The sequence below is a fragment of the Megascapheus bottae genome, chromosome 16 (genome assembly GCF_031878675.1).
Source record: "Megascapheus bottae isolate mThoBot1 chromosome 16, mThoBot2.hap1, whole genome shotgun sequence".
Lineage (NCBI taxonomy): Eukaryota > Metazoa > Chordata > Mammalia > Rodentia > Geomyidae > Megascapheus > Megascapheus bottae.
In genome coordinates, this window is record NC_143524.1 from 55,664,524 (window position 1) to 55,736,612 (window position 72,089).

Below are 72,089 nucleotides of genomic sequence, written 5' to 3' on the forward strand. Positions count from 1 at the left end.
TGACCTCTTAAAGACTAAAACCAAGGCAGCTTTAGAAATAATTTTAAGTGGCTTTGGATTTTATAAAAACATATTCAGATCATACAGTAATATTTAACAATAATAATATTAGCTCTTAATCCTGTTAGTGAAATTAAGATTAAGAATAATCATGTGCCAGAAAGAATAATCATATTCTAAAACAAAGAATAATCATGTGCCAACTAATTGAAATATATGGCACAAAGTAACCCAGATCAACATACAATAAGTATTTGATATTAGATAATATTAGAGAACTTCCATACCCCAACCCTTCAGAAAGCATAGCTCTCCCACTTTTTGCTAACAAAGCCTCTCTTCCCTGCCAAGTTATTGTTCAAATGGTTTTGGATCCTTCATCTTCTTAAGCAAAACATTTGTAAGTAAGGTCCTTCAAAAGACTTCACCCATCAAGAAGTGTTGAAAAAAAGTTGTAAGCCTTATTATCCATCACAAAGAAGCCTAAAAGACGCCAGAATTTCATTCTTGCCTGGATATTGGCAGTCATATTTAGAACAAATCACCACAGAATATCTCTGATCTACCAGGAAGCCGTGATTAGTATTCATTAAACACTCAGTGCCAAGGTGTTTTTATGTGGTTTTGGGGAGTTGTCTTCTATGCTTAAGAGCAAGACAACATAGGTGCTTTCTTTATCCTCATTTTCCAGGTAAAGAAACTAAGATACAAATGCAAAGCCTACTTCTGTAATTTTATTTTCTGTTTCTCAGCACAATAGAACAATTCCCTTTCATTTTCTTCCATAAGTCTAAGTACATGATGTGACAGAATGACTTTGTAGGACTATATTTTATTTACTTCTCTATAAAGTAATATCTGGATTTAAGCATAGATGAATTTTAGCAATACTAATGCAAATGTAATTATATGTCATCTTTTTTCTGCTATAATAAATATTGTTTTAACTTTTTTATTAAAGAATTTATTAACATTGATTTTTACATCATATTTTAAATGACAAGTTTGACAATCAAGTGTTCAAGGGGGGAATCTCTATTTACAATCACTGGGACTTAGTATTTAGAACTTAATCAAAATTAGGCTAAGGGTTTGTATGTCATAGAAACATATTAATTTATGAAATAAAACATTATGTCTATAGAGTCATTTGTTTTTATGTCTATATAGTTATGTTTATATTTCCATTACCATGTTCATAGCTTTGGGTATGCAGTTATTGAGTCCTAGCTCTTGTAGTCTTTGGATTTAATAGCCACATATTAAGGATACCATGCGCCTGTTGTTCCTTAGGTCTTGACTTGTCTCACTCAACATGATTCGCTCTAGATTCATCCACTTCCCTGCGAATGCCATTATATTATCTTGTCTGTTGGCTCTGTAATAATAAATATTTTTAAGTACTGAGATCAGCTTCCAAGTTTGATGGTGACGGAAGATAGCTAAGGACGGTGTCTCTGGGTACTGCATTCTAGAAGATGTCATGAAGGAAAACCCCTCCCATTCAAGTCATAGGTGTGCAGCACCTCCCTCCAAAAGTCTGCAGAACTCAGGAAACTGCCCAGCACCCAACGCTTCAATTCAGAGACTGAAAAATAACCTCGGTAAGGGTGGGGATGAGATGTTTTGGGTAGAATGTTTGCCTGACATGCATGAGGATGGTGGTTCAATCCCCAGAGACAAATGCACACATCCATATCCACATATTAGATATATGATTCAAGAAGGGACTCCTTACACTGCCGTGTCTAACCCACCTACCGTGGTATTTCCTGCCTTGTTCTCTCTGCTCATTCTATGTTTTGCTCACTTCCACTTTCTAGTTCTCACTGAGAAGAATTAAGTATTTTCTGCCTGTTGGTTATGAATTTAATGCTAGGAAACAAACATTTTGAAGCTCATCATCAAAGTTCACCAGCTCATTAGAAACAGATAATAAGTGTGAAATGATTTGAAATTTGGAACAAAAAGTCTGACAAGTATGAAAGTCAGATTTATACAGCAAATTGAAGATACATCAGCCTCCTTGTTACACCAATCTGCTTCCAGTTAAGCTTTCCTTAACAACAGAAATTTGTACTATTCCTCTGTGTCACATACACAGAAAAAGCGAGAAGTGAAATTGTGGCTCAAGTGTTAGAGTGCTAGCCTTGAGAAAGCTCAAAGACAGTGCCCAGGCCTTCAGTTCAAGCTCCAGGACTGGCAAAAAGCAAGGGGGGGCGGGGGGAGACAACAAAAAACACACAAATTAAAAAAAGAACTACTTTGTGATAAGGATTTTTGAAATATAAGGTTTTGTATTGTTTTCCCCCAAAATGCGATTAAGACATACCTCAGATTGTTCAACAAATGAACAAGAAAGTGACTCTTGAGAGTATTTATATGCTTTTAATCTCATTTCAAAGTCCTTTAATAGCACCCTATGTAAATACCTCTTTTACCCCATTCAAACTAGCCAATCATGAGCAGATTGTAAATCTGAGCTCAACCAATCTTAGTGGGGGGGGGGGCTGTTGGTTAAGTAATCAATGGGAGAAAAGCCTGCCTGCTCTGCCTGCTTACTTGTTAGATTTCTGGCTGATGTTGTACCTTTCTGCAGAAGTAAATTTTGCTTTAGTTTTGGAGACAATTCTTTCTTTTCATCATTATTTCAGTGTTTATTGGAGAGCATAAGTATTTTTTAACAGATCCTGACTGTGTACCTACCTACATCACAGGCACTAACTGGAAATCTTTTCCCAAAATTGAAAAGCATGTTTATTAAGGAAGCTTCAGGATTCCTGTTCCATCCACTGTTGAAAAATGTCTCCCTGAAATATCTGGGAGACAGAAATTTCTGGGTTGTGTGCCATGTTTCACTGAATTCTTTATATTGGATTGCTACTTCCTTTCCTTCCGTACTAAATTATCCACACTCCCAGACTGCTTCTTGGGTCAAGGACTATGACACTGCTTTCCAGGGATTTTTTCTTTTATCAGCTTCTAATCTCCCTTTCCCAATACTGAGAGGTGACAGCAAACATCATACACGAGATTGAACTGAGCCAGAATTATTATCAAACCCAAAGATAATATGTTAATATTTTTGGCTTTTAACCCAGATAAGTCACTATGTTGCTTTTCTTTTTGTCTAACAACAACAACAAAAAGGTATTTGGTATAGAGATTCTCTTCTTGAATACTCATTTGTTAAACATGTCACTTGAAATATGATGTAAAAATCAATGTTAATAAATTAATAAAAAAAGAACATGAGGGCTGGGATTTTGGCCTAGTGGTTAAAGTGCTTGCCTAGCATGCATGAAGACCCAGGTTCGATTCCTTGGTACCACATACATAGAAAAAAGCCAGAAGTGGTGCTGAGGCTCAAGTGGTAGAGCTCTAGCCTTGAGAAAGTCCAAGGACAGAGCTCAGGCCCTGAGCTCAAGCCCAGGATTGGCAAAAAAAAAAAAAAAAAAAAGTAAAAAAAAAAAAAAAAAGAACATGAACATTCCTATCTTATGGAAGCAGAAAATGATTAATTATGGGACCCTTTGTAGATAAACATGATCACATTTGTTTTCCTGGGGTTTGTGATGTTGTTGTTGTTTGCTGTATGTTGTGACTTTTCAAAGGTGCGAATGCAGGACCCCACACTTGAGCCACACATCCAGTTAGGGATTTTGCTGGTTAATTGGAGATGTAGTCTTGTGAACCAGCCTCAAACTGTAATTGCCCGTTTCAGCCTTCTAAAGCAGGTGTTATCCAGGGTGCTCAGCCCATACCTGTTTGATCGCAATAGATCAGTCATGGAAATTATATTTTCAAGAATAGTAAAGCAGTGCTTATCTTTAAAAAGACCTAAGTAATTCTCCGAAGTTATAATTAACTAAAAATTGTAATTGTATAATTAACTAAAAATGTGCTATCAGGTACTGCTAAGGAAAGAGTTACTGACTCAAAACAGCTAATATATATAATATATATGTATATATTATATGTGTATATATATGTAAATATATGTATGTATGTATGTATGTATATATATATATATATATATATACATTAAAGCCAGGTGCCAGTGACTCAAACCTCTAATACTGAGTACACTGGAGACTGATATATGAGAGTTAAGATTTGAAGTTAATCCTGACAGAAAAATTTGCCAGACTTTCTCTCCAATTAACTAGCAAAAGAGCTAGACTGGAGGTATGGTCCAAGTGGTAGAGAGTTAGCCATGAGCATAAATGCCCAACAAGAGTGCAAGACCCTGCGTTCAGATGGACTCTTGGTTTTATGAAAACTCAGTTTTTTATGTGTAATGTGAGATTTAAAAACTCAACGATCTCAAAAGTCATCTTAAAGAACAATGCAACTATGACACTACCAATTCAAAGGTAATTTTTTTTCATATAAAAAGGTGAATTTATTGGGGAAGTAGATGGTGAACTGACTGGCCAGGGGAAATAGATGGTGAACTGACCAGTCAGGGACACAGTGCAGACTCAGGAGCTGACACTGTGACCCTGAGCAGCTCTCAGGCTGGGTTTTTAAGGGCAAAACCCATGTGGTCCAACCTGGTCACACAGGTGGCCAATGGGATAGTTACATACACAGAGGGGCCATAGTCAGCTCCGGCCACACGCAGGTAGCCAATAGGGTTACAGCCCAGTGTTTGAATTTACCTATCACCTTATTTGGAGTTGGCGCGCAAATTGGGAAAGTCTCCACATAAAGCAGGCCCCCCTCCCCCAAATGGATATTCCTCCTCCTGGGGGGTGGGGAGAAGGTCAAGGTTGCCCCTCCCTGGAAGGGTAAAGGTGGCTGGGCTGTACCATTGTCGACCTCCCACAATGGGGAGGGGAACTCTTAGGCATTCCGGGTGGCGCCAGTCCCTGCTCCCTTTCACACCCCCTGCTCCCCTTAACACTCCCCGCTTTTCTTTTAGCCTAGTCAAATCCTTGACTAGTTTACCTTAGTACAAACAGGGTTATACGGGGTGTGTGGGATCATCAGTTTTATAACTCTGATTCTTTCTTTACTAAAGACATCATTTCATTAATTACACATGGGCCAATCAACAGTAACATTGAAATAATCACCCGTGGGCCAATCATGGCTGAGATTAGGGAAGTTGCCCAGGGGGACCAGTTGGACAATCTCTCATACCATCCTTGGGACCCCTGTCTCTTCCTTTCTCTCTCATCTAGTCGCCTCTTTACAGCTGCCAGCCTATCCAGTGTGGTTCACCCAAAAGCAACATTCTCCTCCCAGGGCGACACTCAAACCTCTAAGAACAATATATCTAGTCCTCTTCTGTTCTAGAGGACAACTTCAGCTAGGGACCTCAGTGAATTCTCGGGGAGTCTGAAAGTCCAGGATCTTCACAAGCTGTCTTCACCTAGGAGTGATGAACCAATAGTTTGTTCCTGCTACCTTCACAGTGGTTGGAGTGCTGGGAATCACATCATAGGTTCACTTGAGTGCCAGGGTACTGGAAACCAGATGATGAACATGTCCCCAGATCAACTCGTAAGGCCTGTAAGGACTGGATTGAATCATGGTTAACAATGCCAGCTGAGATAACACATGGCTTGGGCGGGGGGCAACAATTGTTATCAGAGTCGGGCAGACAGCATTCTTTGGTTTGGAGGGGAATATAGCGTGTCCTCCCAGTTCTGCATCCAAGAAAAAGCTCTCACAACTAAGAAGCATGCATAACAATCCCTCACAAAGAATAGTTCCACATCAGGTTACCAATCCTGACCCAGCTTGTATCAGTTACATACCTACCAATTCTACTTGTAATCTCCATTCTTAAGATAATGCTCATACCATCTACTACATACAGGAACTCTCTAGGATTTGTCTTTCTCCCTTTTTGTAGAACAAACATAAGACAATTCCTTTCAGATCCTCCCTTATTCATAAACTATCTTTGTTTCCTCAATTCCTTTCCAAAGGTTTTCTTTACTAAATTTTTTCTCTCGTCTTTACCTGACTATAGCCCTCATTTACATTTGCACCTCTCACCTCTAGGCTGTTCAGCACTGGATGGAAAATTCCCTTTACCCATCCAGAGTCACCATAATGGCTGCAAAAACCTAGGGGACTTTGAACTTAGCACAGATACAATGTCCCACCACCAAGGGTTTAGTTCCAGTCCTCTCAGGAAACAGCTGTGGGGTGATGGAATCAGGCAGGACAGGATATGTGGCAGCAGCCTCATCTCTCAGCAGCTCCAATGGAATGTCACACCTTCTGCTGGGTCACCTGCAAGACTGATTAGAGAAGCTTACCCTAAGGACTGACTTTGGTGAAGTCTCCCAATGATTTCCTGGTTGCTTTTACTGAGCACACATTTTTGCAGGCTGGCACCCCATTGGTTTTTAGGACAGTATAGGGTTGAGATTCCAACGTAATACCAGGGTGTCAATTTTTAGTAACCAGATTTTCTTTAAACGAGGCTAGGATTCTCTAGACAGGTATACAAGACTTGAACCTGTAACCATTTTCCACAAGTGCAATTTCTACTCTTGCATATCTATTACTACTGTTTATCCTGTCTCACTTTCCAAAAATGACTCTGGTCCCTTCATCTAAAGGGGGTTGATGGGCGGAGATTCAGCTTCTGTAACTTCTTCATGCTGACTCAGGGGCGTTGTCTCTATCCTTAGCTAAGGACCCTAAAAAGTTTAGATTATTTTATCAAAGGGTTGCCAGGATTACATTTCAGGAGCAATATTTTACTCCAAACTGGAGATCATATAAAACAACTGCACAAACCTTTGGCTACAATAGTGTAGCTTACTTAGCACCCAGTTGCAAAGGCATTTTCTTGATTGGGGAACTTAATCCCTGCGACCCCAACAATGACTCAGTTACCTATGTAGGCCTATATACAGATCAATGGGGACACAAGCCTCAGATCCACAAACTTTCCTGAATCTGTGGCTGGTATCAAATCAAAATTCGCTCAGTTAGATGATTGACAATTTCCTGCCCAGTTATGAAAGGCACGGGCATTAGTAAGGCATGCTTACAAACTATTCTATGACCTCTTGGCTCTGATTAATTTTGAATGGCCAAGTACAAGTGACTATACGATCTGACACCATCTCTGCCATCCAAGCAGAGGCTTTCTGAATCTGGATGCTTTGTTTCTTTTGTCCCAGTAGTGTCTCTCCACACAGGGATAAATATCCCGTTGGCATTTCACTTGGTTGGTTGCTGAACTTTAAGTCAGGGCCTGAGCCCTGTCCCTCAGCTCTCCAGCTCAAGGCTAGCACTCTGCCACTTTGAGCTCCAAAGCAACTCTGCCATCAGATTAGATACCACAGTCTCACAGGGACTATGCTTTGCCTGGGCTGGCTCAGAACTGCAGCTTTCAGATCAATGAGTCCTACAAAAGGCCACTTTACTCCAAATAAAGCAACAAGGTGGTTAACTCAGAAATAGTCTCTAAGCATGATCTTACCTGGAACTTGGTTATGGCCAAAGTTACATCTGAATAAGGATTGCTATCCTTCTCCATGGGCCTGTGGGAAATTGCTATAAAGTAACTTACAAGAGCAAGCTGAAGTAGCAATTAAGCAATTATTTTGGTAGTCCTAATTTTCCTTTTTTCTCTTTCTTGAAACAAACATCTAGGACAACTTTACTTTCAAATTTTGTTCAGAAACCCATTTCTAATGTTCTTTAAAACTTTTACAGATATTTGCTTAAACACTTAACACTTTAGTCTTTATTTGCATTTGAAAAACCTTTAAGGGCTCAAGGAACTTCCTTTGCCTACAGGCCTCCTAGGGCTCAAGGCACTCCCTTTAGAAGGCATCTCCTTTTAGAAGAGGCATTTTTTTTCTTCTTTCTGCGGTTAAGATTACTGCCTAGAACTCCAACACAGTTTAAACTCAAATAAGTTTTTCCTTAATGCAAGAACTATAAACATCGTCAGTACATCAAAAGTCTAAGTCTGGATTTAGTTTCCTTCTTTTTCTAAAATATATCCAATTGCAATCCAGTAGCATGAAACCAAATAATACGGAGATAAACTTTTAAACATTCCTTTAAAATACTAATCACATTACCCACATTTTACCATCAGATTTTCAGTGTCAGTCTGCAAGGAAAAAGGACGAAGATGATCCACTTAGTCCATCTGACCAGGTTTAGTGAACAGCCTTCATGCCAGCTTATTTTCTTTCAACAGCGTGGACCCTCCCTTAGGGTCTTTTCCACCATGGGAACCCAGAGGTACACTTTTGCCAGTTCACTTCTCACCCCCAAAGATGGTCACACAGGACTATCCTAAGTTTTCCCCGTCCTTTCTCTTGGCATTTGATTATCTAAACAGTTTTAATAGACAGGCAAAGTTTCTGACATTGATAAACAAATTTACATTTAAATCTCTAATACATATCTCCAAACTTTAACTTAAGGAAATACATTCCAAATTCCCTAATGTCTCTGGGCTAAACAGGATGCAATGTTTACAATGTAAACAGCTCTATGCATTACAGTACCAGATTTTTAAAATGCAGATTTCAGGATCTTTAGAAAAATTCTTTTTACCAGTTCCTCTCTAAAACAATGCAGTAATCCTTTGAGACATTGGAAACATTAAACCTAATACTTTTCTTGAAGTTTAAACTTAGATTCACCCAATTGCCTTTGTGTTTCAAGTATACAAGGCAACTTAGCTGGAATTTTTCCAGGGCTTGTTACAACTGCAGCCAGGCGGGAGCAGCCGTACCAGGCCCAAGGCCCAGAAACTTCAAATAAATAACAAAGACATACATACACAAAAATCACAAGGATCCATATTTAGGACTGGTACCAATTTCAAAAACAAAACCACACAACACAAAAAAAACACCTCACAAAACAAGACAGAAGAAGAGACCTTTAAGTACCCCCAAATTTTGATGGCATGCCTGGCAGCAGTCAGAGTGAGGAAGATACTTGGAGCCCTAAAAACTCTCAGGAGATGACTCCCCGTGGAGACTTCCATTCTCTGGCAGCCAGCTAGCCAAGGCCATCCTACCTGCAAAAACTGCTATCAGGGAGGGCAAGAGTTTTTCCTTTCTGACAAGACACAGTATCATCTCAGTCCTGGGGAGGGGATCCACATCCCTCCCGCCAAGGATCCGATGGTCCCAGGGAGAGCATTTCACATCCCTCTTGCTAGGGACCTGGTTCCAGGGAGAGGATTCCACGTCCCTCCTGATAGGGGATCAAGGTGTCCCTTGATCACTCTGGCCTTAGAGAGCTTGCTGTGTCCAGCTTTTTCCTCTCTGTTTTAGGTCACAGTTCACTTTCCAGATATACGTACAGAAATACAGAGTGGTCAACCAACTTCTATTTACCTCCGGAGGCCTTTACTTTTCACCCGGGCGACTTCCCCCAAAACGATGGTTAAGAATTCCTCGAGGATAATCAAGAGACTCTCTTGGGTCTGACGTTATCGATGGGTTCCACATCCACCGGTGGGACTTGAACCCACACGTCACTCTGTGGTTAAGGACTCTTCCCGGCCAATGCACCAAAAATGTTATAGGGTCAAGAGGAGGGGATTCCACATCCCTCCGGGTGGGGATTCCACGTCCCACCAGAGTCCACCACGCAGAGACAGTCTCATATAAAAAGGTGAATTTAGGGACTGGGAGTTTGGTCTAGTGGTAGAGTGCTTGCCTAGTATGCATGATGGGTTCGATGCCTTGGTACTACATACAGAGAAAAAAGCTGGAAGTGGTGCTGAGGCTCAAGTGGTAGAGTGCTAAGCCTTGAAAAAGTCCAAGGACAGTGCTCAGGCCCTGAGTTCAAGGCCCAGGACTGGCAAAAAAAAAAAAAAAGGTGAATTTATTGGGGAAGTAGATGGTAAACTGACCAGACAGGGGAAATAGATGGTGAACTGACCGGCCAGGGACACAGTGCAGACTTGGAAGCTGACACTGTGACCAAAGGTAATTATTTTAGCTATAATTGTGCCATTTGAGCAGGCTAAAATGATATATTATAATGAATCCATTTCAGGTAAATATATCATATTTTAGATATGTAAATAGTTGCTAAGTGCTTTCAATACTTATTTAATTAACTGGAAGTTTTGAAGATCAGCTTTGGAGGCCATTTTGGCAGTAGGCCAGGGTAACTCAGCCAAGTACCACAGCCAAGTGCCAGAACACTCCTCAATGTGAACAGATTATCTCTGCCAAACCAAGTCTTGAGGATTTATCATTTTCCCCCATATGTCCCTAGGAAAAGATTATTTTTCATATCTCATTTTTAATGGGACTGCCAGAATAACAACTATCCACTGTTTTCCAGTCTGGGAAAATAATCCAGTTAGAATAAATTTGAAGATAGAAAGTATTGTCAGGGAATCCAGAAAATTATGCTTTTAAATCTTGGAGAGCCCAAATTTGAAATGAATATGGGTGGCTGACTTCCAGTTTATAGTTCGTCCTATGGTCTGTTTGCATATAGCAGTACCCAGACAACTAGCCAGAACTGGCAAAGCCACCTTCTAGTCACAAGAGTTGAGCAATGATGGAAATAGTTGATAATCAGTCCCTGTCCTGGTTGATGAAGGATGTCATTTTCACTCTGAGCCATGACCAGATCAGAAAAAGGAAAGGGATATTTATTAACAGCAGACTACAATGTCTCTGAATTCCAACATTCTCAGCGGATCTGGATGGGAATTAGAGCTCTGCAGTGGGGTGTGTGTATTTCTACTGCTACCAGGAGGAAAAGACATTGCTATTCTTCTTACACTGCCCCTCTGTGAGCTGCAGAGATTGAAACAATATAGCAAGTAAGGCTGAGTTTCTCAGGACTGGCAGGAAATACTTCATAAATGAAACTGCCAAAAAAGTTATACAATTAGACAAAAATACCTCAAACAATTCAACTCTTTTCCAAAAAGATATTTTTTTAAAATGATAACAGTTATCACAAACAAATACACAACAATCTAGTTTACTTTTTCCATATTTTCAATGCCACATGGAAACATGTTCTATTACATTTTTATGAATCTGGATACTGTTTAAATAGAAACCGTACCCATCATGCTATTTGTCATTCAGCACCATGTCTTGCTACCAGTCAATATCTTGCTAAGATAAATCTAGGTAGCCTGAAAAATGCTAGTGATTCACACCCATAATCCTAGTTATTCAGGAGGTTGAGACCTACAGGATGTTTCCAGGATAGCCCATGCAGAAAAGTACCTAACACTCCATCTCCAAAATGATTGGCGAAAAACAAGGCTGAAGGTGGAGAGTGATAGGCAAGGGAGCAATAGGGCTGAGACTTTACACTAGAGTATCACTAAAGTAATAATAATAATAATAATAATAATAATAATAATTTGATGGACTATAAGAGGTAGTAGAAATTTAAAAGATGGCAACTAATTAAGAGGAGTAATTCCTTGGGCGGTAGGGGTGCCTTTGGAAATTATAATTTAAGCCTAAATCTCTTCCTCTGTCTCTCTCTCTGTCTCTCTGTCTCTGTCTCTGTCTCTCTCTGTCTCTCTCTCTCTCTCTCTATCTCTCTCACACACACACGTGCGCATGTGCTCAGCTTCCTGTCCACATAATGTGAGCAGCTTTTCTCATCATGTGATCTCAAACCACAAACAACAAAGCCTTGCTCGCCCACCATAGCTCAGAAAAAACCAAGCCAAGTTGCTTGACTGAAACCAGAGCCCAAATAATTTTTTCCTCCTTCTTAGAAAAAAATTATCACGTCAGTATTAGGGATTGAATTCAATGGGTCTTCACACAAGTCTAGTGCTCTACCATTTGTTCCACAGCTCCACTTCTGATTCGTTGCTATTTAATTGAAGATAAGAGTCTCATTGACTTTCCTGACTAGTCTGGCTTTGAACCTCAGTCCTTAGTTCCCAGCCTCCTGGGTAGCTAGGAGTGTAAGTGTGAACCACCAGTGTGCGGATCTTTCTTCCTTTAAGATAATATTCTCTTGTACATTGGGCCAGTGATGGAAACCTACTCATCAGCTAGCAAGGAGCCTGTGCATCCAAGGCCTCACCAGGAGCTTAACTGATGGAACCACCTCTGACTGTTTCTGACCTGGACATTCAGGTGTCTCTGTAGCTCAGGGGTTCACATCTTAATCAAAGTGTTGTAAACTACAGAAGTAAAACAATCCAAGAAAAGCTGTAGTGCACCACAATAGATCATAAGAGTATAGAGTTAGAGACCATATTAGGAGCTGAGCAGGATACAGGTGGCATAGACTGAGAATGGATGAGCTCCCTGAGAGACACAGTGTAGAGAGGGGGAAGAGGAAATTGGTATAGAAGCTGGGAAAAACATACAATTGTAGGGGTGGATGAAGGACCAGAAATATGTAAAGAAATAGAGAGCCGAATGTCAGGAAATGCAGTCATAAAGGTATAAACAAGTATCAAAGGGAAGGAAGACAGGATGTGCTCGGCATTTGTGTGTCTTGCCAGTAATTCTAGCTACAAAGGGAACTGAAGTCTGAAGGATCCAGGTTCGAAGCCAGCCAAGGCAGAAAAGACTGAGAGACTTCATCAGCAACTAATCAGCAAAACATCAGGCTGGAGATGTGGCTCAAGTGGTAGAACACCAAGAATGAGCAAGAAAGCCCAGTGAATGCATAAAACTCTGAAGTTAAGCCCTGGTGTGGGTATAAGAGAAAAAAAACTGAACATTTTTCAGCAATCAGGAGGAATTCAATAAATTTTATGTGAACAGTTACAAAGAAATGACTTGGAAAAAGACAGACTTTAGAGGTAGAGGAGAAGATAGGAAGCAAAACAATATGGGCCGGGAGTATTGCCTAGCAGTAGGGTGCTTGCCAAGCATGCACAAAGACCTGGGTTCCATTCCTCAGTACCACATATATAGAAAAAGCCAGAGGAGTGCTGTAGCTCAAGTGGCAGAGCTCTAGCCTTGAGAAAGCCTAAGGACAGTGCTCAGGCCCTGAGTTCAGTCCCCAGGACTGGCAAAAAATAAAATAAAATACATGTCTGAAACCTCCTGGGTTGAAGGAAGGAAAGAATGTCATCTGAGATGCTCAGAGCTGAAGACTGCAGTTCAAAGTCAGCCAGATGGAAAAGTTTGCAAGACAATTGCCCAGGAAAACTCAGAAGTAGAAGTATGGCTCAAATAGTAGAGAACCAGCCTTGACTGACAAAAAACAAGCAAGAATGAGGAGGCCCTAAGTTCAAACCTTAGTACCAGAAAAAAAGAATGCGTTGCTATGTGCAAAAGGCAAAAAGTGAATGACTTTGGGTGTGTGAAGGGAAAAAAATTAGAGCATATTTATGTGATAAAGCCTGCCATCTCTATAATTTAACAATAAAAATATTACTTATAAAAAAGAAAAATATGAAAAAAATTATAAAATGTTACTGAAAGCCATTAAAGACCTAAGTCGAGAGCAAAAAAAAAAAAAAACCCAAAACATTACTTGTTCAGCCATTTATAATCTTCTTGCCCTTTTGGAAGAATTTCCATATCTATTTGCATCTTACATAACAAAACCCTGCATCATTTCCCCCACATATTTCATCGTAAATATTTCGTATATTGTTATGCCTGGTGGGGCAGTTACTTTGAATATTGTACAATAATTGTCAAACTTCTGTGCTAGAAATGATGTATTTCCTATTTGTTGGACCTCTAGGTTGTTTCCCACTTTTTATAACTGTAAATAATACTACGATGAGTTCACAAAGTTTTTCCAAATATAATAAAGAAGTTTTTCCCCTAAGAGATGCTTTCTGGATGCTCTCTGATGTCAAAACTCTTCGTGGCAAATGCCTCTTAGCTGAATGTAATAAAAATTCATTCCAAAACGTCTGCGATCCCTATTTTTTGTTCTTACATTATCCCAAATGTCAAAATCCCAGCAGATAGGTTGTGTAAACAAATAGAAAGCAATCGTGAAGTACTTGGATTGACATTAAGTTTTCTGTGAACTCCAATGTGCTTCATGAACTCATTTCAATTTGATATGCTTGAGGTTCATAAAGTTCTGGAAAGAGGGCTCAATCATCTTTCTTTGTTTATTTGATTAGAAGAAATGCTACTGTCCTTAACACCTCCTTTTCCATTGAACACCAGATAAAATAATCTTCTTGTAGGTAGGGCTGAGTGAGGGCCTTTCTAGAAAATCCCTTCCATTTGCATTTTGGCAGTGGTTGCCAGTCTGCTGAACATTAGGTTTGCTGCCTTAGTAGTTACGAAGTTTAAGTGTCCTCCTCCTTTTTTTCTCTTTTCCACAGGCACCTGCTTCCTTTCAAGTTTCTGCCTTGAAGCAGGGTAGGTCCAACTTTAGGAGCTGCTAGTGCTGTGACTGTGTTCTTCTCACACAAACAGTGAAACAAAATAATTCTCTCTTTATACACTAACCAGTGTCTGGTATCCTGTTACTTCGAGAGGAAACAGACCCAGACCTGGATATCACTCTGCTGTTAAGTCTTTTCTTTTTTTTCAGTCCTGGGCTTGAGTTCAGGGCTTGAGCACTGTCTTTGGACTTTCTCAAGCTTAGCACTTGAGGCTCAGCACCACTTCCGGCTTTTTGCTATGTATGTGGGGTACCGAGGAATCGAACCCGGGTCTTCGTGCATGCTAGGCAAGCTGTTAAGTCTTTTTATACTAGTTTAGTATACATAAAGCACCCCTCCAGGTCTCTTAGGGCTTGTGCAAACACAATAATTACCTATAAAAAAAAAAAGACAAAGTAGAACAAAAGAGCCCAAAGTCTGGAAAATCAACACACACACCTGGGAAGGTAGGGGAAAGATACCCAAGAAAAGCAGACACAGTAGTTCAGAGCTATTATTATAAGGGAATTCAATTGTGAAATACCCAGAAGCCACATTTTGAGAGGTCGAGTCGGGAATCTTTATTGCAGGCAGACACAGGTTCCCCAAAGAACTTGCAGCCTCAAATACACTTACCACTGTTAGAAAACTGAGCCATGACCGTAGTAGAGAAAGGGCACAAAACCAATATCGACAACTCAGATCAATTCTAAGGGAGAGTTGAAGCGGGATGCCAGGGTGACCAGATGAGTGTCACGAGAGATGAGGTATGGATGCCCCAAATGGCAGCTGAGGCCTAAATAGCCATGGTCAGGGGGCAGGATCGTAGGAAACTCGAGAGTTCATGGCACAGGATTGGCAGGTCAAGTAATCTATTGTTCAATCCCCTGCCCCTGCCTCTATGAACTCAGATATGCCCAATCACCTGGGGGTGGGACTTCCCCTTCATTCTCCAAGAAGACAAGATGGCAGCAGTTAGGCCCAATTCCTTATCGTCCACCACGTTGCCAAGATGGTGCCACGGTTAGACCCATGTTCTTACTGCACTATGCCTATCATAAAGCTAGTTATAAATCCCAGGAAAATGTAGGAGCTCTGTGCTGATTTAAGACAAGTCAGTTATCTGGCCATATTACTTTCCTGGAAAGTGGCACCTTTACAAGGAACTAAATAAGACATAATGCACATAGGGCTTCCCTTGTCACCAAGTGGGTCTTTGCCGAAGGTGGCTATCACAGTTACCTGTGGACAGGTGTCACTGGGCTGCATGCAGTTTACTGACTCCTACCTGCCCTGCATCTTCAATGGTCCCTCCTGTTAGAAGTAACTCACTTACTGTTAGTTTATTTTATATTCCATCTTTACCCTGGTACAGGGCATTGACACTTTTCATCTATAATTCTAGCTAATCAGGTGGCTAAAAATGGGAAGATTGCAGCTTGAGGCCACACCAGGCAGAGAAGTTTGTGAGACTCTCTTTCCAAAATACCCAGTAAAAGGCAAGGGTGGAAGCAAAGCCCAAACTGGTAGAGTGCTAGCCCAGTAAGTACAACCCTGAGTTCACGCTCTAGTATTAGCAAAGGAGTATCAATGTTCAAGAAGTAATATACTGACTACCTGAGCAATGTAACCCCTCTATACCTTGCCCTGATAATAAAATACATTTTTTTACAAAGTTAAATATAACAAACAAACATTCTTTTAGACTTTGGAATAACTCTTGAACACAGATATGCAAATACATTGAACAACTAGACTTCTCTTTAATAACATATCAGAGGAGCCAGGACTCAGATTCAGGGTTGTCTGAAATGCAAATTCATGGTCATTTTTCAGCATTGTGCTGTTTTGTTCACCTCTATAGATTCTTCCCTTGACTCAACTGAATCTCAGCTGCTGAACCAAATGTGTGGGGCTCTTTTCTGGGAACAGAATGAATTTCTTATGATGGCAAAGAAATAGTCTAAAGGAAACATGAGGTTTTTACTTTAGCTCTCCAGAAACCCCACAAGAGGGTAGGAGTTTATAAAATCTGATAGTAAAATCATTCATATTCTGTCATTTATCTCAAACTACCTTGAAACTATTCAATACTTTTGGAAGTTCAGAAAACACATTACCAAAAGAAATAATAAATCATCTCAATGATTACTTTAATGCATGACTACAGTCTGTGGGAAAGCTATTGCTCCAACTTATGTCTTTCCAATTGATTGCTGGGATTTCAATCTCTTCAGACCTTTTGCATTAGAGGAGGAAACGAATCTGCTATTTTGTCTCAATTTAGGGAGCTGGAAGTTTATCACGCTTTTTTTTCTTAGCTTCCTAGAGATTTACATTTTTAAAAGTAATTTTTCTTTCAGATATGAAGTTCAAAGTTAAAGTACTATATCAACATCATCACAGCCTCTAACTTGGTAAAAGAGAGGTTAAACTTGTTCCTTCTATTTAATTATTTGTGTGCTTACACCCTGAAGCATGAATAGCCTTGTATAATCCCTTTTTTTTTTTTGCATGGCTGGTACTCTAACATTTGAGTCATGCCTCCAGCCTGGCTGTTTTGTAGTTTCATTGGAGATGGACCCTGAGACTTTGTTGTTTGGCTCACTCTGTACCCCTGTCTTAAGATCTCAGCGTCCTGATTAGCTAAGATTACAGGCAGGCATGTACCACCAGCAACTTCTACCTCTAAATAGCTCAGGAGAACATGGATCTTGATGAGCAAACTTTTGAAAGATTGTTCTTAAAACACTCCAAGGAACACACACATTGCATTTTCTGCCCAAGAACAGTTCATCTTTCATGACTTGTTTTCTGTCACCATGCGGACCAGAAGGTCTGCTGACGTTTCAATTATTTTACAGCTCAGAAAATTTCAGACATTTTAAATATACACTTTACACCAGCAACAGAGTTCAATGAGGTCAATATATTACAGTTAATACTTTACTATGTCCAGTGGCCAAGTGATCCTCCATGCTGCCAGCACACAATTTGAAGTACTTCCTATTGGAAGAGATTTTGATTTCACTAAAAGTCTGCGATTTTGTTCAGGAAATCCCTACTTTACAACAAAATTGTACCTTTATTAGAGGTCAGCTATAAGTGTTGAAATCGCCACACTGGAAAAATTAGTTTCCAAACTGTTACACATTGGTTAGATGATCCCAGGACATACTCAGTCCCCACCCCTTCCCCCACCCTTCTCTCCCTTTCTCCTTCCCTCCCTCCTTTCCTTCCTTCCTGTATATATTTCAGTTGCTTAGTCTGTGCAATTGTCAAATTCTGATTTGATTTGATTTCTGCAGATACTAGGGCATTGACCTCTCAGTCAGCTTTTTCTTTAAGGCTGATGATTTATCATGTGACCACAACCCACTTCTGGCTTTTTGATGGTTAATTGGAAATAGGAATATCCTGTACTTCCCTAGCTGGCATGATCCTCAGATCTCAGCCTCCTGAGAAGCTAGGATGACAGGGTGAGCCACTGGTACTCAAGTGATTATATGTTTAATGAGCACAAATGCGAAGAAATTTTAGATAATGAAACTTGCTCCATTAATGGCTAATCATATGACGTAGGCTACTCCTTTGACAGACTCCATTTGTCATAGTTGGTGGAAATCAGCAGTAAATTTTATAGAAAAGCTGTAGCCCACTAAAGACTATGCCAGGCTGAAGTGCAGTACAACCTGAGTTCTGGTCCTGGAAATTTCTCTTGCAACCTGCAAAATTCATATCTTTTCAAACCCCTGTTGTGGAAGTACCAAGCATGTAAAAACTAGTACTCAAAACTGGGAGAGAGTATAGGAAGATTTGACATTGTTCAAAAGGAAATGTACACATTACCTAAATTACATAACTATAGCCTCTCTGTATAGCACCCTTATAATAACAAAAGAATTTTTTACTGTATTTAATTGTCAGGGTTACAGATAAAGGGGTTACAGTTACATTTGTCAGGTAGTAGGTACATTATTTCTTGACCATTCATATCCCTTCTCATGTTTTTCTCCCACTTCCCCTCTCCCCAACCCCTCTCAATCATCTTGCTTTTCCCCTAGCAAAAGAATGTTTTCAAAGAAGTGGTACTCAGACTATTAGATGCACGCCTTTATTTAGCCTTCCAATAGTATGTCAAGTGCTGAATGCATACCAATGATGAGCCATCCTAAAACCATGTGGCCTTCCTGAGGTGCTGTAATACTTGTTAGCCCATTGCTGTCTATAAAGCTGACATAATATACCTGTACATGTTAGTGAAAAGTGAATTCTTGATTGATTTAATCTGTTTACATGTTCATAGAACCATCAGAGTAGGTGTAATATAGGACTGAAATTACATCCTACTGCTAACAGGAACATCAATGTTTTGTTAGAGACCCACAGATGATAAAGGCCTTGGTTATCTGCCAATCAGAGACTCTGCTTCCTTGATACTACATGGTAAAAGGTTAAAGGTACATAGAAGATGCCAGGAAACACAAGAAACCACACTTTAAATACAGCACTTCTGGGTATGGTAGTACATACCTGTAATTCCACATTAAGTTCAAGGTCAGCTTGACTTTCATAGTGAGATTCTGTCTCAAACAAAAAAAGGTGCCAGGTGACTGGTTTTTGCCTATCATCTTATATACTCAGGAGGCTGTGATCTCAAAATTGTGATTCAAAGCTGACCCAGGCAGGGAAGTCTGTGAGACTCTTATCTCAAACCTGCCACCAAAAGCCAGAAGTGGACCCGTGGCCAGCCTTGAGTGAAAATACTTGAGTGTTGAGACTAGACCCTGAGTTCAGGGTCCCCCGTGGCCCCCACAATCCCACCCAAGCACAGAAAAAAATAAACACAAAAACTCCTCCAAACAAAAACTACAGTGTGCTGTCTACTTCTGGAGTATCTTCTATTCAAGAGTAGTAATTTGTTTTGGTGACCTACAATGCAAAAAGGATGTGAGGTTCCAGACAAACATTCAAACTTAACATGTCAAGCTGAAATTTCCAAATACTCATGCTCAAGCTTTGCTTGCCTAACTTTTCAGTCACCTTATTTCTAATGGATGACAACCATTTACTGAGCCAAGGTCTTCTACCATTGTGAAATACCCTTGAGAGATCCCAAGACCCACTCAAACCTGTGTTGGTACTGTCTCTCATTAAGTTGTTACAGCTCATCAGCAAAGGTCAGAGGGTCAGCTAGTATTCTCAAATGCAGGGCATACACCCTAAAGTATTTACAAATATGGAGGTCTTTTTCTTCGCGTGCCTTTGGCTCATGCCTATAATCCTAGAAGGCTAAGATATGAGGCACAAATTTTGAACCTAGCCTAAACAGGGAAGTCTCAGGGCCTCTAACCATCCAAAAGTCAGAAGTCAAGAGCGCCAGCCTTGGGCACTCTTAACTTAAAAATTCTATGCCCGTGGCTTATTGAGTTATCTACCTAGGACTATGGGGTTCAATAAGTATTATCTGAATGTATTCCCTGTCATAAAAGTGAACCTTTTTTTTTTGTTGTTTTCTAATTGAGATGTTCTCAAACGTTTTCTTCCTTAAAGAAGCAAATTTATAGGTTAACATATGTTTAAAATAGTTTCTACCAGTGGATCTCACACACAGAAATTATACCAATATGAACATCGCTAAAAAAAAAAAAGTTTAATGATCATTGGCTTACTTTGCGACTTACACAATTTTAGCATGAGCTCTGTGCTTCCACATAATTTTTTTTTTTTAACGAAAGCATGACATCAGTTTGAATTACAAATAACCAGTAAACATGTCTGATTCAGTAGGCAGAGAAACAAAAGCCAGTGGCTGATGGGAAAGGCCATAAAAAAAAATGAGGGTTATTTGAATTTCAAAGACAAAACCCTTCCCAGAAATGTTTTTGGCGGCTGCTGACCTGGAGGTTGCAGAGGCGTCGGGTGTGCGCACGCGCACGCTGGGTGGGTGTGGGATGCGCGCTGTGCGTACTGGGCCCGGGCGCTGCCTGGGCATCCGGGAGCGCAGCGTGCGCCAAGCGCGCACTGGGCAGTCAGAGTTACAGCTTGGGAATGGGCGTGGCGGCCAACGCAATGCTCTCAATGGCACACTCGTCCGTTCCCCTGCGGATCCGGAAGTAGCCTTCTTCCCCCCACTGCTTGCCCCAGCTGTTCTTCACGATCCAGTAATCCAACCCCGTTTCTGGATCCCTGCCATAGCCCACCAGCAGCACAGCATGATTGGTGAGCTCGAAGGGGTTGAAGGGGTCGCTCAGGCCGGTGTGGTGGTAGATGCCGCCGCGGTAATGCAGGAAGTCATTGTACACTTCGAAAGCCACTGCCATGGGCCCGTGGTGGACCAGCTCGAGCTTCATCAGGGCCTCGTTGCAGCCCCCATAGAAGCCTCCCACGTAGTGGTACTCGGAGGTGAAGTAGCGGAAGCAGTCCTCCTTCAGCTTGCACGGGGAGTCACTGCCCGTGTAGGGGAAGCAGGCCTCTTCCACTACCCCGAAATCCTGGGCATACTTCCCCGCAATGAGGTAGGGAAAGCCACCTTCACATCCTGGGGAGGAACAGCACAATGTGCAAGGTTCGTTATTGCCCAGCTATCCGAGAAGGGCACAGCTGAAACTGTGCTGTGCCTTATTTTTGCTTCTATACTCCACCATTCATTCGTTCACTAGTTGAATTTTCTATGCCACCCCTGGGGCTTCAGCTCAGGGCTTTTGCTCTCTTCCTTAGCTTTCTCAACTCAAGGCTGGTGCTCTACTACTTGAGACATGCCTCTCCCCTGGCTTTTTGCTGGTTATTTGGAAAAAAGAGTCTCAGAGGATCCTCAGCTCTCAGCCTCCTGAGGAGCGAGGATTACAGGGGTGAGCTGCCAGCACCTAGGAATCTACTCCATTATTCTTTGCCAGTCCTAGAATTGTTCTTACTTTAAATGTCACTTGGCAGCCAGAACAGAACTATCCTGACTGTTTCTCCCCTGGAAAATTATCGTTTTACGTTATCTTGTCTGACATATTCACTTAGCAGATAGCAAGGAAAAAAAGCTATGGCCCAGTCAGAAGCCTGGAAGCCTCAGGCTTAAATCTAAAGTTGTGTGAAGGTCTGGGTGCTGGTGGCTCCTGCCTGAAATCCTAGCTAGTTGAGAGACTTACAATGCAAGAATCACAGTTTGAAGACAGCCCAGGAAGAATATGGCTGGGCACAGTTATGCTGTCATCCTTAGCTCCAGCCCAGATGGAAGTCTATGAGATTCCATTTCTATGAAGGGAGGCTGTACACTTGTCATTCCAGGGATAGAACACCTAACCTAGGCTAGTTGTGGCTCTGATGAACACACTCATAGGAAGTGAGTCCCAACTCAAAAATAACCAGAAAAAGTACAGAGCTGAGGGAACGGCTCAAGTGACTGAGCACTGCCCTAGCAAATGAAATACCTTGAGTTCAAACCACAAAAAAAATTTTTTTTAAAACAGACAAACAAAATAGTGTTAAGAATTTAAGTTCTGGGTGGGGCATTTGGCCTAGTGGTAGAGTACTTGCTTAGCATACACGAAGACCAGGTTTCAGTTCCTCAGTATCACATACATAGAAAAAGCTGGAAGTGGTACTGTGGCTCAAGTGGTAGAGCTCTAGCCTGGAGAAGGTCCAAGGACAGTGCTCAGGCCTGGAGTTCAAGCCCCGGGATTGGCAAAAGCAACAAGAAAAAGCTTCTCTGTACCTGTTTTCTTATCTGTTAAGTATGTGTGGTCAACAGCATTCCTCGGGGATTAAATTGATAATGTACTACAAAAGCATAGACATGATACTGTCACTGTCAAACAGCCAGAGGAAGCCCTGGCTGATCCTCAAGCAAGTTTTCCATGTCAATCTCATACCAAAATGTACTCCCTTCTTTTCCTGCAGTCCTCAGGTTCTGGGACATTGTTGTAACCTTATATCTATTCATCACTCTGCTTCTGGTTAAAATCATTTTTACTTTCCAGTAACAAAAGTTGTAGTTCTGTCTGAATTCTGTGATTCATCTGAATCCATTGTAGCTGGGCTTCCTTCATATATAACACAGGGCCTGTTTGGAGTGCCAAATGCTAAAACTCTCTCAGAAAGAAACCAGAATTAGTACCACTTAATAAGAAGCACGTTTTGGAATGAGACCATATAGTTGGAACTGAAATCTCAAAGAATAGGAAAGCCAGATGATCCTTATAATGTTATACAATGTCTTTGTGCCCATTTCTGACCTGTGAGTAGAGATGACAACTGTTTCTCACAATTCGATGCAAGTGGGTTAGGCAAGTGTGTATGTGTTAGTGCTCAGTGCATGGGGAACTATCAATTCTGGTGGTGGAAAGAGAAAACGCCAGAAGAGTCACCCATTAACAAGCAGTGGGGCCACATGTCATGAGGTTTGCTGACTATGGATGTTCATCTTCTACTATGCCATCTTTGTGCAGTTGCCAACAATGGCTGATTATTCACAATAAATAAAGCCTGAAATTACACTTACCCTGAGCATACTGGCTGCAAGATACAACCTCTTGGGGACTCAAGATTGGAGTCTGAGAATTATTGGTTAATATACGAATTCTTGCTTCGAGCATACCCATGGAGGCAAAAGAGTAGCAGCTTCCACAAGATCCTATGGGTGAAAAAGAACATGTGTGTTTATATCTGTATATTATACAACCCAACAGACACTTGATATGTCATGAATAATGCAAAACCAGGTTGAATGTAATGCATTAATGTATTTATCTCGAGTTGCTGTTTCTCAGTATCAGTATCTCAACTGTTGTGTCTAAAGCATCTGAAATTCTGTTGAAATAGTCGTATCTATAGTATTCTAAGCCATCAAACCAACAGATAACTATAAACTGGGTTTTAATGACCTCTAATGCAGTACAATATTGAGTCATCCCTCTTAGCCCCCAAATCCATGTTGAAAGCCCAACACTCAAAGTGATAGCTATCCTATCTAGTCTACTGTGTGGGGTGATAGCCAAAAGAACCAGTCTGAGAACTAAGAGGGGCATTACCATAAAACTGAACTTGAAGCCATCTTGATCTTAGACTTCCTAACCAATGTATGTGGAACACTGCCCAATGTATTTCTGTCACTTAAGGGTTCCTCAGCCTAATCAGAATAAGACAGGCACAGAAGGTGTATTTACCCCTAAGAATAACCCAGCTATGCATTTGTTGTAGAGTTGAATTTAGCCTGAGCAGAGGAGACAGAACATAACAATGGCCCAGGAAAGATGAAGAATTGAGTATAAAGATAAATATGGTATTTAAGGTAGGTAACAGGGAAGATGTGGGTGAGAGAAGTATGATAACTAAATGAGAAAGAGGGAGAAGAGAAAAGAGAACCACCTTAATTCCTGAATGTTCTTTCAAGGACCAAAGATATTTCCTTAAGATGCATCTTTTAGGAATGCAGTTGCATTTGAAGAAAAGAAAAAAATGCTATATTATAATTTATATAAACAATTTTATTCCATGTTTTTCTCCAAATGGTGTGGGTAAAAGAAATTTTAAAAATAAGGAAATAGATATGCAACAAAACTGGAATTTCCTTGTAACAGTTTTGGAAGAAAACACACATTATCATTCTTTTCAGATATCCTCTTTCACCACACTGAGATACACATTTTCCAAAGAAAAATAAATTCACAATTACAATGTCAATTTATTAATATCTTATTTTATCCTAACTATATAATGGGAAGCACAACCTTATTATGAGTGTAAAAGAAGATTCACGAACAGTCAGATTATATCATTTAAGTAACTCAAGTGCATAAAAAACAGTCTTTTCAGTAAATCTGAAGAGGAGACCTTAGTAACTGCCTTCTCTTTTGTCCGTTCTTTTTTTGGTACGGGGATGGGGGGGGGGAACCCAATCCAGGACATGCACTTGCTAGGCAAGTTTTTGCCATGGAGCTACATCCCAGCCCAGTAACTGCCTTCTTGATGGAGAAAGTACTTTAAAGTTTTGTAATTTCCAAATATTACTAGGGACCCTGTGTTGTTCCTTTTTCCATAGACAAAGAAAAGCTAGGACACTGCTCAATCTCTAATACCATAAATCCTATTCCCAATACTATCTTCACTATCCTGCCAGTCAGCCAGACATTTTCTTTATCCTGATGCCTGGACAGTACAGGGACTCAATGCCCATTGGTAGGAAGAATAAGTGGATGAACAAGCAGATGCGTATTTATACTCAGAATATAAGGCAACTTCAAAGGAAACACTCAATCTTTACTTCTTTCTTAGCAGGAGAATGGAGATCCTGAGTTATGAACCTACTTTAAAACAAAACCAAACCGAAAAAAAGAAGTGAATCTTTTTTTATCTAGGGCACTAATAATAACCACATTTCCACAATCTCCAAGAGTATCATTTTGTTTTGTAAGACGGATTGGGTGGAGACAACATTTTAAGGACCCTTCCTTTCTGTCCTAATAAACACTATTTAACAACTAGATTTAAATAGAATAGATTTGAAGCATCAGGAAAGACTGTATATCCTAGTTAATGCCACTCTTGATGGCTATCTGTCCTTTCTCTTGCAGATACAATAAGTAAAAGACTCATGGGAGAATAAGAAAAGTCCATCTCAGATTCATAGTAAATCTATGAGGAAATCTAGCAGGAAGGCTTATTCAAAAAAGCTGGTTGTTTGCTTGTTTCTTTTCTTAGTTTTGTTTTTCTGTCCAAGTCCTGGAGCTTGAACAACTCAGAGCTTGGGTGCTGAGCCCAAACTTTTGTGATCAAAGCAAATACTCATAACATTTGAACCATAGCTCCACGTCAGCTTTTTGGTGATTAGTTAGAATTTCCTATACCTTCTGGATTCAAACCATGATTCTCAGATCTCAGAAACTTAAGTAGCTAAGATTACAGGCTTGAGCTACCACTGCCCAGCATAAAAGCTATTCGTACCTGTAAACGTACATCATTTAATCTACATTTACTGTCTGAACATAGAAAAGTTGTAAAAAAATCACATAAAATTTTAATTCTGGAGATCCTGGTTATACAAAACACTGGTGCTATTAAAAGTTAGGTAGAAATTTCCAAGTTTCTTTCCTAATTTATAGTACACTGTCAGACAGACAGACACAGACATAGACACAGACAGACAGACAGACACACACACACACAACATGATAGTAAGATAAGGAATTTATTTGTAAACACATAATCAGAGCCTTCTGTTTTGAAATTGGCATATATCATGCAAATTGAGTTTATAGCTTTCAAAGAATAGAGCGCATTGGAGACAAAAATAGCTTGTACCATGCTATAAGAAACTCAGTGTCCAGGAACTGAGCTTTTGAACTAATTTCTGTCCCCTGAATTACCACCACATGTCAACTATCAGTCATTTGGGTGGGGGTGGAGGTAGAAATAAACCTTTTACTCCTTGCCCCCAGGAATGCCAAAGTACTTCATGAAAGCTGATTTCGTACCTGTCATCAGATATATCTTATGTAAAGTAGATTAAAAGGTCTTATACTGCTTTAGGAATTTACTAGAATAAAAAGCTAATGATCTGTCTGTTGGCTCACGGGGCGTGTTGGCTCACACCTGTAATCCTAGCTACTCAGGAGGCTTAGTTCTGAGGATCAAGGTTCAAAGCCAGCCCAGGCACAAAAAGACCAGAGACTCTTATCTCCAATTAACCTCTAAAAAACAGGAAGTGGGGCTTGGCTCAAGGGTAGGGCAGTAGCCTTGAGCAGAATTGCTCAGGGAGAATGCCCAGGCACAGGGGTAGGGTGGTAGGTAGTCTTGAGCTGAAGAGCTCAGGGACAGCACGTAGGCCTAGTTCAAGCTCCATGACCCCCCCAAAAAAAATATATGTATATGTATATATATGTATATGTGTGTGTGTATATATGTGTGTGTGTGTGTGTGTGTGTGTGTGTGTGTGTGTGTGTGTGTGGATCTGAATTCCAGAATAAAATGGCAGATTAAAAGCTTCTTCAGTATGACTTTGGGAATAGAAAATCCAGAAGATAGAATTTAGTCTTTGTCCCCCAAATAACCAACAAGCCAAGGAAGTTCAAGGCCCTTAGTTCAAACCCTAGTACTATAGATAGACAGATAGATATCACGACAGATCAAATGAATTTAACAGTCATCTACAGAAAATTCCATCCAATAGATACAGAATAAATATTTTCAGTGGACTGTAGCAATTTCTCCAAAATAAAACATACTAAAGCAAGTTGCAAAAAAAAAGAAAAGAAAAATAATGGTTTTAGAATAAAGTTCAACTTTGATAGAAAAAGAAATTACAGAAACTATACAATTGAATAATAATAGAAATTAGAACTGAAATTTAAAATTTCTTAGACTCAAAGGCAAACATACATTATCAGAATCTCTGGGATATAACAAAGGCAGATTTAATGAGAAAGGGTATCAATGTTTGTGAAGAAATGCACCTTCTATCTGGTGAATAATGTAACCCTTCTATTAATTACAATGAGAAATATTTGGAAAAAAACAGAGAATGTTCTAGAAGGTGATGAGCAAACCAAAAAAGAAAAAAGTAGATAACATAAATTTGACTTCCACAACATATGGCTGTTTCTAGCTACTTGGAGCTCATATTGAGAACAATGCTTTATACTAGAAAATCCATCCTGAATACAAACATGTGTAGGAACCCGGAAAGCACATACTTTTCATTTCTTATCTGAAATAGATTCTGAACATCTGTCCTAAAGTAGATCCATCTGATAGCTGTAGCCCTTAAACCATTCCTGAGTCTAGTATCTAACAAATGTGTCAATAGTTCTGAATAAGTTCATAAAAATTTGTGGCTTCCTTTTCTTTTTCTTTTTTGCCTGTCCTGGGGCTGGAACTCAGGGCCTGAGCACTGTCCTTGGGCATTCTCAAGGCTAGTGTTCTACATTTGAGCTATAGCACCACTTCCAGCTTTGTCTATGTATGTGGTACCGAGGAATTGAACCTGGGCCTTCGTGCATGCTAGGCGAGTACTCCACCATTCCTGGCTCTTATTATTATTTTTTTTTATTACCTTGGTTTCGAACAGGGCTAACAAAATTGACACCATGAACATTTCTCCAGTCCCACGATTCAGGCAACTGTAAAACCTTCTCCTGTATTTCAGCAGTCAATGGTGCAGGTTTGGGCCTAGGATGGAAACATATACGCAACATCAACATGTAACCTGTCCTTTCAAGATGGTTTGCTAACCTCTCCTTTCATGAATTAAATGACAAATCGAACTAGGATGTAGGCTCATACGCAAAGGGCACTCATATTCGAGGTGTCGTTATACTATGTGTCAAATTTTATTGTATGAATTCTTCATATCATTAAATCATATACATAGTTCTTTAATAACCTAAAAACTAGTAAACACACTACGATTATTTATATAGCGATCTCTTGTTTTAGAAAGGTTGTCAATATTCTATCATCAGCATAAAAGTGTTCCAAGGAGTATCATTAGACATAGGAATTAAATGTAATTCAAAGCCTGTACCTCAGTCAGAAAACAACTTGCTAGAAATGACTTCTTACTTTTTAGCTGGGTGCCATTCAGCAAAAAACTTGATATCACAAGCTACTTGTTACTTCTATTAAAACAAACAGGATCATAGCTACTTCGAAGGGAAGTTATAAAAATTCAGTGTGATGATGATGTTGATACTGATGATGCAATAGTGCCTAACAAGTTCCTGTCTCCAAGTCTTGAATAAATGGCAGGAATAATAAAAGAACACAGCACACAAACACACACACACACACACACACACACACACACACACACACACACACACACAAAGAAGCAAAGCTTAGTTAGGTTCAAGTGAAATAGAAACAGGATTTTGGTGGACACTGAAGTTGAAATTACAAACATTTTACAGAAATTATATATTAATGTTTTGGATATGTGTGTGTGTGTGTGTGCATACGCGCACACGCACACACATGTGGACTACCCATTGAGTGCAGTAGCTTCAGCATTTCCTCTTTCACCTGACTCTCTCCCTTTATCTTAAACTACCTAGTACTTTAGTAGGAAAAGCACCTAAACTTAGTTATCCCTGGAAGCAAAGGTGGATGGATGGACACAGGAATCTAAGCACTATAAGTTCCTCAGAAACCTTGCATAGCAAAGACTCTGTGTCTGAGGCTCATGTCTTTTGGACAGAAGTCAGTCTTCAAGGGGGAGGGTAATGGGACCAAGATGGGACCAAGACATGTGGAAGGGTATCAATGTATGTGAATTAATGCACCTTCTATCCGGCAAATATCATGTTACCCTTTTATTAAATACAATAAAAAAAAACAAATTATTAATCTGAAAAAAAAAAAAAAAGAAGTCAGTCTTCAAGTCCTTCTCCCCTCACAAACACACAGCTCCTCTCCAGGATCCTTTACATTTTTATTAAGCCATTCTCAACTCCTGCCTCATGCACACACACACTAGATATTCACTTAAGTGAATCTATGTTAAACTTACTTATCCAAATTTGATTTCAAAAAACAAACAAAAAAAGCCCTCTTAGAATACACTTTGAGCACTACTCTGGAAGATTCTTTTGAAAAATAGGGAAAAGTTATGAGAGGCTGTTGCTGAGCAACAGGTACTTAGAAACAGATTTTGCTATTAAAAAAAACCCCAAAAAACAAACAAAAACTACTCACTCGGGCCCTCACGCGAATGAAAATTAGAATAAAATCTTAGCATCTCTGCTTTCATTTTGCATCTGCCTTCTCTGTCTTTAAGCTTTGGGTAAGACTCCTGTTTATCTCTGTTCATAAATCCTTTATAAAAGCCAAATATCTAAGCTATCTCAACACTACTCAAGCCTAAAGGCTCAAAGATAAGAATATCCAAGGTGTGTATTACTGTCTGCCTGTCCAAGATCTTGCTACAGACCTCTTCATAGGTGCCAGAAAGTCTCCAGTATTGGATAAACCTATAGTCACTTTGGAATCCAAAATTTCAGAGCCCCACAGACAGATCACCTCAAGATTAGATCACCCTCATATAGGAGATCCTCTCAAGGGAACAAGATTGTCTTTTCAAATAATAAGGACCTCTTCAGACCAAACTTGAAGAATCAGAACTGGAATAATCATTGCCTATACCATACTTGAACCAATAATTAAGGACACATACCTCTTGTACCTGCCTCATTCTTCTCTGTTATAACAGAGAAGCTCTTGTCACTGAACCTTTTTATCTGTACTTCCCAATATGGTCAACAATTAAAGCTCATTTTTTTGCCCTCTACCACTACATGTCACATTGACTATTCAGAAAGTGTGACTAAGGCAGAAATTTTCCCCCCTAAAATCCACGGATGATACAGTTACATAACTGAAAAATGCATTCGCTTAAGAATTTCAGTCTTCAAATGACAAGGTTAGGGATGCATTGTAGTTACTTAAGTCATCAATCTATTAGTGGCCTTTTCCAGGAATAAAAAATTTGAACCATCGACTTTGTAGATAATTAATCATTATATGCTGTGAGAACTGAAAATGCTTTAAATATACTAAAAGAAAATAATCTACCTACATAATTTAGTAACTCCCATAAACTCCCTGTCTGTTTCTAGTTCCTTTTCCTTTAATCACATTATCAATTTCTCCTGAAGAAGCTTCAGCCATATGCTCGGCCACATGTTCAATGATAAGGGACCCCAAATCTTTGGCTAAATCTAGATGCAGTTTTGAAATCCCTGATTGGATAAATTCAAAGTGTGATAATTTAATTTTCCAAAAGGTGGAAAATGCTACCTCTTAGTGACAGGAATGGTATACTGATGAATAAGGATTTAAAAAAACATTTAACAGATCTTCTGATTAATACAGGTGGTTAATTTGAGAGTTATTACTGACAAGCTGGAGGTGATTGAGGAGTGGCATAAATGGAAGTTAAATGAAATGAAACTTTTTCAAGAATTGTGTGACTTTCCCTCAATAGGCCAAGAAAATGTGATATATATATATATATATATATGTGATGTATATCTATATCTATATATCACATTTTACCGTCCACTAAAAAGAATGACATAGTACCATTTGTAAGGAAATGGAAAGACATGGAAATAATTACATTAAGTAAAGTACGCCAGACCCAGAAAAACAAAGATTGTATGGTTTTTCTCATTAGGGCTGGATAGAATATGCCTATAAATCTGTAAGTAAATGTGCTGGGTGATGTACAAGCAGATACCGATGAATTCATTGATTATAAGAGATGCCATGGAGAGCTTAATAGTATAATTTGTTTTTCAGAAAGACTAATTCAAAGCCCGACAAATTTAGCATGAAGAAATGGGCATGTGCAAGGAGAGTGGCTCTGGCCAAGGGAAAGGGGTAGATAATGAAGAGGGGAGAATGCAGCCAAGAATTCATTGTAGGGTGGGTGTGGTTGCTCTTGCCTGTAATCCTAGCTACTCAGGAGGCTGAGATCTGAGGATCATCGTTCAAAGCCAACCCATGCACTGAAGTCTGTGAGACTCTTATCTCCAATTAACCTCTAGATAAATGGAAGTGATGGTGTGGCTCAAGGGGTAGGGTGATAGCCTTGAGCTGAAGAGCTCAGGGATAGTGCCCAGGCCCAGAATCCAAGCCCCACTACTGACAGAAAAAACAATTCATTGTATATACCACAGCATTGAGAAATGGAGGGGAAGAGGTGAGTCAAAGGGGGATGGGATACTTGGTACCTTTTCAATTTATGCCATTGTGAAATTATAGTTACAGTATTTTTAAAATTGTACTGAGTATACACATAAAGCAGGTCCAAAGAGTAGGATGTATTGTTTGATTTGCAGTGATGTAAAATTTTAGGTAAATAAGCATATGTGATGTATCTTGTTTATTATTAAGTATTCCTTGGAAAATTTAAAAAAAAAGCAGATGAAATTGCTGAAAGGGACGACACAGATCAAGATGGATTGTACTCATATACTGTTTCGTTAAATGACACCTCTTAAACACCTAAAGATAACAAGAAAAGAATAAAAGGAACAATACAGAAAATTAAAAATTTTAAGAGGGATTTATACATGAAAAGAAAAGGACTGTGTGTCATTATTTGAAAGGTCAAGGTTGTAAGTACAATTGTGGCCTTATTTATATTGCTTGAGGTACCAGGATGAATGTATTCCTTAGACAACTGGTATAGGAAAAGAAATGGCAAGTATTTCAGAAAGGGTCAAAAAGGATGACAAGAAGCAGAAGACAGGGAAAGAAAGAGCTAGGAAGCAGGGTGCTTATCATTCATGGTAAAGAAGGATGATGAACTGCTAATCCAGAGGGCAGAAAATGGAAGGGGAACAAAATAAACACAAGACAGACAAATGAATGTGTCGATACAAACAGATGATAAAAAATAGATGACATAAGAATTGGACATTGGAAATGGGGCATGGGACTATACATTTACATCCATGAACTGAAGAGGCCATGGCAGGAAGATTGGAGTTCGAAGGTAGCATGGGCTCATGTGGTAAACATTGCTGAAAACAAAACTAAACCAACTCTAAATTGGGCAATAATGATGGGTGACACAGGGGTTAGCTGGAAGAAAGATTGGCATTCAACATTATTTTTTTACAGTAATAAAAAGAAATATTACCTTGGAATTCTGTGATTGTAGCCGCCACTTCTCCTAATCAGATCTCTCAGGCTGAGAGTCTCATACTCCTTGTATGCTGCTGCAGTCCAGGACTTCTGAACGGCATTGATAGTTTCCACGAAGTCGTGGTTGTATTTGTAGAGACTATTAAAATAACTGCCAGCAATGTAAGATAATATTAGATACAGTATTGCCTGATAAGAATAGATTCTATTAAAATTAAGTATCATGGACAATAGTGCCCAGGCTGGCACTCAGACTTCAGCCTCCTCAGTAGCTAGGATTACAGGTGTGAGTCAATGCACCCGGTTTTGATAGTGCATTTCTTTTGTGTGTTAGTAATAGGACTTGAATTCAGGGCCTGCCACTCTTGCTTGACACTCTTTGCTGGCACTCTACTGTTTGAGCCACAGCTCTACTTCTAGCATTTTGCCGGCTAACTGGAGACGAGAATTTCCTGAATTTTTTTGACCAAGCTAAGCTTCTAGACATCATCTTCATATCTCAGCCTCCCAAAAAGCTAAGGTTGCAGGCATGAGCCACCAGTGTCCAGCTCCTGTAATGGATTTTTTTTTAAAGCTATCATTAATCCTTACTTTTCAAATATTTGGGGCTTTGGGGGGGGGTGGAGGTGGGGAATTGCTTTCTCTGTCAACTACATCAGTTGAATTTTTAATTCAGCGAAGTTTATATATCATGGCTATGTTTCTAAGCCAAATGAACTTTATAGAATCAAAATGCAATTTCTAGGAAGAATTATACATATATACCCACCCATCCCATAAAACAAAAACAAAAACCCAAAATATGGATTTCACTTGAAACTCACTTTTCCTGAAGCCTTGAAATGTGGGCCATTTTCATGTTCACATTTTCAGAAGCACTTTCTAATTTCTTCCCAGTGAAACAAGCCCAGTTGCGGCCCAGCACATCATGTACCCATCCAGTCATTGTCTCATGGCAATAACTGGTCACCTTTTTGCCCTTGACTTCATACTGTCATCAAATAAGAAACACAAATTTAAACATAAATTTAGTCTGTGTTCAGCTCCGGGTCTGGTTCTCTGGTTCTCATTTATTAAAAAGATACTCTTTATTATCCTTTGGCAACCAAACAAAACCTTCACCCAGGGAGGTTACATCCTGAGAATGATTCCTGAAAATAGAAAGAATCCAACTTTTCTATGGTTACCAACGTAAGCCACTGCAGACAATGTACAGAACCAACCAAACAGTTGTGGAAAGGAACAAGCGCAGATTTTTAGAGCTGGAGCCATATGCAAGGCATTTTACCAAAGTTACTTCATTTAATTATCATAATATGATGAAATCAACAATAGCACACTTAATTTACCAAATAGATGTTAGGCTCAGAGAGAGTAAATGACTCCCAAAGCCACAGAGCTGCTAGGTAAGAAAAAGAGGTAACATGTTTCTACTTAGGAAAAGCTCACATCAGGAAACCTGAAGAAAACTGGCAAATATTTTCTGCATAACTAGACAAAATCCTCTTTCTGGGTCAAGTCTTCTGATTAACTAGGGTATACCAATTAGGAAGGGTCTAAGATTAACACTGTCTCTATTTCACTGATACAGCCTTTTGCCTATTTAAATTGCAACACTGAAAATGTTTTTTTCTTCTTTTTTTAATGTTGGTCCTGGGCCTTGAACTCTGGGCCTGGGCACTGTCCCTGAGCTCTTTAGCAACAGCGCCACTTCCAGTTTTCTGGTAGTTAATTGGACATAAGAGACTCATGGACTTTCATGCCCAGGCTGGCTTTGAACCACAATCCTCAGATCACAAGACTCCTGCGTAGCTAGGATCATAGGCGTGAGCCACCAGTGCCTGGTTAACATTAAAAATTTTGCATGAAAGCACAGATCCAGGATTAGAAACTCAGACACTTTCTGGTTCTTGTGAAACCATTTCTCCTCTTTAAGGAGTGGCACATAACCAGGAATGACAGCAGAGATTATGACAGGTAGAAAAAAAAAAGAAATGACATATACAGGTTAGTAAAGATTTTTAGAATGGCTGGAGAGAGAATTTGTTTTAGGATCTTCAAGCCATTAACAAAATATCAATTTAGCAAAAAGAGTCAGGAGGTGGCTTTGGCTCTGGTAGTTATACATTGGGGACTCATCTGATCTAGTAGATGCTAATTTTCCTGTTTTCAGACCTTGGCTAGCTTATTATTACTTCTTTTTAAATTTGTATTTATTTATTTATTTATTTATTGTTTTTTTGTTGTTGTTGTTTGTTTTGGTTTGGTTTTTTTTTGCCAGTCCTGGGGTTTGAACTCAGGGCCTGGGCCCTGTCCTTGGACATTTTTTGCTCAATGCTAGCACTCTGCCACTTGAACTACAGCACCACTTCCAGCTTTTTCTGTGTATGTGGTTCTGTGGAATCAAACCCAAGGCTTAGTGCATACTAGGCAAGCACACTACCACTAGGCCACACTTCCAGCCTTACATCTGTTTCTTAATGAGCTACATAGTAAACATTTAAGTCTTAGAGACCTGAGTGTATGTCTCAACTACTCAGCTATTTCATTTCAATATAAAAGGTACCCAGGGGGCCAGGAGCATGATCTAGAGGTAGACTGCTTACATAGTGTACAGGAAGTCCTGGGTTCAATTCCTTGGTACCACATACACAGAAAAAGCTGGAAGTGGTGCTACAGTTCAAGTGGTAGAGTGCTAGCCTTGAGAAAGTCCAAGGACAGTGCTTAGGCCCTTAGTTCAAACCCTAGGACTGGCAAAAAAAAAAAAAAGGTACAGAGGGAATATGAGGTAGGTCATATACCAGTAATACTTCATTGCAAAACATATTGCAAAACAGCCCCATCCTTTGCCAACTTCTAGTTTAGAAAATGTGTCAGCAACAATGACCTGCAGATTCTCATCAGACATGTTTCACCACTGTACGCTGATACTCTACAGTATGCCACACTGCTAGGCAATGGTGTTAGGTTAGAGGTATTAAATGCACTTCGGTGTAATTATTCTCAATTTACAAATGTGCTTGCCAGGATGAATCTTAGGTCTAGGGATGTCTAAAACAACCTATGCAAAACTTCTATGTCTCACATCAGAAACAGGTAGGCAGTGGTAATACAGGCTAAAATCCCTAAATTTCAATGATGTCTTTGTCTTTAGCACTGGGTTTTGTTCCTACACTATCCTTTCCTACATTGGTAAGATCAGCTAGGTAAAGGCAGGTCAAAGCTTTCTCACCTCTACTGTTCTGGAAAGTAGTCTTGACAATGTGTTACAAGTTCTTGAGATTTACTTTATGAAAATCATCTCTCTCATACACACACACACACACACACACACACACACACATAATATAAACAGAAAGATACAACACAATTATTACTACATATAAGTAAACTTTATTAACACAAAAGGTGATTTCATCACATTTGCATGCTTATTACATTCTAGAGGAAAAAAATGAGAAAACTAGTCTGGAGAGCGCTGATTGTTTCAGTACCTACAGTTTTACTATAGTAGTTTAACGGTTTCGGGTCTTGAATTGGGATAAGCCAAGGGACTGGGATCTAGTTTTTGTCTTCTACATAGGGACAAATATCCAGTAGCCAGCACTATTTGCTGAAGAGACTCTCTTTTTCTCCAACATATATCTTGTCACCTTTGTTAAATACCAGCTGTTTATAGACTTTTGTGGATTCATTTCTGGATCTACAGTTTTTTTATTAAAAGATTTTATTAACACTGTTTTTTTTACATCATATTTCAAATGTCAAGTTTATCAAGTAAGAATTCAAGAATGGAATTCTATATGCAATCACTGGCACATAAATTTAAGAAAAAAAATTAAGCTGAATCTTTGTCATAATTAAGCATTTGTCTGATGTATTATTGGTAAATATCTTTTCCCAGTTGGTTGGCTGTCTTTGTGTAGAAACATTGATTTTTAAGTAGTCCCATTTATCAAATCTCCTTCCAATCTGTTGTGAGCCTGGGACTCTGTTCAGGTAGTTTTTGCCTGTGCCTATGAGTTCCAGTGTCTCTCCTACTATGTCATGTAGCAGTTTCAGAATTTCAGATCTGATATTGAGGTCTTTGATCCATTTTGAGTTAATGCTTGTGCATGGAGATAGGCTGTCATCAATTTTTAGTTTTCTGCTGTATCTTCAGTTCTTTCTGTTAGCTATTGCTCTTTTTATCCAGGATTGCTTTAGTTTTTCAGGGTCTTTCATGTCCATATAAACCTTAGGATTGATTTTTCTACCTTTGCGGAGAATGTCATTGGAATTTTTGATATGATTACATATTGAACATATAGAATTTTTTTGGTAGTATGATATTCTCACAAAATTGATTCAGCCAATCTATGACTATTTGTGATCTTTCCATCTTCTGGTATCTTCAGTGATTTCATGGGTTTGCTATAGATCTTTCATTTCCTTAGTGAAATTAATTCCTTAGTCAAATTACTTTCTTAAGCTTAGTCCTTAAATTAAATTATGCTTATTGAGGCTATTGTAAAGGGGATTATTTTCTTTGATTCTTTTTCCAGTTTACATATTGCCATGTGGAAAACCTACTGACTTTCTGTATTGATTTTCTTTGCTATTCTGTTTTGCTGCCAGAAATACTGTTTTTTTGATGAGCTTTATAGTGTTCTTTAAGTATAAAGTCGTAGCATCTAGATAGAAATAGGGATAATTTTTAATTCCTTCTCTATTTTAATTCCTTTCATTAATTTCTCTTAACTTATTCCTTCTGGTAGGACTTATAGTACTACAACAAATAGGAAGGGAGGAGAGTGGACATTCTCTTTTCTGATTTAAGAAAAAATAAACTTCACTTTTTCTCCATTTAGTAGAATTCTGACTATGGGTTCAAAATATATAGCTTTTATTAGTTTGAGGTATGTTGTTTCTAAGGCTAGTTTCTTAAGTACCATGAATCTGGCCCTTGAATGGGTTGGATGGCTTTGAATTGATATTCTCAAATCTCAGGCTGGTAAGTAAATAGGATTACAGGGTATGATTTTGAGCCCTGGGCACCTGGCCAGTTTGAAGAGTTTTTAAAGTTGTAAAATACTAAACAAGTAACAATACAACCTTCCCCTCTGTTGCCATGTTAGATGCAAAGCTGTTTTTTTTTTTTGCCAGTCCTGGGCTTGAGCTCAGGGCCTGAGCACTGTCCTTGGACTTTCTCAAGGCTAGCACGCTACCACTTGAGCCTCAGCACCACTTCCGGCTTTTTTGTATGTATGTGGTACCAAGGAATCGAACCCGGGTCTTCCTGCGTGCTAGGCAAGCACTTTAATCACTAGGCCAAACTCCCGGCCGCAAAGCTGCTTTTGATTCCATCCACACCAACTGTCAACTGAGCAGCAACACTATGTCCTACCCTGTCACCCAGTGTTTCCAAATGTGATGAAAAGATCACCAGCAGCATGTTGTAAAAGTATTCTATTCATAATTTAAAAATAAAGTTCAAGCCGGTTGCTGGCGGCTTCCAGCAATCCTAGCTACTCAGGAGGCTGAGACCTAAGGATCTTGGTACAAAACTAGCCTGGGCACTTAAGACTGTGAGACTCTTATCTCCACTTAACCACCAAAAAACCGGAAGTGATATTGTGGCTCAAAGTGATAAAGTGCTAGCCTAGAGCTGAAGAACTCAGGGGCAGCAATGGAGCCTAGAGTTCAAGACCCATGACCAAAAGAAAGTTGAAAAGCAAGTTTCACCAATATTGAATATACAGGGTAATGTTAGAGACCCCTCCCCCCACTTAGTGACTGGCCCAGGTGTTCACCTGTTAGGAATCCTGTGGCAGCAACTACCTACCAATGTAACGACTTTCACCTGCACCTGCTTTAACAGCACTCATGTGATTTTGTCATGCTAACCCTAATAAAATAAACAAGTGGTAGCTAAGTTCCAGTGGCTCAAGCGAGTAATCCTAGCTACTCAGGAAGCTGACATCCAAGAATAATGGTTCAAAGCCAGCTTAAGCAGGAAAGCCTGTGAGACTCACCTCCAATAAATCACAGAAAAAGCCAGAAATGGAGCTATGGCTCAAATAGTAGAATGTTAACCTTGAGCAAAAGGAGCTCAGAGATAGCTCCCAGGCCCAGAGTTCAATTCTCAGGACTGTCAGAATGCATACATGCATGCATACAAACATACATACAAACAAATAAGTGGTTTAATATATATTTCGAAAGTATAATGATGCAACCATGAGAAAATGGCAAAGCTTTAGTTTGCTATATGGTAAGTGTAAGTTTTGCCACCCATGTTAAAGAGTTTTTGTTTGCTTGTTTGTTAATGTGCAGTACTGGAGTTTGAATTCGGGACCCTGAACTTGCTGGGCTTGTTTGCTCATGGTTGGTGCTCTACTACTTGAGCTTGCCTCTAGCCCAGTTTTTTTTTTGCGGGTTATTTTAGACAAGGAGTCTTGAGAACTTTTTCTAACCACACTGGTTTCTACCTGAGATCCTCTGAATCTTAGATACCAGAGTAGCAGAAATAGATTTACTCTTATGAGATATCTATGCCTGGCAAAGGTAAGGGATTTTGTTGCTGTTGTTGGTTTTCGCCAGTCCTGGGCTTGAGCTCAGGGCCTGAGCACTGCCCTTGGACTTTCTCAAGGCTAGAGCTCTACCACTTGGGCCTCAGCACCACTTCCAGCTTTTTCTATGTATGTGGTACCAAGGAATCGAACCTGGGTTTTCACGCATGCTAGGCAAGCACTCTACCTCTAGGCCAAACTCCCGGCCCAGGGTTTTCTTTTAAACCAACATTTTGAATTATTCCTTCGATATAATATTTATTTTTAATCTTTTTCAGTCAGTCATGGGGCATGAATTCTCGACCTGGACATTGTCCTTGAGCTCTTTAGCTCAAAGCTAGCACTCTACCAAGGAGCCACAGCACAACTTCCAGTTTCCTGGTGGTTAATTGGACATAAGAGTCTCACTGAACTGAACCAGGAGTGGTGGCTCACGCCTGTAATCCGAGCTACTTAGGAGGCTAAGATCTGAGGATCAAGGTTCAAAGCCAGCCCGGGCACAAAAGGACCCAAGACTATCTCTAATTAACCTCTAGAAAACAGGAAATGGGGCTTGGCTCAAGGGTAGGGCAATAGCCTTGAGCTGAAGAGCTCAGGCTTAGATTAAGCCCAATGACCCACAAAGAGTCTAACCGATTTTCCAGGATGACTTTGAACTGTGATCCTGAGATCTAAGCCTCTTGAGGAGCTAGGATTGGATTACAGGTGTTAGCCACGGCTACCCAACATATTTTTAATCTCATCTATTAAAAAATTTAGCTAAAATTCAACTATGTATTTTGGGTATTTGTATGTCAACAGCCAAGAAAATGGTGGAACAAAGTTCTCCTTTTTATTCCTATGAGCTATAAAGACATATAGAGTAAGATGTTAGTTTGTAGATATAAAAAAGTTCTGTATTCCTCAGCACTGTGGTTGGAACTTTGCACTTGCTAAGCAGATGTTCTAACACTTGAGCCATAGCCATAAGCCCATTTTTGTTTTGTTTTATTCCCCACCTCCCCCCCAGGTAGATTCTCCCATCTGTTCCTAAGGTCAACCTCAGACAGTGATCGATCACATTATCTATACCTTCAGCATGGCTGGGTTCAGAGCCATCTACCACTTCTTGGTTGAGATATGTGGTCTTGCTAACTGGGAAGGAAGTAATGTTATTACAATATTTTGTGCCCAAATGTTGAAAATTTAGTGATAAGAACTACTGGTATAGAGATTGCAACATTGCATTTTTAGCAACAGGGTCATAATAATAAAGTATATTGTGCATTGTTTCCTAATAATAAAAGACATTTTGTCAGGGCAATGTGTGACATTCATTTTGTTTAGTATTCTATGTATCACATTCTTAAATGTGTCTATACATACTAGGAATTATATAAAATATATAAAATCTGAACACTCAAGTTTAATTCTTCAAAGTGATTTACCACTTGAAAGAAGAGTATTTCACATGATTTTCACGATTTCATAATAAAACATATTTATTCAATACATGATCATTTTAAAAAGCTACACAAGTAAACATTTCATTTGTTTCCAACTTTATATGGGGAAGAAAAACTGTTCGCATAAAAGAAAACAAGGCAAACTTTACCAAGCTGGTATGTGGCTAAATTTCAAGAATACCATTATCTTTCTTCAGAATGAAGCCAGATTCCCTTAGTTCTAAAAATTAGTTTTAGCTTTCTGCCTATTAACAAGCCTGAAGTACATTTAAAAAGCTGAATCTTAGCTAGCCATGGCACTACCAGCTAGAATCCCAGGACTTGAGAGGCTAAACCAGTGGATACATGAGCTCCAAACCAGCCTATGTTACATACTGTGTCAAACAACAACAGCAACAACAAAAAAAAAACACAAAAAAGTCAAAATTTAATGAACCGCAAAACTGCTCAGAAGTTGTTGCAGTGACTGCATCTAAATAATGTCTAGCATTTAACAGAAACACAAATTTAGATTTACAAGTGAGATCCACCCATCTTAAACAGGATTATTTCCAGTGTTGAATACACTGAATTTAAAGCAACGTACATATTCCAGAATTAGCTAAGACAATAAGCACTCAGCATTCAGCCATGTAATCAAAGTTCCCCTATTCACTGGTCATCATTCTGTTCATAAACAAACTGAGGTTGGGAGAAGTCATAAGATGACACTCCAGTAAACAGAAGTAAGGCATAAATTTCTAGGTCAGTTCACATCATTACAAACTTCACCACTGTTATTAAACTCTCAGTAGTTCCAAAAGTTAGAATAGAACCTTGCTGCTTTTAACTTAAGAGACCCATCTTGATCTCAGTGGGCTGAGAAGGCATAAGTAAGCAGATAAAATGTAAGATTCTACTGTAAAAGTCTGCCATAGAAGGAATGATGATTCATAGTCAGAAAAGTTACTGCAGCGTCAATAGTAACTTGTTGACTGTCTTAGCCACAGTGTGCAAAAAAAGCAGCTACTGCTTAAGGCAATGTAGTGTCAATTAGATATACATTCCTGAGGTCTTTTATCTGTGGTAGCTTTGTTTTTTTCTTTTGCTTTTCACGACATCAGGTATATTGCCCTGTAAATTGTGATAGTGGTACCAAGAATAAAAAATTTAGGAATTTTTAACTTTCCAGTATTTGTGTAGTTCAGTTTTTCTATTTTTTTAGTACAGAAACTTTAACAAAATGCTGTTTTGAAGGCGTTTCCTTGTGAGTTAAAAAGGAAACAAGTTAATTACTATTTTGTATGAATTTTGCTAAAGTTAACTATAAAGAAACACCTACTGACTCACAAGGTAAGGAGAATCTATTCTCACTTCCAAACCATGATATGAATGAGCGCTGATATGTGGAGAGAACAGATATTTGTATGTATGCATTGTGTGTTTTATATACATAGGATTGGGTATTAAATTCCCATAGTTGTGAGTTTAATAGCATTAAGATTACTTTCAAGAGGAAAAATCCTCAAAATAAAAAAAAAAACAATTTTAAGATTCGAATCATTTTTCCACTAAGTCATTCTACAATCATGGCCTGAAAGCTCACTACAACCTCTAACGACACAAAGGTTAAAACCACTTTCCAAAACATCCATATCAACAACACCACATGATGGATGATTTAAGCTTTTGTGCTATACAAATATTTATTGAAGATTATTTTCCTCATGATTTGTTACATGTTGCACCATACACAGAGAATAAAGTGAAATTACCACACAGAATGGATCCTTGCTTTCATGAAGTTAAAATGTCAAATGAGAAAAACACAATAATTAGCAGAGATTTCTAAGCACTCGTGTGCTGTACGATCCTCTAATTTGTATCTACTCATTCTCTTTAGTAATCCAAACACTCAGATAAAATATCACTCAGAGAAACAAAAATGTTTAATAATTTTTACAAATTCCATATTAAATGTTTATATATATTTATTTATTTGTATTGATCACCTACTTCTATCTATTTATCTATCTATCTATCATCTATCTACTTATCCATCCATCCATCCATCCATCCATCCATCCAACCATCCAACTAAGTGGCTTCAACATTATTTACTTCCTAAAACTCAGTCTGAAAATATACAACTCTTTTAAGACTCTGGAGGCAAGTAATTTATAGCAAAGAAATATACCATTTTCTAGCTAAAAAAGGTATAAATTCAGCACCATTCCTAATCCATGTTTCTACAACACAACAAAAGGGCTTCTTTGTGAGCTAATATTACTTGGGAAAAGTGTGAGAGAGAGAAAAGTGCAGTTTGTTCTTGCCAAACTTCAAACGTTCTCTATGCATTAAGGGCTGAAGAGGGAGAAATAGACTTTCAATTTGGAAAAAGACATGAGATCAAGTCTTCTCAAGGCAGAGACATCCACAGAGCACAATAGGAGCTACAGTAATGGAGTTTCTCCCATCAACAGAGTGAGCTGAGAGGAGGGGCGCAAGTCCTAACTGATAAACAGCCATGCAGAGAGAGGATATGAAGAATCTCTGTGATGCTAGTCCAATTTTAGGAGTTATCTCTCTCCACAAAAGCAGATCAGTACTAGCCACGTGGGACAAAACGAGGTCCTCCTAGCAAACTACTCTACTCAACACAAGAGTCAGGGAAAAGCCTCCAAGACGACAATATTAGAAGTGGGCCCACATTTTTGGGCTTATCAAGTCAGCCTGAACCCACTGGAGGAGGAAGTGAGCTCAACTGCTCAAGAGGAAGAGAGGAAGCCTGACACAGCAGCTTCCACCTGTAATCCTAGCTACCTGAGAGGCTGAGATCTGAGGATCGAGGTTCAAAGCCAGCCAGGGCACTAAAGATCCTGAGACTTTTTAAAAATTATATTTTATTGTCGGGATAATATATAGAGAGATTACAGTTACATTCATCAGGTGAAGGGAACATTATTTCTCGAAATTTGATACCCCTTCTCATGTTTTTGTCCCCCTTATCTCCAATTAATCACAAGAAAAACAGGAAGTGGGACTGTAGCTCTAAGAGTAGGGCAGTAGCCTTGAGCTGAAGAGCTCAGGGACAACACCCAGGCCCAGGGATAGGGCAGTGGGTAGCCTTCAGCTTGAAAAGCTAAGGAACAGAGCCCAGGCCCAGAGTTCAATCCTCATGACCCACCAAAAAGAAAAAAGGAAAAAAAAAAAAAGAGGAAAAGAGGAAAGAGCTAGAACATAGCCAACAGTGTGAACAATAGTGAAATTAAGAGAAGTCAGATGGTCAAGGAACTGGTCTGTACTTAATTTGAAGTTTAAAATTAAACAGTTGTTGGACATTGCTGGCTTATGTCTGCAATCCTAGTAATCCTAGCTATTGAAGGTGCTGAGATCTGAGGATCAAAGTTCAACACCAACCCAGACAGCTCCAATATTGACCTTCAAAAAGCTGATGGTGGAGCTGTGGTTCAAGTAGTACAGCACCAATCTTGAGTCAACCAAGTCCAGAAACAGCAAAAGATCCTGAGTTCAAGTCCCAGTATAGGACAACAACAACAACAAAAAGTAATAGTCCCTCCTCCCAATTTTTAAGATCACAAAGGGAAAGACAAGCTATTATTTTTTTTCTTGTCAGCAGAAAGTGGGGAGTTTCTTTCATAAGGAAACTTAAATTTCAAAGGACAATTCCTCCCCAAACTTAAATGCCAAAAGCAGTATATATTCTAATATTCTAAACCAACATTCACAAGGCTACAGGCTGAAATCCACCAGCAAAGTGACCCAAATGTGACTCTACATACCAATGCCTTCTTTTTGAAATGGGTTGTCATTTGCTCCAGAGAAGTTCCTAAACCTAAAAGACTAGATCTAGCATTTTATATAAATTAAAGATGTGGGTACAGAAGCATTTACAAGAGACAGAATAATATTGCTTCAGCAGGATGACTTATCTAAGGTCTTTTTCTTCTTCTATAGGACTAAATTTATACCTGTGAATCTCAAGAACTTTCCCTCTTCCCCCAAACTTAAATTTCTCTTTATGATAGGTTCTGGCTCAATGTCAGAGAAAACAAAGCCCCTCACCAAGAGGTTAGACATTTTTTTCAGTGAATAAAACAATACAAAAATCCAAATCTTGTCCAATTTGAGACCAACAAAAGTAAAAACTATTTCCTTCAACACAAGAGTATTGAAATAGGAGAATAAACAAATGTAATATATCACATATTTTTCCTTGTATTAAGAAGCTGAACAATGAAGCCTCCTGAGACTTGCTCTTCTTTCTCCCATGCAGTTTCTGATGGACACATTCCATAATGGTGATTAGTGTTTTCCAAGGGAATGTTCAGGAAGGCAGCTGCCTTGGAGGTAGGTCCCCAGGACTCTGCATTTTACATGCAAATAATTTCCAGAAGGGGCTGGAGCTGTCACAAGCCTTTGGCTAGGTGTTAGTGGGTAGGTCCACTGTTGCCTGTGGCTCTGTCTCTTAGAGTCCAAGTCTGTTCTTGGCTGGCTGTGGTTTTATAAGAGCCCCTCAAAAGATGCGTTATTTAATAACTACAAGATAATAAAAACTAGGGTTACAAGCCAACTAGGATCAATCTGTTTCTTAATAATTAATTTCTGTTAAGTCCAAAAAAATACCAGCATTCAGATCTTAGATCCTGGTATTTTCTTAAATGTTATTTAAGACAATTGTACATAAAAAGCCGTTACTCTCAAGCTCCATGCTTAAGCAACATGCATCAGGCATGCAATCAACATGCTTTTAAAAGCCCACATGTACCCAAAATGAATTGCCACTGTAGAATGCTGCTACAAATGGGAAGTGTACTTAAAAACCAGGCTAAGCTCCAGCCAGTCCAAGTTCTCCAGGGAGGCTTAGTGTGGTCTGGTTCAAGGTCTGATACCATGGTATTTATACCATTTCTGGACAACACTACCAGAGTTTATCTTTTCTCTGAATGAGTGTGTCTTTCTAACTAGCAGAAAGGTATAAGGCAGATTTTCACAAACTATGTTCTGAGAGTCATTTATTTTTCTTTCTTTTTTATTTTTTGTTCAAGTTATGGGGCTTGAACTCTGGTCCTGGGCACTGTCCTTGAGCAACTCAGCTCAAGGCTCTAGCACTCTACCACTTTGAGCTACTGTACCACTCCTGATTTTCTGAGTCACTTATTTTGTGGGAAAAAAAATAGTGAAACTCATTTTAGTAAAGTTTCCTATCCTACTTTTCTCTTAAAACTACAACCACCACACAGTATATTAAACATTTTAGGAAGTTGTGAAATAAAGCACTTTTTATTCAACTCCCCCCACACACTGAAAAAACTCAACCTGTTAATCTCAAATATTCTAGAAAGCTAAGGACACCATATGACACACTTGAAGGCAGACTTATGTCTGCAAAGTGCTGACATGGGCACTGGTGCTTTTAACACTGATTCTCAGTTCTCTATTTCCACTCACTTTTAGTTCTCAAAAATCAAGGAAATAAGGAAGAAGAAAGGGAGAACCATATTAAAAACACAATGTCGTTAGACATTGATTCTTAGAGCATCCATTCATCCAATCAAAACTTTAGCCATCTAAATTTAGGGATTTATGGAGTCAGTGGGAACAGCCATTCAAAAATCTACTCATGAAAAGAAAACTCTTCTTCCCATTCAACATTCCAAGTCAGTTTATAATTATCATCACCATCATCATTTTGCTGGTACTAGACCTTGAACTCAGGGCCTCGAACATTTATTTATTTATTTATTTGTTTGTTTGCTTAAGGCTGAGTTCTATTTGAGTCACATCTCCATTTGCAACTTTTCGCTGATGAGAAATAAGTATCTCCCAGACTTTTCTGCTCAGGCTGGCTTCAAGCCTTGATCCTCAGAGCTCAGCCTCCTGAGTAGATAAGAGCTACAGGCATAAGTCACCTGGGCTTTCCTAGGAGTAGCCACTTTAAAAGGGAGGAGCGGTGAGTATGTCAGTTCCTATGAAAACCACCTCTACTGAACGGCAGCTGTGGAAGATGGTATCCTGAGTAGCTTCTCCCTCTGGCAGCCTTTCAGGAGATAAGCCACAGGAAGAGCACAGCTGGACTGAGAACTCTAAGTGAACTCGAGCCAATCTTTCCCAAGGTGATCTTTCATCCTTTTGGGTTCATGTTTCCACTCCTATTACAAGTATGCCTCTGAGACTCAGTCTATGCCAACAGAAATGACAGGAACAGAGAAAGCATTCGCAGAAAACCATGCTAGCAAGTTAGAAACAGCAGCTTTTATGCAGGCTCAAGCAAGAGATCTCTAAGAAATCTCTCCTCTCTCCACTTTCCTTCTCTCTGAAGAATAAACACTGATTTGCAGAAGGCAAAGAGGAAGCTGGTTTTTAATAAGACAGTTAAAAATATTTTAATGGAGCTCACCCAGTTTGTTCCTCAGATGTGGCAAATCATACATTCCCACACTTCCCAGCTGCATGAACAACTGACTGACAAAGTCTGTGACATCCTACAAAGATTTTACGGTGGCAAACAGATTCATGTTGAAACGAAGCATCAAGAAAGAAAATATAAAGTACATTACGTGGTACACTTCTGATACCTTCCCTCCTGTAAAAAACATTCTTAAAAACAATGCTGGTCATCAATGGCTTATGCCTGTAATCCTAGCTACTCAGGAGGCTGAGATCTGAGGATCGCAGATCAAAGCTAGCCCAAGCAAGAAAGTCTATGAGACTCTTATGTCCAATAAACTATGGAGCTGAGGCTCAAATGGTAGAGCACTAGAATTGAGCACAAAAGCTCCCAAGCCCATAATTCAAGTCCCTGGACTGAAAAAAAAAAAAAAGACCTCCATGCTATATCAAAGCTATATATTTTTTAAAGTTTGTCTCTAAAATAATTCTTCTAAAATATATTATGCCTTTTGGGGAGGAGAAATGGGTTCTAGGACTTATCTATACCTTGCATGGCTGGTACTCTACAACTTGAGTCATGAATCCAGCCAGGTTTTCTTCTCATTAATTTAGAGATAGAGTCTCTTGAGATTATTCTGCCCAAGCTAGCCTCAAACCTGGATCCTCTGGATCTTATCCGCCTGAGTAACTTCAAATACAGATGTGAGATACCAGCAACTTCAAGTAAGTTATCTTAAAAGTAAACCCCTGAAGGGGTGGTGAAACACTAGCATGGCTTTCTGATTTTGCATGTGTGTGGGGGGGGGTATGTATCAATACTGGGCTTGAACACAGAGCCTGTGTGTTGACCCTTAGTTTTCTTACTCAAGGCTCCCACTCTACCACTTGAACAACATGGATTTGTATGCCTGGGCTATCTTTGAACTTAGGATTTTCAGATCTCAGCCCCCTGTAGAACTAGAATTTCAAGTTTGAGACACTATTACTATGATTGACTTTAGTGGGAAAAAGGTTGGTCACAAAATCAATACAGATTACTTGCATATCTAATTGGCAAGGGCTTCTAAACACATAGTTCTGGTTTTAAGTAGCATCCTATAGTAGCAACTGCTGTGGTAGTGTTATTTTAGTTTAGAATTCCATTACCCATGGTGGTGTTGTTCTCCATTAAGATTGGAGAACTCAACTAGCAATCAGTAAGAGTTCCTTGATTAGCAAATAAAATTCTTAAGCTGAGCACTGGCATGAATGTCCCTGAGACTCATCTCCAATTAGTCACAGAAAAAGCCAGAAGTGGTGCTGTAGCTCAAGTGGTAGAGTGCTAGCCATGAGCAAAAGGAGCTTAGGGGCAGTGTCCAGGTCCAGAGTTCAAGCCCCAGGATCAACAAAACAAATAAACAATAAAGTAATAAAATTCTTAACTACCTTGAGTCTTGTTTGACATATTATATACATTGTTCAGCCTTTGAATAGCTCAGTCTTCAAAATAAAATCTGAGGTTTTTCTCTACTGCTCTCTTTCCTACTAAGTTTCTGTTATTGCCTCCCAGAAAGTAAAACAAGAACCAGTAAAGGTTAGAAATCGTATTCAATTTGAGAGAGGGCTTGGAGCTAGAGCTGCTGTCACATGACTCCCTCTGGACGATTCCATAGATTGTCTGAGATAATGTATAGAGTAGTTTCTACAGGTTGTCATTCAAAAATCATTTTTAAAATGAACAAAGTGGCACATACCTATAATCCCAGCTACAAGGGAGGTATGGATAAGAGGATCACAGAGAGTCTGACTAGGGCAAAAAGTATGTGACCCTCTCTGGAAAACTGAAACACAAAAGGGCCTGGCAGCTTGGCTCAAATACTAGAGTTCCTGCCTTAGGAGCATAAGAGCCTGAGTCCAAACCTCAACATTGCCCCCCCCACCAAAAAAAAGACAAAAGAAATCAGAGTCCACAAAAGCAAAGAGAAGGGGGGGTCATCATATCACTAAGTCAGACATAATTTAGTATTCTGCTTAGTGTATTTAAAAGGTTGGCTTGAGGCCAGGAGTTTGGTCTAGTAGTAGAGTGCTTACCTAGCAGGTACCAAGACCTGGGTTCAATTCCTTGGTACCACATACATAGAACAGCTGGAAGTGGTGCTGTGGCTCAAGTGATAGAGCTCTAGCCTAGAGGAAAGCCCAAGGACAATACTCAGGCCCTGAGTTCAAACCCCAGGACTAAAAAAAAAAAAAGGGCTTGTCTAGTACCACCAAATGACATTAAAATCTGATAGTCTTAGAAACTAGCCTATATTGTCACTTATTTAAACCAACATATTTACAGCAAGTTTCCAATTTACCATAACCTTAACCAAACCTAATTAATTTAGGAATAGACCCTAAATTCATCATTCTGTAACCCTCAGATACAGTAACACAGGCATTGCAGCACTTTGAGAGGAGATGTGAGCAGGCTATGTCTGCCACCTGCACTAAAGCACACTCCAGGAAAAGTCAGTGCAGAAGAAGGCAGTTAGTCACAAATGTACAAATGTAACTCATTTTAGTTTGTTTCTCTCTGAACTGAGGTCTGAACTCAGAGCCCCACGTGCTTGGCTGGCTGTTCTACCTTTTTACTGGTTATACAGAGATGGAGTCACTCAAGATATAGAGTCTCTAGAGATAGTTTTGCCAGGTTCTCCAGGTCTCAGCCCCCTGAATAGCTACGATCACAGGCATAAGCCACTACTGCCCAGTTTTCCCTTCATTTTAAACCTCTTTTTCTCATCACTCTTGCAGTCATATTAGTTACAGTAACATTATGCTGATACTAGGGGTTGAACTCAAGGCCTTTCTAAGTTAGCTTTTTTACTCAAAACTGGTGCCTTGCTACTTGAGCCACTCTTCCACTTCAGGCTTTTTCTTGATTAATCAGAAATAAGAGTCTCAAACACTTTTCTGCCTGCCTGGGTTGGCTTTTAATCACAATCATCAGATCTTAATTTCCTGAGTAGCTAAGATTATGGGCCTGAAATATTGGCACTTAAACAGAAAAAAAAATCATTTATATTCTACTATTGTACTCAGGTATATTCTCTTCTACTTAGTGATATTACTATTCTTATCACAAAGCCTAACTACTGATCAGAGTGACAGATTTTTCTGTAGGAGAAGATAATATGATCTTAGTAACGAGTTTGCCAGGTAGAATCTTTCAAAAAAATGTATAACAAAATCAGATGGGTGGGTGGGTAGGAACATTCTTCCTATTTAGAGAGAGAATAGACATCTGTACAGTTTCATTCACAGGCACCTACCTAATCGCCCACTAGTTATCTCCAACTCATCTCCTTATGTGTCACACTAGTGTTTGGGCATTTGTACATGCATACTTTTATCTCACTTAGGGTTGAGAATCTTTTAACTCTGATTGTAAAAAAAAAATGGTCTTATTTTTAACTTTTTTTTTTTTTTTTTTTTTTTTAGGCAAGGTCTCCCTCTGTAATCCAGGCAGACCTCAGAATTGCTCTGTGGGGGCCAGGCTGGTCACAAACTCATAATCCTCCTCTTTGGCCTATGAGGTGGTTAACTGTAACTGTAGACATGAACCACTACACTGGGCTTAAAAGTGGTTTTCTTTTGACCTAATTGGCTTAATGTTCTCAGGCTCTGCCATTATACCAATCTGTGCACACTGAGCTGAAAAAGAATTCAAAGAAATAGTCTAATTCCTCAGTGGGCTACCAAGTATTCCCTCTGTCCCTGATGAAAAACAAACAAACAAAAAAAACTTGTCTATTTCTGATTACGATGTTTCTCATAATTAAATAGAAGAAAGGATTTCTCTACCATTTCCTTCAGTTCTGTAGTCCAAAAAAATAACTAGCTCTGAATACCAAGTGGGTGAATTATTTATTCATCTGTGTATATATACTATTCCCCATCTCCCACTTCATGATTTATTCAACTGATTTTTAAATTGAGATTCACATTATTTTCATTTTTTAACAAATACAACTAAGGGTTTACTGTGTTCTAAACTAAAGAAGATGGAGGAAGAGGAAGAAAATGACAGACACCAAGGACAAGGTTCAGGGCACATAATAAAAACTGAATAACTTGCCAGGTGCAAGTGATTCAGGCCTGTATTTCTAGCTATTCCAGGGGATGAAATTAAAGTTCAAGGTTCAAAGCCAGCTGTGGAGAGAAAAGTGAGGGAGATTCTTAGTTCCAATTAACTAGCAAAAAGTCAGAGGAGTAGGCAGGGTTCAACTGGGAGAGCATGAGCCTTCATCAAAGAAGTCAAGTGAAAGCACGAGGCCACGAGGTCAAACCCCAGTACCAGGACACAAAGAAAAATTGAAAGGAAAAAAAAGAACTTTTTTTTTTTTTTGGTGGATCTTGAACTCGGCCTAGGGGCTGTCCCTGAGCTCTCAAGGGTACCACCCTACCCTTGAGCCAAGCCCCACTTCTCATTTTCTAGAAGTTAATTGGAGATAAGAGTCTCAGGTCCTTTTGTGCCCAGACTGGCTTTGAACCTTGATCCTCAGACCTCACCATCCTAAGTAGTTAGGATTACAGGCGTGAACTACAATGCCTGGCTTAAAGAACATTTCTTATCTACCGCTTCTTTCAGTAAAGAGCCTTTGAAGGACTATAACAGAGTTACTAGAGGTCTGTAAAGCCCAGGTCTCATGTAAACACAAACCAAAGATCAAATAGAAGTAGAATACATCTACCATAGGTACACTATAATTAAACTTCACACTGGTACTGTTAGGATTTAAAAATGCATATTTTAAAAAAGTTAAGAACATGAGCATATGTGCTCTGAATGATGGTGCAAAATCTGTAATCCCAGTTACTTCAGTGATGGACAGAAAGGATCAAGTGACAAAGCTCTGAAATCCTATCTGAAAAACAACTTAAAAACAAAGTGAAAGGGCTGGAAATATAGCTGGAGTGTAGAGTATTTGCCTAGTAAAATACAAGGCCCTAGGTTTAATTCCCAGTAATGGGGAAAAAATAAAATCTAACAACTGGTTAAGCACAGGCTTCTGTCCACTGAATGGATGAATGGCCATTGATAGCCATTCAGCAGTGTTCACAAGCTGATTCTCACCAGCTGAGTTAGTAGATCCAGCTAAGAAGACACCTTGTTTTCCTCTCCATCTCCTTCTTTCCTTTATTTTTTCATACCAAAGAGAAGTCTTGCAGGGCACCAGGTGGCTCCCTCCTGTAATCTTTGCTACTCAGGAGGCTGAGATCTGAGGATTGTGGTTCAAAGCCAGTTGGGACACTAAAGTCCTTGAGACTCTTCTCTCCAATTAACTACCAGAAAATCAGAAGTGGCAGTGTGGCTCAAATGGTAGAGCATTACACTTAAGCTGAAGAGCTCAGGGGCAGCACCCAGGCCCAGAGTTCAAGTATCATGACCAACCTACCCTCACCCCACCTCCCCCCAAAAGCGAGAGGTCTTAATCTGGTACAGGCAAGTAATCTAACTACTAAGGAAGCTGAAACTGAGGATCAAGGTTCAAAGCCAGCTTAGGCAGAGAAGTCTATGAGACTTAACCACCAATTAAACACCAGAAAACCAAAATTGGAGGCATGCCTCTGGTAGTATGCCAGCCTTGAATGAAAAGCTAAGAGTATCAGGCCTTGAGTTCAAGCCTCAGTAAACTGGTATGAAAAGAGAAGAGAAGAGAAGAGAAGAGAAGAGAAGAGAAGAGAAGAGAAGAGAAGAGAGAAGAGAGAAGAGAAGAGAAGAGAGAAGAGAAGAAAGAAAAAGAAAAGAAGGTAGATAAAGAGAAGGGTTTTTATTTTAACAAATTACTGAATGTCATTACTCTAAAAAAAAATAATATGATTGTCTCAATTGTAATAGTATATGCTGATTCTCAACAAAGCACCAGTCACAGGAAAAGCCACAACCAATTCAAAGTTAAGGCTTCCACTGCTACTTTGTCTCTTGTCATTTTGAACAGATTTATGTCCCACTTTCCCCTCAGTCTCTGTAAGTGATCAACTCTGATCAGATGTTCCCAAGACTGCAAACACTACCTCAGGAGAGTGTCTGTCTATATACTCTATGTGTCTTGAGAAACAGCTAGCTTCAGACTTGAAGACTGAGTTTACTTGAACTATTTCATACTTGCCTTCCAAAGAAAATCTGGAATGGATAGGAATCTCTTACTATTTTAACTCTACTATGTCTAAATGAAAAGCAGTCTACCTAAATAAAGAATGAATAAAATAGCACTTTCCTGGCAAGAGAAGAAAAATAATAACCTAGACAAGCTGGTCTATCTTTTACTTAATCAGCAGAATAACTCCACGGTTTTGTACGTCAGTGTCTAATTTTATGGTGTTATTTTACCCGCACTTTGCATTAATCTGTGAGTCAAATGGACCAATCTCTCAATAAGAACCAAGAGGCAATAGTAAAGAACATGTATGTAGACCTAACGAAAATAAAATTAATTATCTTACCTATCCAACAGATTCCGTACAAAGCCCTGTGCTGAAAGTAACATTTAGACCTAAAGGTATGATAACAAATACAATAAGCCTTTGGTCACACTTACCAAAATGAATTTATATTATTATTATTTTAGAAGTTGAACTCAGACTGAACTGCCTCCTATTTTCTAGGCAAAAACCCTAATACTTAAGCCATGCCTCCAGGGGTCACAAAATTAAATTGTTGTTGTTATTGTTGTTGTTTGGTGTGTTTACCTATACTGAGGTTTGAATTCAGGGCCTTACACTCTCACTTGGCTTTTTCAATCAAAGCTGATGTTCTAATACATGAACCACATCTCCACTTCTGGCTTTTTTGCTGATAACTAGAGATAATACCCCTCCCTGCCTGAGCAAGCTTACAGAGACAGTCCTCAAACCTTACGCCTCTTGAGTAGTTGGGATTACAGGCATAAATCCAATGTGTAACTCTTGATGCAGTAAACTACTCATAATTGAATATATACCTATTTTTGAAATAATCTTTTTAAAATAGTAAAATTACATGATCTAAATTCTCTTGGAAATAGTGGCATCAATTAAGCTTTTCTTTTTCATCTAAAGTTAGAATACAAACACAGAAACTAACCTTAAAGAAGGCAAACCACTTGTAGTCATTCAAGACGATCTCGAACCCTTGGTTGTAAATGATGGTAAAATGCCCAGAATTGCCAAGTTCATCATATGCTGTATCCAACTTCTTAAGATGGACCACTACTTTTTTTTCCACTGGTCCTACAGAAAAGAAAAATACAGAGAAAAGGAATGGTATTTGAATTTCAAGGGGAAAGGAAATTTCTTCAGTGATGTCAACTACTTGGTTAGGTTGTTCATCTTTTGGGGCCTCAAATTCTATGAAGAACTAATCCATTTTGCTGCCTCTGAAGTTCTAGAAGTTTCTCACACAAAATTGATGTGACGGTTCTCAGAAACAGAAATGTCATATAGCTCTGCAGGCTGATTGCGGTGAGATCAAGCTCACCTTTTTGTTTTTTCTTTAAAACAGGAACAGAAGATATTCAAAGTTACATGAATGGGAAGTGTGGTAGTTACAAAATAAAAATCCAAAAGATTCTCATGTGTGTGTGTGTGTGTGTGTGTGTGTGTGACACACACTGGGTCTTGAGATCAGGAGTTCAAGCTCTTGCAAGGTTAGTTGGCACCAGTGCCAAGTCTGAGATTTTTTTTTTTAAGACTAGTGATTGTCAGGTGCCTGTTGCTCACACCTTTAACCCTAGCTATGCAAGAGGCTGAGATGTGAGAACCAGTTTGAAGCCAGTCCAGGCAGGAAAGTCCATAAGCCTCTTAGCTCCAAGTAACCAAAAAGATCTAGAAGTGGAACTGTGCTCAAGTGGTAGAACACTAGCCAGCAGTGAGCAAAACAGCTCAGGGGTCAGTGCCCAGGCTCTGAGTTCAAGCCCCAGGACTGGCACATAAAAAAGGGGGGAGGGACTCTGCCTATGACTCGGTATTTGAATCCTAAAGTAGTAAAATCAATAGTAATAATTTAAATAATGTGCATGTCTAACTCTCAGAAACTGAGGGCTCAAATCTATGCAGTCGGATCAAAGTAGGTTCACAGGCACAGGTTGCCAGCAGTGGCTGAGGCGCATGAAGATGTATACACTCTGGCTAGTGTTTCCTTATGGTAGATTAATATTCTGAGTGGCAAAGTGCAGGTGACTGGCAGTGTCCATACAGGCCTCTCTTTGGTCAGACCTGCAGACTCAATTTACAGCACAAACATTGGTAGACAATGCCTAGGATTACAGAAAACCACAGAAAGGTCTGGAAATCAGTTAAACAGATTAAAACAGATAACTTCACAACCTTTGATCTGCTGATGGGGACATTGCAACTGAGGGCTTGACTCTTTCCATGCAAGTCCCAGGCTGGGAGGCTGGGAGGAGACCAGGAATGTGACTTTTAAACTCTTGTGGTGTTTTGGCTCCCCATCGGGACGGGCTTGTTTGTTTTAAGGATAACCGAGGTACTTAAGAGCGCATGGAACATTCACACATAGATACTTATGGAGATCCTGCCAACAACCTGTCATGGTGCTTGGCTCAGTCCATTTCTAAATAAAACTACTGATGTCAGGCGTTCTTTCTCACAAGGAAGGACGAAGTTCTCTACTCTCGCTTGTCACACATAAAACGATGGGAGCCCCCCCCCCAAGTCTTTACAGCTAGTAGCATCCTCCTAAATCCAATCGCAATCACTCCGCATAAAATACCTGTACCCACAACCTCACAGAAGACAGCGGCGTCTCCCTTCACCCAGGAAAACTTCACCAGGGAAACTTTGCAGACTGGAAGGGAGAATCAACAGATGGCAGATCGCCTCGGCTTCACTCAGCGATCCCACCCGGACCCGAGAGAGAACTGGGAAGCTAGACGCGCTCCCGCCACACGATCGGGAAACCGACTGCCAAGTTCCCGCAGCTCCCCGGGAGCGCGGAGCCGGGCGCAGGGGGCGGACGGCGCCGGCGGGCAGCTCACCCAGGGCCGAGCAGTTGAGGTCGCGCAGGGCTCCGCTGGGGCCCGCCTGGAGGACCCAGGTGCCCAGCAGGTCGGGGTAGGTGCAGTTGGCCGGGGTGTCGCCGCGCACGGCGCGGGCTCCGCAGAGGAGAAGCAGCAGGGCAGCCAGCGAGGCGCGGGGCCGAGGCTGCATGGCTGGAGGACCGGGAGGCGAGAACGCACGAGGAGCTGGGCGCGGGTCCACTGGCCGGGGAGCCGCAGGAGCCCGGAAGCCCCGAAGGGCGCGCAGGGGGGTGGGCGGGGCCTGGGGGACTGGGCGGGGCGTGGGCGGGGACTGGGCGGGGCCGGGACGGGACGGGGACGGTGGGACACCGGGGTGGGAGGGGGAGCAGAGGGGACCTCACCAGTCCCCCCCCCGCCCCTCCTCAGACAGTGGGCTCGGGGCACTTGGGGCTCTTCACCTGAGTGCTCCTGCGCCCTAAAACTGGGAGCCAGGGAGCAGCGCCCCTCGCTGAGATGACTGACCTTAGTCCAGGACGGAGGTGGAGAACATCTCCAGGAAAGGAAAGGTGGAACCCCGGGGTGCTCCGTTCCCCAGTTCTTCTTCTTCCCTTACCCTTGGCTGTCACGTGTGTGGCTCCCTGTTTCCGTTCTCTAAAGCCTGGGCCTTGCTCACCTCCAGCCACTCTTGCACTTGCAGAACTCCTCTGCCTTCCGGCTCGGTTGGCACCGCCTGGTATTTGCTTAGCACCTCTGGTTTGCCCAGGGTTGTTTGCATTGCTATTGATGGTGTTTGCCTGTTGGGCTGCTGAAGAATTCAACTGGAGTGCAAATGTGCCAGTTTGGTGTTGTAGATGTTGTTCTTTTTTTTCGTTCTCTGGAACTTTATAAGATGTAGTTACCCAAACTGGGAAGATTCTATTTCTCGGCTCTTCTATTTGACAGATGAAAAACCGGAGTACCAGAAAGGGGAAATCACTTGTCCACCGTGGGGGTGGGGGGCAGAGCTAGTCACTGTACACTGCTTTTACAAGTATTTCCAGTGGATCAGTCTCGGGGAGGGGTAAAAATGATAAGGTACCAGTATTTCCCCCTTGCTCATTTAACTAATTTCCTTTTTTTCTTTTTATTTTCTTTTGTTTTTTTTTAGAACAATTCAACAAAGTAAAATTCCGATTTGTTGTTGGACAACATTGTTTCATACATACATCAAACAAGCCAATAACTAATAACAACAATAATAATAATAAACAGCAACTTCATAGAAAAGGGGAAAAACCTTTTTATCTTTTGCCTTTTTAATCATCTCATACAAATCAGCTACTTTATAGTACAGCTAAGTACATACACAAAAAAGTTACTGGAATGTTCGTAAAATGATTTTTTTTGGCTGTTGCTTTTGCTTTTGTTTTCAACAACCTTTTTGCTTTCACCTTTGAGATTATAATGAACATGGTCACACGAAGTAGTCAGAAGTAGGACAGAATGCTCTGAAGGCTCATTTGGTCATCTGAGATCATTAAATAATGGCTGACCCCTAACAATATATATGTACAAAAATATAAAATGTAAATAAAATGCAAACAAATTTTCCTTTTTTGAAGTACTTTTAAGAAAAAAAAGAAGTAGGGCCTTGGAAGTTTTGGTATTTTCCTCCCCCGTGGCAAATTCTCGCTGTGGTTTTGGTGGGGTGGAGGAGAGCAGAGGGCGGAGGGCCTGAGACTGAGGGTGCGTAAGTCACGGTGGCCTTTTTAGTTACCTTTTCCTTGTTTGTTGTCTACTCATCCTTATCAGTCTTCTGCTTCTTGGTATCCTCCTCATCTTCAGCTGCCCCGTTTGCCCGGAGCTGCCTCTGCCTCCTCATCTTCATCTCCATCCTCCTCCTCACCATCACCTTCTTGCTCTTCTTCCTCCTCTTTCCCTTCTCCCCCCCTCCTCCTTCTCCTCTACCCCCCCTCTTCCTTGACCTCCTCCTTTTCCCCTTCCCCTCCCCCTCCTCTTCCTCCTCCTCTTCCTCTCCTCCTCCTCTTCCTTTCCTCCTCCCCTTCCCCTCCTCCTCGTCCTCCTCCCCTTCCCCTTCCCCTTCTCCTCCTCTTTGTCTCCTCCTCATCCCCCTTCTCCTCCTTCTCCTCCTCCTCTTCCTCTCCTCCTCCTTCTCCTCTCCTCCTCCTCCTCTCCTCTTCTTCCTCTCCTCCTCTTCCTCTCCTCCTCCTCCTCTTCCTTTCCTCCTCCCCTTCCCCACCTCCTCTTCCTCCTCCCCCTCGTCCTCCTCCCCCTGTTTAGTCTTCATCATCTACTTCAATTATCAGCTTGCCGCTCCCCTTTTGCCTCATTAGCATTCCCGTTGGGGGGGGGGGCATCTCTTCCTCCTGCACAACCTCCTTCTTCTCCTTCAATAGGTGGAGTCTTGCTTGGTGGAGCATGCAGATGACCCCTTGCAGCCAGGGAAAAAGAAAGTTGGAGTTCGAGGCCGCTACCGTGGCCGAGGCAAGCTGGACCCAGGGACGATGCACAGATGGTAATGGGTACCAAGACATGTGAAAGGGTATCAATGTATGTGAATTAATGCACCTTTTATCTGGCAAATATCATGTAACCCTTTTATTAATTACAATAAAAAAACAAACAAACAAAAAAAAGGAAACAACTAAAGCAGAGTTTTCCAATTGCTCTATTTTATCTTCATTGCCCTCTTTATTTCCAAATATTTATTTTCTTCACCAGAAACAAATGACCAGGTTTATTGTTCTGCCAAATCTCAAATACTATCTTTCCTTCTTCTGTTTTTGAACGCAGGGCTTGAGCACTGTCCTTGGTCTTATTCCTTAAGGCTAGCATTCTGCCACTTGAGCCATAGCACCATTCCTAGCTTTTCTATGTATGTGGTACCTACCTAGGAATCAAACCCAGGTCTTCACACATGCTAGTTAAGCACTCTGCCACTAGGCCAAACTCCTGGTCCTGCTTTTTAAATTTTTATTATAAAGGTGATGTACAAAGGAGTTTCAGTTACTTAAGTCAGGTAATGAGGAATAATGTCACCTCTTCCCTAATTTTCTCCTAATTTTTCCCCTCCCGATCCCCATCCTCCCAAGTTATATGTTCCTTTTCAACATAGTGTTTAGTGAGTATCACTGTGGAATTAGTTCACGCTATGTCCTATTATTTCTTTGCTTCCCTTTGCTCTCCCCAAATCAGATCAACTTACATTCAAAACAAAAGGTACAGCTATCAAAAACAGCAATGAAGGGGAGAGACAGAGAAGAAAAGAAAAACACAAAAAGCTATCTTGTTTCCCTTTTTCAGAGTGCATTTCCATAAGCATATTTTATATGACTATATATTAAATATTGAGCCCTTGTGATCCTCTCCTAAGAATATGCTCCTTTGATCTCACCACATGTTTAGAGTCTATTTAATTAATCATGTCCAAGTGTGATTTTAGTCTTTTAGTGTCCATTAGGTTTACTTGTAGAATTGTAGTTACATGATAATCATTATAGATGAGGGAAAATATGCAGCCCATATTTCTTTGGGTCTGGCTTACTTCACTTAGTATGATTTTTCTCCAAGTCTTTCCATCTTCTTACTGCTGGGCCAATGTCATTCTCCATTTGTCCACTGAGGGGCATGTGGATTGTTTCCATACCTTGGCTATGGCAAATAATTCTGCAGTGAACGTGGTTGTGCTAGTGGCTTTAGTGTGACCTGGTTTGTGGTCAATTAGATAAATACCCAGGCTCTATGGTTAGTCTTCTTTCCAGAGTGGTTGAACAAGTTGACCGAACAGTTCTTAAATTTTCTATATGAATGCATTGTCTTATGTATTATATATCTGCCATTCATCAGAAGGACTCCATACTTCTTGAGCTCTGTGAGTCTTGTACACTACTGTACTTCCAGCACCTAATTAATGCTGAATAACATACTATTAGATGCCAATGTATTATATGTTTACTTTCCAGCTTTAAGAAGCAGGTTTATCAGCAAAAAGCTGAAAATTAAGGTTTGACTCAAATGGTAGAGTGCCAGTCTTGAGCAAAATAGGTGGGAGTATAAGGCCTTGAGTTCATGCCAGCATTGGCATGAAAAAATAAAAATGGAAAGTAAAAAGCAGTTTTACTTGGGAGTAAATTTTTTCATGGTTGAATAAATGATTAATTCTTCTGTGGATTAGTTTGGAAGTTGTGGCAGTTAACCCTTGATTTCATAGTAAATATCTAGTCAGCTTGAACCCAGTTACAAACATATTGGGCAACAGGAAGTCTAAAAGTACATATCAGCATTTTATTTTCAAAGCTCTGCAGTTTGAATTTGCTTTCCTTCTCTTTACCATTTATTCAAAGAAGAAAAAGTCCAACAAGATGCAATCTAAAAAGAGCAAAACTGTGGAATCTCAGCATGAAGAAGCAAAACCAATCAGCTGGCTGAAAGTGGCAGAGGTCCAGACTAAACTTAATAATTGTTTTCTTGGAAGTGGAACTGTTAGTCAGGTGTCCAGTGCCAACTTTGAGCCAAAAAATCTAAGGGACAATGCTCAGGCCCTGAGGTTAAGCCTCAGTGGCAGCACGTGCACTTGTGCACACAGACAGACAGACAGACAGACAGACAGTCAAACACACACACACACACACACACACACACACACACACACCACACACATCGTTTTTTTTCTCTCCAGATCAGATAACTTCTTAGGTAATAATAGGAAAATATTTAAAATATTCAATTTACATCTGAAGTAGCAAAGATATAGATGATTTATAGATTCCTTTTTATACTTAACCTCTTTATCATAGATAGACAGACAGACAGGCAGATAGATAGGTAGATAATAGATAGATAGATAGATAGATTGAATAGATGATAGAGCTATAGAAGACAAGTAAATAATACCTAGATTAGATTGTTATTTAAATAAATAATTTTAGTACTTATGCTGAAGATTAAAGTAACTGAGGGTAAAAAGGACCCCAGACCTATTGTAATTTTCATTTGTATCTATCTCGTTTACTTTGCCTCATCTATTTAACCATACCTAATTTTGTGTGTGTACCTGTCCTGGGCTTGAACTCAGGGCCTGGGCACTGTCCATGAGCTTTTGTGCCTAAGGTTATTACTCAGCCACTTGAGACACATCTCCACTTCCAACATTTTATTGGTTAATTGGGGATAAGCATCTCAGAGGCTTTCCTAAGTAGAGTAAATTGAGATCTTCGGACCTCAGCCCCTGATTAGCTAGGATTACAGACGTGAGCCACCTATGTCTCATTCCATATTTATATTTCTGATATTAGAGGAATAAAATTCCATACGTTTTTAACCTTATGTTCAGAGTATTTTGCTACTGGGCTACAGTTATTTATTCCTTCTCCTAATCTTTTTTTTCTCTTTTCTTTCCTTTTCCTCATCTCTGTGTTTTCTATACAAAAAGGTGTGTTAATACACTCCAGAAGGTATATGTACCCTTCTCTTTTTTATTAAGCCTACCCAGATACTAAGCAACATGCATAAGAAACAAGACACATTGGCACACAGATGTTAGAACTTAAGTGACACCTGGCTTGAATTTTGTCATTATTTCCTAATAAGCTGCATGGTCTTGGGACATTTACATTTCTGACTTGTTTTCCTCATCTGTAATACTGATTTAGTAACAGAGCTGCAGTAAGATTTTTAAAATTATTATGAGAAAGATTTAAACAATACTTCCACAGAGTGCACACTATGGAAGAATTGTCATTTTAATGCATATGTGTGTGTTGTTTTATTTCTATCAAATCATATACATTTCATCTCAATTGCATTTTCATGATACTATGTCATTTTCCTCTACCTGATTTTATTCTCCTTTTTTGAAAGCCCTGGGGTTTGAACTCAGAGCCTGGGCACTGTCTTTGGGCTTTCTCAAGGTTAATGCTCTACCACTTGGAGTCACAGCACCACTTCTGGCTTTTTCTTGTATGTGTACAGAGGAATCGAACCCAGGGCTTCGTGCATACTAGGAAAGCACTCTCGCACTAGGCCAGCTCCCAGCCATGATTTTATTCTTGAAAATATATAACAGAGATACTTTCACTTCAAGAACTTAAATGGACCTATGAAATATATTTGCATGGTATTTAGGGCCTGTAAGAAATCTAACAACCCTTTTCTCTTTATTGGACATTGATTTCCAAATGTTTTAGCATGATTATTATTCTCTGACACTGTAAACAATGTACCAATGATTTTCTTTTTCATTCCTGGTGTTTGCACTTCAGGGCCTTGTGCTTGTAGACAGGCACTCTACCACAAAGAAGCCTCTGTGTGCACGGGCTATTTTTGACATCAGGTCTCACTTCCTGCTTGACTCTGTGCTTGAGCATTAATGAGCTTTTTTTTTTTTTTTGAGATTTCCTGTCATAGCTACAATAATAAATTCATAACACTGTGCCCAGCTCTTGTCTGATAGAAGTCTGAATGTTTCTTCCTTGGATGACTTCAAACTACAGTTCTCCTAATTGCAGCCTCCCAAGTGGCCAGGATTCCTAGGATGAATCACTGACAACACATTTGAGACACTGGCACCCACTAAGAAGTTTTCAACATATTCACTACTTTTTTTTCCTATAGTAAAGCACCCTACTTTTGTTTCTATAGTAACTTGTTATTAAATCAAATTAACATCAATATTGCCAGCACAACTTTATGTTGTTTACTGCTCAAAACCTTTCTTCTGAATTGTTTTAAATATTAAAAGTCAGGTGGTTTAAGAAAACATTGAAATATGTCCAGTGATTAATGTTTAAGTATGTATATTTTTTTGCCAGTCCTGGGCTTGAAGTCAGGGCCTGAGCACTGTTCTTGGACTTTCTCAAGGCTAGAGCTCTAGCACTTGAGCCTCAGCACCACTTCTGGCTTTTTTTTATGTATGTGGGACTGAAGAATTGAACCCGGGTCTTTGTGCATGCTATGCAAGCACCTGTGCTTCCACTGTACCAATGATCAAATCTTAGTGGTGATGTAATTCAATTGCATTTTCATCTAGCCAATAATGCCAGCTCTGAAACATACCTAGTCACTCAGCACTTAAGAAATAAGCCTTATTTTCCTTGTATCAAATTTGCATATATTAGGGGCCGGGACTTTGGCCTAGTGGTAGAGTGCTTGCCTAGCATGCATGAAGACCCAGGTTCGATTCCTCGGTACCACATACATAGCAAAAAGCCGGAAGTGGTGCTAAGTCTCAAGTGTTAGAGTGCTAGCCTTGAGAAAGTCCAAGGACAGTGCTCAAGCCCTGAGCCCAAGCCCAGGACTGGCAAAAAAAAAAGCAACAACAAATTTGCATATATTAAATTCACAGGCATAACGGAATGTTTGGCTTTCTTTTCTTCTACCGTTTTATTTAAAAATATGTTCCCTCACTATTTTTTTCTTGTTTTTGAAATTGTATTTTATTGTCAGGGTGATGTATAGAGAGGTTACAGTTATATTCATCAGGTAATGGGTACATCACTTCTTGAATATTGATACCCCTTCCCATGTTTTTCTCCCACTTTCTCTCCCCCCTCACAATTTTCTTTTCATACTTTTTCTTAGATATTTTTCCTTCCAAGTTAATTTTAGCATCAAAATAAAATTTTAGATTCCAAAATACTTTGTCACTTTGAAAATTATATATTTTCTTCTCTTTCCCCTTTTTCTAATGAGACACACTTCTGTTTATTTAGATGTCAGTTATTTTCAATGTTAAGTTGTCTTTTCACAAATTAATTCTTTCTATTATTTCTTTTATTCAGCAGAAATAATAATAACCAATATTTATTTGCAGTATAAAATATATAAAGTTGAAAAATGAGTACAATTCTGCATCAGAAAAGTAAGCTAAGTATATGAAGGGAACACACCCTTCTTGTAAATATTAAAAGCTTATCTCAAGAATTTACTTAAATGAAGATTGAATACCAATTAACATGAAGATAGTAAACAAAAGTCAGTGTTGTAGTGATCATGGGTGAATCTGTGAGAAAAAAAGGAGTTTCTTATTCTTTAGGGGTATCAGCTTTGACTGGTCCATCCATTTCCCTGCAAATGACAATATTACCCTGCACACCAAAGTAACACTGATTCATCTAAAGCCACTAAGAATGGCCATCACTGAGAATATGACCAACAATGAATACTGACAAGGATGTGGGGGGAAAGGAACTCCATTACTCTATTGGTGGGAAAAAGATCAGTGCAACTACTACTGAAGTCAATATAGAGATTTCTCAATGAACTACACTACAACCCAGAATTCCACTCTTAGGGACTTATTCAAAGGGCCTTCAAGTCAAGATGCTATAGAAGCACCAATGCATCTATGTTCATTGATACATTATTTGTTACAACCAAGTCAGTGCTGAGTCTAGTTGAGTTGGTAGTTGAATCTGTGAGACTCGGTTACCAAAGCCAAAAGTGAAGCTGTGGGAAGAAAAAAAAATCTAAAGAGACAGAATCCAAGCCCTGAGTTCAAGCCACAAGACCAACCAAAAATAAAAAATAAAATAAAAATACTTTCATGTAAATTAATTTCTTAGGGAGAAATACAAAGACTAATTAATGCATAATCTCTTGTCACAATATAATACAGTCTCTGTTTGTATTTATACTACCTGTGAATCAGTAATTTAAGAGATTCTGCTTAAACAAACCAGAAAGAATGCATTGTGCCATTTGTAAGGAAATGGAAAGAAAAAAATTATATTAAATGAACTAAGCCAGACCCAAGGAAAAATAAGTTGCATCATTGGAAATCAAATTAATACTGATATATCTAAAAATCAGTAAGAATGACCATCACCAAGAATATGAACTATATTCCTTTGCTTAAACCATACTTTACTTAATATGTTTGTATGTATATACCTATATGACAGTATGTTTTTATACATGTTTATAATTTAGACCTAACTTTCATATATAAGAAAACATGCATACTTTGTCTCTGAGCTTGACCTCAGTTAGCATACCTTTTTCCCACATCCATGCATTTCCAAGAAAATAGAATATGACAGATTACTTCTATGGAAAAGCAAAATTCCATATATGTATGTATGTACATATATTAACTTATAAGCTTATTTATAAAAATTATTTACACATATGCATATATGTATACATAATCACATTTTCTTGATTCATTTTCCCATTGAAGGCATCTGGGTTGTTTCCACAACTTGTTTTGGTAAAAAGTCCAACAGTGAATATGAATATCAAGCTGTCTTTGGTGTTTCCTGACGTAATCTTTTGGATAAATGCCTACGAGGGACATAACTGTAACCCTTCTATTAATTACAATTTTAAAAAAAGAAAAGAAATGTACTCATTACCTAACTTATCCTAACTTATGTAACTGTAATCTCTCTATCACCATTTTTTTTTTTTGCCAGTCCTGGGCTTAAGCTCAGGGCCTGAGCACTGTCCTTGGATTTTTCTCAAGGCTAGAACTCTACCACTTGAGCCTCAGCACCACTTTTAGCTTTTTCTAGGTATGTGGTAGCAAGGAATCGAACCCGGGTCTTCATGCATGCTAGGCAAGCACACTACCAGTAGGCCAAACTCCTGGCCCCTCACCTTTTTTTTTTTTTTTTTTTTGCCAGTCCTGGGCTTGAGCTCAGGACCTGAGCACTGTCCTTGGACTTTCTCAAGGCTAGAGTTCGACTACTTGAACCTCAGCACCACTTCTGGCTTTTTCTATGCGTGTGGTACCCAGAAACCGAACCCAGATCTTTCTGCCTCACCACAAAGCCAAAGCAATAGAACTTATTCGTGGTGGAAAGAAATCTTTAAAACTGTGAGCTAAATTAAACCTTTACACTTGAAAAGTGGATTTTCTGAAGGCCTTGTACTTGCTAAATAAGCCTTCCAATTACTGACTAAATCCCTAACCCCAATATTCTGCATTGTTTTTACCCTGAAATATCTCAAGAAAGAAAAGAGAATCATTTCACCTTCACTTTCTCAGTCAACAAATCAATCTGCCCTTTGTCCAAGCAGACTCTACAGTTTCCAGAAAGGCTGTGGAGCAGAGAAATGCCATGGAAAAGTGTCTCACCAGAGTTTTATGTTTTTCAGTTTTAAGTTATTTTCTACATTTCTATTAGTAGTGATTCTTAGCATTGCTTTTAGCAATAATTATTGTGACAAATGCCCAATATCCATACTTGTGTCAAAATGAAAAACTGACTACAGAATGAGTCATAGCCCTCTTCCCTATCACTCACAGTATTAGCCAATCTAGAGAGGTTTCCATACTAACTTAGATGGAGCAACTTCTCTGAGACAGTTTCCATTAAATGACAGGTCAGGGCATATTCCCTCTAAATTCTGATCTACTTTCAATTATAGGATTTAATTATTCCTCATGCCAAAGTAAAAAGAACTACAAAGGAGTACAAAGAGCAAATAGAAACATTTCAAATTATTCTCTTTGAAGGAAATTAGCTAGCCATAATCTTCAAAGTATATAGTCAAATGAATCAAGTCAAGTGATCTAATATATTATCTGTGGGCAGATTGACTTTTATAAAACAATTTAAAGTAAAACTCCAATAGTTTGAACCACTAGCCATGATAATTACATTGAATATTCTGGAACCAAAAGAGAATTGTAGTTTAGAAGAAATATGTTACTATATTTTAGTAAGTAAAACTCTCTACTAACATTGTATATCAAAGAGTAAGGAAGGAGAGGTGGGGCTGTGGCTCAAGAGGTAGGGCAGTAGCCTTGAGCTGAAGAGCTCAGGGGCAGTGCCCAGACCCAGAGTTCAAGCTCCATGATCCCCCGCCCCCACACACACCAAAAAAAAGAATATGGGTTCAAATTTGCTGGTAAGATGAGAATTTTTAGTGGTTTCTTCCTGACATCATTTGAGTGAAAGCAATTTAATAGCATTGCTTCTCTTTGGATAAGTATGTGGAATCCACAGCCAAATGTTTGAGTACTTGGGTTAAAGTATTTCCATTATGGAAAATTGATTTCATGAGTGCCTTTTCTCTAGAGGTCCAGATTCCCCTAGCAATTTATTGGAAAATATCGTAAGGTATGTGTATACAGAAAGATTGAATCCACAATTGTATGAAAACCTAGTGATTGTAAAAATTGGAGATGTGCAAACACTTAATTTATGTGTGATTTATTCTGGTATAAATCCTTCCTCAATATTGGTAAACACTTAAGCAATTTTAGTCAAGAAAAAGAAAATTATATGGTCTCCTAACTACATTATGGGAAAGACATTTGTGTTAGAAGATAAATGTGACAGCTTCTTACTCAGTGTATTTTGGTGTGGGGGGGGGGATTTCTCTGGAGTTTAGGTATTTCTGTTTTCACCGATAATTTTCACTTTCAGAGCTGTTGTTTGGATTGTATGTGATAACTGCGTGAAATTTTGAGGTAAATGTTAACATGTATCTTAGAAATGTAAAGATTTACTGTTAAACTAACTGGTAATTAATATGCGAGACATGGTAAACTAGACTGTGAGTTATAAATATTAAAAGCAGAGTGGAGGAATTCATGAACTCTGCTATTCTAAAAGGTAAAGGAATATCAATCTGATGATGTGCGGTGAGGGATAACTTTTTATCATCCTTAGCTGTGCAAAAGTCTTTAAGTTGTTGTATAAAGAGGTTTCAATTCCACATGTCAGTTTATGAATACAACGTTATCCCTTCTATCTTGCCCCCATTGCTCCTAACTCCACCCATAGCTAGTCTTTGATGATGGTGGGTTTTAGAACACAGAGAGAAAGAGAGGGAGAGGGAAGGAGGAAGGAGAGGAGTCAGTCAGTCTTAGGATGTTTACAGTGAGAAAAATTAGCCAAAGAAGCACAAAGTTTCCTTCTTCAAGGGCAGAATTTCCAGGGTGACAAAAAATGGTATTTCAGTAATGGCAGTAATAATGTCCCAAGTAGTTGATCTGAAATTTCCCTTTGACAATGATTAATTCCTTTGGATTAGTAAGAAAATTCTCCCTGAGGTACCAAATGTAAGTCAGTCCTTATTCTTCTCCTGACTATCGCCATAACTGGTTCCCCTCAGCAGATGGATGACAGTTGCTTTAATTCATTTTTGGCCTTTTCCTGACAGTAATTCTACATGATAGGTATGATGGGGAAATATGTCATAACACACAGATTTGGAGTAGCTCTCAGTTAGTGTTTATTGAATCAAAGTGTTCCTGATTCAAATGCATACTACCTGTTTTATAGGCAGTCTGCATTTTTTATGTGGCCCTGCAGCCTTCATAGCCACCTGATCAGTATCCCTTGCTGTTTCAATCTGCCATGTGCTTTAAGTACCACTTTTTATCCAGGTGCTGGTGAATCAGCATCTGTAATCCTAGTTACTCAGAATGCTGAGATCTGAGGATCATGGATCAAAGCCAGCCTGTGTAGAAAAGTCTCTGGAATGCTTGTTTCATATTAACCAGCAAAAAGCTGGTAGTGGAACTATTGTTAAATGGTAGAGCACCAACCTTGAGTGAAAAGCCAAATAAGAACACAAAGCCCTGACTTTCAGTCCAAATACTAGCACACCACAACACAAGGAATCCTATCTTCCATGACCCCCCAAAATTAACATTATCATAACCCTCTACTGTCCTTTTGCAGATTGTCCCTGATGAATTGTTCTTGATGATGGTGGTTGGTTGTGGGACTTCAACTCAGGGCCTGGGATACTGTTTCTAAGCTCTTTTGCTTAAGCCTAGAGATCTACCACTTTGACTCTTGAATCAGGGTGCCAGTGGTTTACTCCTGCTACTTGGAAGGCTGAGATCTGAGGATTGAAGGTTGAAGCCAGCCCAGACAAGAAAAGTCCCTCTGAGATGCTTAATTAACCACTCAAAAAGCTGGAAGTGGCACTGTGGTTCAAGTGGTAGAGCATTAGCCTTGAGCATAGAGAGGCTCAGGGACAGCACGCAGGTCCTGAGTTCAAGCTCCACAAATGACAACTGAATCTGGAATTGTTTTCAGTTAATAACTTTTCTAAGTAATGAGAAACCATTCAGATAAAAGAACATTTTGAAAAGTAATAATCATTGCTATGTTTGCTAAATATAAGCCCCTCACATATAACCAGTCCTTCATTTTTTTATCTTTATATTGTAACTCTAACCTGCTCCCCAAATCCTGTGCATCTGTCCTTATATTTCAGTCTATCTTCTCTCCCCACCCATCCCCAGCATCTGGACTCAATCCCCAATGAAGAAAAGAATACTAGGTGTTTTTTTTTTCTTTCCCATTAACTTGTCGAATGTATAAACTGGTGTGTGTTTCTTTAAGGTGCATCTTTGAAAATCGTCTTTCCCAGTTGAAAACGACCTAAACTTTGGCAACTTTGTTTTGCTTAAGATGTTTGCTTTTTTTTCCCCTGTTGTATGATACTGATACTGGGGTTTTAATTTAGGGCATAAGCACAGTTTTTTAGCTTTTGTGCTCAAGGGTGGCACTCTACTACTTGTGCCATATTTACACATCTGGCATTTTGCTAATGGTTGTTTGATGTTTTGTTTTGTTTTTCTCTCCCCCTAGAGAGGTTTCTCTGCTTCAGGAAAAAGAGAAAGGACAAGGCCACCTCTCGCTGTTGTCAAATTTGAACTCTTATCCTCTCTCTTCCCCTCAGGGCTTTCTGTATCCAGCTGTGATTTCTTTCTTCCAAGGACAAGAATGAGATTTCACAAGACCTTTTAGCAATTTCTTTTCAATTTTCCACAGGAACAAATACATATTCTTCACTAATAATGAAAAAGAGCCCAATACAAAAATGAATCAAGGATATGGTTTGGCAGTTTAAGTGAATTAAAATGTTTTTATTTGACCAATAAATCAAAATGCACATGAAATATATTCACTTAACCTATTAAATTGATAGATATGTGATCTAGGGATCATGTCCAATTTGGGTGAAGATTTTGAGAATTAATTCTGATCTACTACTGGTAGGGATAATAATGAAAATACTTTCTTTGAAGAGCAATTTGGCAATATTATCAAAATTTCAAGTTTATTTAGTACTTTTGACTGCAAGTGACACCAAGGAATATGGTTCATTATAGCACTGCTTGTAATAATGAATGTTGAATAATACTAGGAAAATGAATGGAAATCCATTCAATCGAATATTTATGGAGATGTCAAAACTAAAGGAGTTTTAAGATACAGGTACATTGCTATGCAAAAATACATGATAGGTCAGGTACTGGTGGCACATGCCTGTAATCCTAGCCACTCAGAAAGCTGAGATCTCTGCTCTTCAAGGCTACAAAAGAGAACTGCTTCTAATATTATACACAGTTAGGATTTTATTTTTTGCCAGTCCTGGGCTTGAGCTCAGGGCCTGTGCACTGTCCTTGGATTTTCTCAAGGCTAGAGCTCTACCACTTGAGCCTCAGCACCACTTCTGGCTTTTTTCTATGTATGTGGTACCGAGGAATCAAACCTGGGTCTTTGTGCATGCTGGGCAAGCACTCTACCACTAGGCCAAACTCCTGGCCCAGACAGTTATGCTAGTTATCACCTGAACTACTTGAAAGAATCTTCCAGTTCATTATTTTCTTCTATTTTGATTTGCTTTCCTTTGAGACTCCCTCTTCCTCAGTCACCTTGGAATCTCACAAAGGAGGGGATCAATGAGTAAAGACCTCGTGAAAAAGTCAAAACAATGTTTTCCTCTTATCATAGCAGGGCACTCCCTGCTGTCCAATCCTGAGACAATGATAGCCAGACCACCCATGGCTACTCTGTCCAGGCTCACTACCACAGAACACACTTGTGACTGTCCCATCACTGATTAACTATGCTGAGTTTTCCGCCCTTGTCCAACTCTTCAACTTCAACTTTCAATTTATGCCATCACTCCTAAGACCAATTCAGGTTCAGCGAGTTCCTTTGCATTAGTTGCTCAGCCATGTTCAGTTAAATCTTCTTTCTGGACTAATGATCAAAGCTCCTCCCATACAAACTCATGTCCCTGTTTTTGCAGAACTAACACACTTTATCTGTGTGCATGGATGTGTATGTTTTCATAGAACTCATTTGTTTGCTGAATGTTACATTACCTAACATTTGTATTGAATATGTTATCAAAGAGAAGTCCTGAGATATGCTTGATTACATCTCTCTAGTTGAACATGTAGGATAAATCAACTATCACTTAATGGACCTATATATAATCTAATTATTTGTTACTGTGTATGTATGAGGCTATAATCTAATTATTAGCTCCTGTCTATATATAAGTCATTGAGAATGCTAAGTGGGAATTTAGAATGGATTCAAGAGATATTTCCCAAGAACTTTTTACTCCACAGGCAAATCCTAGCAGAAATAGCTGTACTAATACCTTTTGCTTCTTTGCTCCTCCTATAAGCCAACTACTTGGTATGTACATGTCTCTGAATTCTTGCAGCGGCACTACAATACTAGTAGAATGACATTAGTTTTTGTCAGCCATCTCAGTGTGTCTACATCTATAGACAGAAACTCAGGCTTTCTACATGCTCGATATTGCAGGTTCTGAGCATATCTGTTTCAAGTTCAATGACTTGGGTTAGAATTATGAATCCGCTTAGCTTCAGATTTTTGGCAATTTATAACATCTATATGAGCAAGTTTTGGGAAATGATAAAACTAATAAGATTTTTCAAAAAATATTGTGAAGATGGAGTGTGGCCACCTAGCATAAGTAAGTTACCACAGCTATCCCCCACATTGTAACCTTAGAAAATGCTCTCTGGATCTAGTAAATTAGCTACAAGTCCCTCAGCTTTAAATCTGTGTGCTTCTATTTGAGCTATTCTCTGCTGTGGTCAACTTTGCAATCGTTATGGGTTCCAAGGTCAGACTAATTGATAACCATGTTGTATGGAAGGCACACTGCTCCTCAAAAAAGCAATATCTTCTCATAATTAACTTAAAGCAAACAGCGCCAAGCAAAAGAGACCATCTTGTTCCTGTTCCAGTAATCAAGTGATAACAACTTCTCTGAAATTCCTTCTAGGTCAAAGGCTGAGGTAATGATCAAACCAGGTCATATCTGTGATCTGGGATTGTTTTAACCATGCATTCCCTTCCCACAATTCTCCAATTTTACCTGAAGCTAATGTCTGTACTTCTCAGGATGGCAGCAAATATACTGAAGTGCTGTCTTCATTTATTACATGGCTTCCATGGAATATATCTTCCTTCTCTTTCTTCACTATATCTTGATTTGGCAACTCACCAGACCTAACATGGAATTGGTATACATTGGGCCAGTGGTGTAAAAACCTGGTTTCAATTGTATTAGTTATTTGCCTAAAAGTGTTAGTGGGGATGTGGGGAAAAAGGAACCTCACTGAATGTTGATGGAATCGTAAACAAGTACAACCACTGCAGAAGACAGTCTGGAGGTTCCTAAAAAAATTAACATAGATCTTCTCTACGAGCCAGCTATATCACTCCCAAGCTTCAACCCTGAACACCATGACCTAGGATATAATAAGGACACTTGTACATCCATGTCCATTGCTGTACTGTTCACAATAGCCAAGATACAGAAACAACCAGATGCCTCCACAGTAGATAAGTAGATCCAAAAAGTATGGTATCTATATCCAATGGAATTTTACACAGCCATTAGAAAGAATAAAATAATGCCATTTGCAGAGGAATGGATGCAACTAGAACAAGTTGCATTAAGTATGGTAAGCCACGCTCAGAAAGACAAATGGTGTGCATGGATGGAGATGCAAGAGAGTGTGGGAACAGAT

At 39.5% G+C, this 72,089-nt stretch overlaps 1 protein-coding gene across 1 annotated transcript; it reads right to left on the reverse strand.

Annotated features, from left to right (window-relative positions):
* Positions 1-20,313: 20,313 nt before the first annotated feature.
* Ctsc (cathepsin C) lies at positions 20,314-55,548 on the reverse strand. Its single transcript, XM_090348590.1, has 7 exons — positions 55,331-55,548; positions 53,419-53,564; positions 32,767-32,933; positions 31,938-32,093; positions 27,345-27,460; positions 22,797-22,928; positions 20,314-20,846 (listed from the first exon to the last, which is right to left on the reverse strand). The coding sequence occupies exons 1-7, from the start codon at positions 55,500-55,502 to the stop codon at positions 20,344-20,346; spliced, it is 1,392 nt and encodes a 463-aa protein (XP_090204716.1). The 5' UTR covers positions 55,503-55,548; the 3' UTR covers positions 20,314-20,343.
* Positions 55,549-72,089: the final 16,541 nt, after the last annotated feature.

Coding starts and splice junctions, on each gene's coding strand:
- Ctsc (XM_090348590.1), bottom strand. CDS start 55,502: ATGCAGCCTCGGCCCCGCGCCTCGCTGGCTGCCCTGCTGCTTCTCCTC. Junction 32,094..32,766: donor ATTTCAAGGCTTCAGGAAAA/GTGAGTTTCAAG, acceptor CATTGCTGGCAG/TTATTTTAATAGTCTCTACA. Junction 27,461..31,937: donor TACAATCACAGAATTCCAAG/GTAATATTTCTT, acceptor TTTCCATCCTAG/GCCCAAACCTGCACCATTGA.